Source organism: Chanos chanos, chromosome 7 (genome assembly GCF_902362185.1).
Source record: "Chanos chanos chromosome 7, fChaCha1.1, whole genome shotgun sequence".
Classification (NCBI taxonomy): Eukaryota; Metazoa; Chordata; class Actinopteri; order Gonorynchiformes; family Chanidae; genus Chanos; species Chanos chanos.
This window is the reverse complement of record NC_044501.1, coordinates 31,797,724-31,869,812: the sequence shown is the minus strand read 5'-3', so window position 1 is coordinate 31,869,812 and position 72,089 is coordinate 31,797,724. Positions and strand designations below refer to the sequence as shown.

Below are 72,089 nucleotides of genomic sequence, written 5' to 3'. Positions count from 1 at the left end.
CCCATTTCACCTCCCCAAACTGCTCACAGCTCCCTTTAATACAGTTTGCTCAGTTAATAGTGTGCTGTCTACTAAAGCCAGAAGCCAGGCAGACCTGTGTGTGTGTGTGTGTGTGTCTGTCTTTGATATGTGTGCAGTGCAGACAGTTACGGGGATGAAATATATATCTGAATACTTTGTGGTTATCTTACGTATATTTACTGCATTCAAGCTCAAGAAGAAACTGAAGAAAACATGATAGGAACCTCAAATGTCTTGTTTAGGTTTCCCAGTTATTTCTGTGGTGATCTGTTCAGTTACGGTCCATCATTTGGTCTTATAACAAGGTACTTTGAACTTTGAACGTGTGTGATATCTTTTATTTTTATACCAGAGAGTAACACGCCTGATTCTACAAATCATAAAGCTCTTAATTACTTCACTCACACGTGTTAGTGCTGGGCAGGAGGAGCGAGCAGTGCTGTAAAAGTGTATATCACTTTTATAACCACGTTTTTACTATAAATCTGGAGAATATTACAGTGTATTTGCAGCCAAATTTAAATACTTAGACACACCCCACACACACACACACACACATACACACACACACAATGACCTCATGCAAGCCAATGCACATGCACACTCAGATAAACCCACAGTCAACATAAAATAGACAGGGTCAGAGCAGGTGACTCTCTCTCTCTCTTTCTCTCTCTCTCTCTTTCTCCATCTCCGTCTTTCTTTCTTCTTTCTCTCTCTCTCTGTCCGTCTCTCTCTCTCTCTCCTTCCTCCATTCTTCTGCACATGTTGACAGTCTATCATTGACTCATGCCACAGTTGGAAAAGGGAAACTGTCGGCTCAAGCCTTCCTCTGGTCAATTAAGGCTATCTGTCCCCCCAACCCCCCACCCCCCACCCTCCTGCGTGCCCCCCACCCCCCCACACACTGGCGATTTAACTGAGCCAGAGTTCAGCTGAAGGGCAAAGCTTGACTTCCAGAGGCGGTCATGTGGCAGGCCGGTCGCCTCGTGTAGACCTGGACCGGAGTTCTTATCTGATTCCGTTCCCCCAAAGCTTCTGTTGACAGCACAGAGTTGGTCAGATGACCAAGTCCAAGACCGCTCTCCAAGACGCCGCCTAATCACAGACGCCTTCTCCCGTTGCCGAGAGAAAGACAAGAGGAAGTACAGACAGAAGAGAGCCTTGTTTCAAATTTTAATATCCTTTACTCATTCACACAGTGAGAACAGTACATTCTTTTGCCACTCAGCAAAGCAGAGGAAAACAATCAAGTCATGGCCCGAGTCACCGTTAGTCTGTCTATCCAGCCGCTGTGTAAAACAAAATCCCAATCAGTCAGAACAGATAGCTGCAGGCCAAAACCCGTGGAGGAACGGCCGTCCACCACGCTGGGCTGGGCCGGACCGTACCGCTGTACAGATCACTGTCAGAATAACTCAACAGAGAGAGAGAGAGGCAGATGCACAACCACGCAATCACACATGAGTGGACGCAAGAGCGCGCGCGCACAAACACACACACATACACTCACACAAAGATACATTCACACACAAACACACGCACACTCACATACACACACACACACACACAGGTGCACGCACGTATGCAGACATTGTGTAGGTGAACTGAGTAAGCAAAGACACACACACACATGCACCAACATAATATTGTTCAACCATTAACATATAACAGATATGCACAGACAATCCTGAATAGTTACAAACCACTTTAAAAATGATGTTTTAAAAAAAGGTCCCCAACATTTAATGGAACACAAATTCACATTCATACACACACACACACACACACATGCAAGCATATATGCACACATACTCTCTGTCTCTCTCCAGTGGCAGGTTGCCTGAAATAGACACGACGGGGCCTTGAAAATGTCCCTATGCTCTGCTATTTCAAACACAAACGCAGAGGCTTCATGCCGCCACCATCACGGGCAGATTAGACGCACAAAGCTCCCTCATTGTTAATCTGGCACGGGAACGGACGGGAATATTTTCGCAGAGTACGCAACAGAGCTTATGTTCTCTCACCGGGGAGTCACGGTCTCCGACAGAGCTCTGTGACTCACTGCTTCAACGCTAGGGCCAATAACGCCGCGGTGGAGATGGGACCCAGAGCACATTACAGCGTGACACACTCCTTCTGCGTGTTCAGAGGAGTTTGCGGGAGAGAGCAGAAATTTATGTAACAGTTTCTGGAATGTGTCAGGGGGTGTAAGATACTGTGAACTATGTGCTGAAGGGTAAAAAAAAAAAAAATGCTGAGGGACGTCAAAATATGCTAACCGACACACGCTGGGTTCAATTCAAGACGTTTCCAAGCATTTGACAATTACTACGACGTGTTGACTCGGTAACATTCTTCAACGAAAATCACAACACAACTTATTTTGTGATTGAGTTATGTTAAATAAAAGCCTCCTTCTGATACATTTTTGGTGCCTTTTTTGGTAGAGACATTGTGTTCCTATTATGCAACGGCCTCTGTGGGTGTTTATTAATTTGACATTTACCAAATTAAGACACTGTGTAGTGTAGATAGCTTCTGACTTAGCTGTTTGGGAATATCTCCAACTTTATTGTAGAGTTTTACCAAAACAAGAAAAGCTAGGGAGATTTTTTATTGGTCTCCAGCATATTGTTATGGAAATATAGCAGATTTCTTTTTAAATGAATAGTCAAAATTCATAGCTTGCGTTGTTAAAAATGTCACGTTAATGTCACGAGTTAAACCGTTAGGAATCACACAGAATGTCCTCAGCACACACAGTACCATTACCATCCACACAAATACGTTGAGACCAAGACCCAGGCTACCGTGCCAGCCACTCAGCTCCTTCTATTAATAATTCAGGCTGGCGAATGGCAGGCCTGTTGCCTTGTGGTGTGACCAATTAGAGACTGGGCACACTTCAGGGCAAAGCAGACCTCTCTTTCCCGCCACTGGCATGGCTCATGTGGCCCTGCAGTGAAGCGCCTAAACGCCGAGTTACGGAAGATTCGAACGTTTTTCGAACAGCAGAAAAACATCTCAGACCGTGAGCGTGGCTGTCCCCTTCGCCGCGTGACAAACGAAACAGCGTTCCTAGCCGTCAAAGCGCCAACACGTAACATTACGCTCACCTCACCACAGACGCTTCATTAGAGTCGCCGGCAACAAGAGACGAACAGACAGTTTCCATAAAACACCGTGTCTAAATGCAGCTCGTGTTTATGTAGCATGGAATGGCGTAATGTAGAGAGGTATAAGGACACAGGAAGACATAGATCAGCGCAGTTTAGCACGGCAAAGTGTGGCGTTGCAGCTTACATAAACGCTACCCGAGGAAATTTTCGATGAAATACGGATTTGGAGGGTTTTTTTTTTTTTTTTTTTTTTTACACCGCAAAGTCAACTTCAGGCACCTCTACAGTAAATGGAGTGTTGCTTCGATGTTAAGTAGATTACTCCATTTGCCTAAATGCCCCTGTAATCCAGTGGGAATCTCCCTTTTTGTGTGAATTTGCATAATTTCTCTATTTAAATGTAGTTCCGCTTGCTGGTGACACGGCGCAGGCCAGCCCGTGTGATTGACTTGTGTTGGTCACGTGTCAGAATGCACAGCTGTGTGGACATGCAAATAGCTGGCATGCTCATTTGAATAAGGGCCCCATCCATCGAGGGGCATACTCATCAAGAGAGACAGAGAGGGGTAGAGTGAGTGAGGGGAGAGAGAGAGTGAGAGAGAGAGAGAGAGATCCATCAGTTGTCTCGTGAGGTGTTGAAGCGGGACAGAGGGAGCGTAGAAGGAAGGAAGAAGGACAACTCGTGAATCATGTCACTTTCAGACACACACACACACACACACACACACACACACACACAGAGCCATAATGGGAGCCCAACATCTGGGCCAATAATCAGTATTGATCTCTCTCTCTCTCTCTCTCGCTCTCTCTCTTCCACTTTCCTTTCTATATGTAACGTTTGTATTTTCAGGATGATAAAGTATGTATGCCTGTGCTAATATCTGTCAGAGTTTATGCTTGCCACAAATTTATGTTCATGTGTGCTCTTGTGTGCGTGCGTGCGTGCGTGCGTGCGTGTGTGTGTGTGTGTGTGTGCGCGTGCATGAGGACACGTGGAGACTGTGGATTATCGAAGCTTCTTCAGGGAGCCCCACACACACGTACAGCTGCACACCATTTAGCAGATAATCCAAATGGAAACCCTGCATTTGTTCCATCGGAGCTGTACAACCCAGCATGTCAAGAACAGGACATAAACCAGAAAAAAAAAAAAAGAAAAGTCCTTTATATGGCATCCAAAAGATTCCTGGGGTTTTCTGCTTGTCCCACAGAAAGCCTCAATTCATTAGAGCCTCAATACTGACTGCTGAGACTCCATATTGCTATCCACAGTGACAGGTTGTGGACTGCTCGAGATGGCAGCTTTCTTCAAGGCTTCGTTCGCACACGCTGTTAATTAATAATTCCACTTGGCTCAAGGGGTCATAGGGTCGTGATGAATGTAACCCCCCCCCCCCCCCCCCCCCCCAGACACATACACACACACACACACACACACAGCCCACCCCCCGCTTTGAACACTTCAAAGAAACATCTAACGAGATTATTACCCCCCTTCGAGAGAAGTAGAGAGGACCCAACGTGTTGTACCTCATCTAAACACAGCGGTTCTGTCCATACCTTGTCAAACCAAAAAATCTCCCGTCTTTTTAAATGCTGTTGTGCCAGACCAAGCAGTCCAAGATATCGTTTATCCTGGTTACCAGTCAATTCAGTCCCATGTGGACATTGTCTCCAAATTGTCTAATGATTTAATACCACTGCGATTTGGTCCTTTTGTTGAACTTTTTTTTTTTTCACATCACATACAGTTTTTGACATCTGATTGGAGGAAGGGTTTTTTTTTTTCAGTAGTACAAAGCCTGCTCTACTGAGGATGGTTTTACGAGTACTTTTGAAAGTTGTGGTTGTTCATCCCTCTGTCAGTCTCAGGCAGTTTTGTCACACATTTCAAGAGAAGATACAGACCTCTGTGAAGATAGTCTGTCTTAATTGCTGCTCTTTTTCACAGTCAAGGGAGGTGTGTGTGTGTGTCTGTGTGTGTGTGTGTGTTTCTGTGTGTGTGTGTGTGTGTGTGTGTGTGTGTGTGTGTGTGTGTGTGTGTGTGTGTGTGTGTAAGTGCGAGGGAACACACTGATCCGCTCATGTCCTCCTTGTTGCGCTTGAAGCTAGCTTTGGCAGAGTAAGGGAATGCTGCTTTGAAAACTAGCTTCAATTGCTACCTTTGGGGCAAATCTGAGTACTTTTGAGATTGTTAGCTCTTCTAAAAAACAAAAAAAGTGTTTGCGGTGCAAAAAAAGAAGTTGGTTAGATTGGTACAGGCTTCTTCCTAGTTCCATCTACTCAAAAATTTTATTTTAAGGAAGCAGAAATAAAAAAAAAAAAAAGAGAGAAACAATATTAATGACTTTTGTGCAGAAAGTCAAGACTCAACACAAAGTAAGGCAACGTTTTCCTCAAGTTGCTAATGCCAGCAGGAACCAGACATTCACACAAAATATTGACTTATGAACCTAAGCGGTAAAATTCTTATCATTTCTTGGCAGAGGAATAGCTCTTAGGCTCATTATTCTGTATAATATGCCACTGTACCACTAGATGAAAGAGTAAAATATGTCTCTGAAAGAGTCTAAGGATGTTTTTTATACATTTGTATCATAAAGCCTCCCTTTATTCGCACTTTGACATATTATGGAACAATCCGGAATGTTCCTGTCACTGCAATTAGCAGCTCTGTAAATTCTCTCCCTCTGTGCCTCTCCATGGGTTTCCCAGAACAATGTGGATGTGGTTACTTAGATATCCGTTTCAAAGGAAGTCTTGTACATATTTCTTTTTTTTTTTGTTGTCTTTAAGGCAACAACTTCCAAACTTCAAGGTGTAATCTGTAAATGCAGAACTTTAGCCTGAGGGTTTAGGAATAATGTGTTCAATAATGAGAGCAATGCTGGAAGTTTTAAATCTGATTTCTGTCTGGTTCATAGGTTGTTTGGTTGGTGAGTGTGTGAGTTTCTTTCTTTTTCTTTTTCTTTTTTTTCTTTTCATTCAGCCCCCCACCCCCCCACCCCCCCAAAACTGACTAATATTTATCAGATAAAATGGCTCAATCGGAGCTTATCTCTGCAGCCTTTAAAGAGCTTTGTCACACTAAGATGTTTAATTCTGATCAAGAACTCTTTCTCCCCACTTTTCCTCTCTTTTTTTTTCCCCGAACAAATCAATAACCCATAGTTTAGTCTTTCATAGGAAAGATTACAGAGAAATGGCTATTAGGGCTTTGCTGGTATCAATTCTGATATCGCAAAACCACTCACAGGGCTCTTGCAGTATTGGTTTGGATTCCAGACCCACCTCCGCAGTGCAGGAAGAGAGTATGTGTGTGAGAGAGAGAGAGAGAGAGAGAGAGAGAGAGAGTGAGTGAGAGAGAGAGAGAGAGAGAAGGAGAGAGAGATTGAGAGAGAGAGAGGCAGGAGTGTTATCAAGTCCTGAGAGATTCACTACACGTCTGTTGCTGAAAACAGCACTTGCGGCCCTCTTTTATTAAGATATCTCCTTAAAACAACAACATTGGCAGAAAGTGCACACACACACACACACACACACACACACACACACACACAAAGTTACAAAACAAATGGACCTATTGCTTTTAACAGTCATTGCAGCTCCCATCGAGTTGATGGTCCTATTCCATACCCCCTATCACTGAGAGTGGTTCTGGAATGGTCTCTAATGTCGGGTATCTGCGTGTGATTGGAGAGAGCACAGCAGGCAGTCCAAATCAAAACAGCCAGAATAATCAGGGAAATATATAAAAAGGCAGCAGCCACCGTTGCTGCTGCTACTGCTGCTGCTTCTGCTCTTGCTTTTTTTTAAGACCCTGCAGCAAGAGGAAGAATCCAGCAGACAGAAGGCACATGACCACAGCAGCGCTACATAGCTAACGCTAACGCAATGGAACCAGAGGCCGGATTAGGCCAGGAGTACGTCGCAGCTCTCTCTCTCTCCCTCTCTCTCTCTCTCTGCCAGACCCCTGCAAGCGCAAGCCAATAGGCCTTGTGACTGCCTTTCATCTCAGGACAAGTTCCAAACGACACCCTATACTCCTACAAAGGGCGCTACATTTGACATCACCGGCTAGCATGTGCTCTCATTCCATTCCATTCCATTGGAATGAGAGCAGATTCTAATAGGAACTGCAGTACAGTGCAGCACAAGTTAACAGCATCTATTATGACATCACTGAAAATAGCAGTGCATGTGTGTCCTCATATGAGCCCTGTCATTGCCTTCTGTTTAAAGATACTGTACAAAACAAAACAAAAAAAAAAAACTCCAACAGAAACCATAAGGTTTTATCAAACAGCTGAATCTTGTCAACTGCTCCAGGAAATCTGCCTTTAGCTCAGTTGCTGATTTTTGAATAATGAAAGGCCTTTTTTTTGGAAACAACAGTAGCAAGCAGAATGCCATTATCAGGACCACGTACATTGGCAACTCATGCCTCTGGTGCCAGGGCTAGCATAATTTAACAATTAAAGACAGTCATTAAGGCTAAGCTACAATGGAGACAGCTATAGGACACATGAAATAATGAGACTTGGCAAAGACTTGTGTTGTTGTTGTTTAGATGAAATATATCCCTGTCAACTTTTTAGAAGATCTACTGAAGGTATAAGAAGTATAGTTTTAGAACTCGGATTAGTTTTCATAATTTTCGCCAGGGATAGTTTTTTTGTTGTTGTTGCTTTTTGTTTTTTCCCCCTATTATCCTGCCTAAAAAAAAAAAACAAAAAAAACTTGGCACGCAGTTTGCAAGATGAAAAATGTCTTGTTAAACTCTTTGAAGTTTCTAAGTATTTGGTTGCTTTAGCTGAATGTTAATGCACAAGTGATTTAGGATGAAAATTAGACACTGCCACGTTAGAAACCCAGCCCACAGAAACTGCTGACACCTCCCTCTAATAGCTTCTACCCCCCCACCCCCCCATACCAAGTCCACTTTACGTATATGGTCAGTCTACTCACCCCAACCCTCCTTTTCTTACCTTATTGTGTGACAACACCACGTAAAGTCACTCAGTGGAAAATCACGGAGGTAAATGGAAAAGTAAACCCACTGACATTAGATGCTGGCGTAGTGGCATTTCTCTTGATCAGTATGGGGGAGGTAAAAACTATGAAATGTCTTTGTTTTGAAAAGCTTCATATGTAAGGAGGATGTCTATGCGCAAACCGTGAAAGTGCTTGGGGTGATGTGATCTATGATTGTGGGAGTTTATTTAAGACTGGATCTTTGATGTTGCTTTGTGTGTGTGTGTGTGTGTGTGTGTGTGTGTGTGTGTGCTCGCGTGTCCTGTGCGTGCGTTTGTCTGTATATGTCTGCGTTGGTGTCCACACTAACCCCTTCCAATCATCACCCTAATCCTCCAACACTTTGCCCCCCCCCCCCATCCCACACACCAACCCACACACACACACACACACACACACACACCTTGATCACTCTGGCCTGTTGCTGTGGGCCATCTTTAAGCCCCCACTTACTTTGGAAAAGGCTGGCATTTTTGGGCTGGCATCCAGCTGGCCATTTCTCTCTCTCTCTCTCTCTCTCTCTCTCTCTGTGGCTAGGCATGAGACAGGAGGAGCACTAGTGGTATGATAAGGACAGCTGGCCTGCTATCTCTGTGGGACTGAGAAGGTGTGAAAGCTGTGATACCTTTCAAAGCATATTAGCTTCACTTTTGCTTAGAGAATGCTAGAGTACACACACACACACACACACTCACACGCACAAACACACAAACACAAACACACAAACCAGCTTTAGATGGTACATGGAATGGAGCTAAAAGCTTGGAGCTTAAATACAACGCAAATTGTCCAAACACTAAAACTGCCCGAATCAACACGACGGTCAGAAAAACAGAATCGACTGAGGTCAAACCACATCTCGACCGACCCCTTTTCCCTTAAGCCTCACCCCCACCAATGACTTGTTTTCCTAATTGATTAAAGGAACGACCGCGGCAAATATTTGCCGTTCTGACACATCCATTACAACAACAGGGATTGTCCACTCCACCTTTCCACTCGTCAACAGATTAGCATAATTAAATTGCAAAGGATGCTTATAAGGCGACTCCAATCCGCGGATTCCAGCGATAAGCATTAGCCATACCCGGTAAGCCGTTATCAGTAGCATTGAAACCATTATCCCTTTCAATTTAGATGGCAATGTAAATCCCCCCCCCTCTCTTCAATCCCCCCCAAAGATGAAGAGCTCATCATCAACAGGCAGGCATTTGTGTCAAACTCAATCCCCAATTGTTCCTTAAAAAGATGTGTTGGCAGGTAGTTAATGGTGTTGCCTCAAGCCATTATTTCAAATGACCACCAAAGCATAAAAGCCTTAAGACCCGAACGAACAGCCTCACCGTCAAAGCCCTACCGTAGCGTCTCCATGCGGAGGACTTAGCCATAAAGGAAATCAGACGACCTGAATAGGGAATGCGCGGCCAACGGCGGTTAAGAGGGGAGAGTTTCGCGGATCGAGCTCGCCTAGGATTTCCGCCAGCGTAGCCCAACGCCTGGCGACGTGTCAATCCTCCCACCCCACACCACGATCTTTACTGGGGTCTTTTTTTTTTTTTTACGTTTCATCTGTAGCGTTGGGCCGTCAATATTGTCGGTGCTCATTTGATTAGCGTAGCTATAGAGGGAGGACGAGTGGGTTCGCGGGGGTGGGGGGGGGGGTTTGTGGATGCTACCACGCTCTGATGTCACGAGGGTGCTCTTAAGCAGGTCTCTCATCCCTTGCATTTGGCTGTCGTGGCCCTCCCCCGTGTCCGAGAGGCAGCGGATCAGTGTTTATTAAATCATTTTCCAAATGGGAAATGATAATTGCCAGAACTAGCGGCTTTGCACATTACGCAAGTGCTGTTTCATGACTTCTGAGAGAAACGGCGAGTCTTATTAAAGCCGGTCAGCTAGGGCCTAATCTATTTCCAGGATTTCCGAAGGTTCAGCAATCCGAGGATTAGAATTTTTTTTTTTTCCTTCCCTTACTTTTTTTTTTTTTTTTCTCTCTCCCTCCATAGATTTCGTCTCTGTCCAGTTCCTTTTTTCCTTGCTCCCAGACACTGCTGCTGTGCTATGTGCGTCTGCATTTTACAACAGAGGGGTGGTTTTGTCTATATATCTGGGACACACTGAAGATTTAAGAGGTTCTACACTTTAAGGGGTTCCCACCAAAACAGAACAGCTTAGTGAACACATCAGACTGACTCAAATGTATACCAGTTTAGCAGTATGTTTACTGGAAATGAATTTATCATTACGGACAACTATGTAACGGTGGTGTTGATGATATTACTGAAAACAATTGAAAGGTTTACACATTCAAACACACTTGGCTCTGTGTATTTTCAACTCAAGAGCTGAGGAATGAGTGCGGCGTGTCAGGCGGGTGATGTCATCTTCTTCCGATTTCCGCGGCGTCTCGGTCAGGAATTCACACATGGGCACATGCGTGCCACTTCACTTTTTTATCAGACTAGCGACACGTGATTTCCGTGCTCCGTCAAATGTTCCGTCATGGGGGCACCTGACTTGAGGTTCGGTTATCTCACAAGGCTTTTACCCTGATGAGGTCTTCCTTAGTCCCTTCCCTTACAACAGCATGTTTCCTCATAAAAAAAATAAAAAAAAATCGCACGCTGTCACACTCAAATATCCTTTATATCTGGAAATGGTCACCTAGCAACCTTCACACTTATAATACACAATAGAGAGAGGGCACTTTTCTTTTTTTTTTTTTGGAGCAAAATGGCATTTTGTGAATCCGTCAGCAGTTTCAATCTTACATCAAACCGTGAAGTTCCACAGAGTTGACAGACTTCTATTAAATTTTTTAAAGGTCTCCTTTAACTGGTGTGGACTTTAAAATATAAATATAACTTCAATATGCAGTTTTCCTACGACGTAGGGCTAATGCCAAAGAAACTCTTTCAGTTCTCATTGTTTCAAGTTGTTTGCACACCAAGAAAAGTACATTCAAATGCCATATACAGCATATAGAATATGTAGTATATGGTATGTACCATTTTGAACAGTGGTATTTGTAGTATCATATGGCTCATCGTAAGACTATGATATGGGTGTGTAGGTTTAGCGTGGGCAACAGAGGAAGGGGGTCATGTGTTGGGACAGCTGAATCAGTCCGTGCCAAACACAGAGGTCACAAAATGTGTCACAGGGCAGAAGGTCTCTGTATCACCCTAGATGGCTGATCTGTGTGTGTGTGTGTGTGTAGGTTGGAAATGGCTTTGTACTGCCTTGAGTTTGCTGTTCTCACCTCCCTCACACCATAAAGAATTAGAAGCATTAGCCAATCAGTGAGGAATGCTTTCTTTATCACATTATTTTGTTGTACCACACATGATCATGTGTGAGTGCCACAACACAAAGTCAGCACAACCGACATACATACACAACGCATGTGCTATGCAGTCTGTAGTGAGTTTGCACACATGCCCACTGCAAACATCAAGTAAGCATACACACACACACACACACACACACACACACCACCACCACCACCACCACATACACAATTAGTAGAATTACACACAAGCAGAATAATTAGACTTGTTATCGTACTACTGCTGTATTAGAACATTCAGTGTGTTTGCCCATTTTCTGTACAACACATAAAAACCCATGTCTGGTACGTGCACACACAAGAAAGGAGAGAGAGAGAGAGAGAGAGAGAGAACAACCCAGCCCTGCACAGCAGGGACACAGGTGCTTGAAAAGAGAGAATTTTTTTTTTTTTTCTTTGGGCAGATATCAGGATAGGCCCTGAGCTCTGAGGGGGTTTCACACTGAAGTCAACAAGGTCAGAGCGTTCGAACCGTTATTAAACCACGACCGCGGGGCAGAGCAGCCGTCGCCCCACGCCCAGTCTAATCACCACACTGCCAGCTAACGCATTTGACCTGCTGTCCCGGGAAAGCCACCGCAACCATACGACCAAAGGGGCTTTCGACCGCCACCGTGACCTCAGACGAGACAAACAAGACATTTTTCTGATGTTCGATCAGAGCCCGACGCACCGAGGCGGTAGCGTTTCTACACGGGGGCGTTGATTTCCCGCTCAACAGAACGCCAAGGTCAGACCCGACCCACACTGCTCTCCCATTCGCTTAATACGGATATTCTTATGGCCAGTTTGCATGGATCACAGCCCAGAAGAGAATGGAGTGTAACTTAGATAATACAGCTCCCACCATAGGATAGAGATGAGAGAAAGGCTACAGCTAACATGATTGATTTCTATATTGACTCAGCAGCGTCTCTCTGATCAATCAGTTATTACAGAATGTTCTTATAGGAGTAATGGGCCGCGCACTGGACCTGAGCCCCTGTCTCCACAGTGTCTAAAACCACGTTATATGATACCACGGCAGATGAGGATTTCTGGAATTTTTCATATAAAGGGGAGTCAGACAGGGGAACCATAACATCAATTATTCAGGGAGTAGAGATTCCCAGATTGAGTCTGATCCCGCTAAGATAGCGTACTTTGATTAAGGCTGCGCAAGAGACGTGATTCAATTAATACGAAATATGACAAGACCTAGACTGTCTGCAGCAAACTTTTGTGCAGGCTTCAAACATGTACGGTTTTTTGAGATGTAACACACGACATGCACTACATATCTACCCCTCTCTCTCTCTCTCTCTCTCTCTCTCTCTCTTACTCTTTCTCTCTTTCTTTGTGTCAGGCTCATAAACCAAACAGAGAGCGATCCGACAATGAGACTGGAAGGTTTTTTTTTTTTTTTTGATTAGATGACAACTCATCGTTGTCGCCTTGCTATTAGCGAATTAAACAAAGATTTAGATAAGCCTGTGTGATTGAGAGTGGAGGGGGGATGACATCAATTAGCAAATCCCCCACCGTGTTTTTGCCAATATTTGTTTGGGTGTGCAAAGTCTTTGAGTGTAAGCCATATTAACACCGTAAACAAATATTTGATTTCCTTTATCGGAATAGCTGTGGGAGGACTGCCATAACATACCTCCACATATATATTTATATATTTATTTATATGGAGATATGTTATCCGTTCATCTGTCTGAAATTAGAGTACATCCAAGTACTATATATAGTAGGTCTCTCTCTCTCTCTCTCCCTAACAGCCCAATCAGATAAACTCTGTAACATTTAACCCGTGTGCCCTCATCTTTACGATCCCTGTGACCTCTGTGACATACACTCTCTCTCTTTCTTCCACTCTCTCTCTTTCTCTCACTCTCTCTCTCTCTCTCTATGGTATATTTCAGACAGTTTAACAGATATTAACTGTACCGTTATAACTGTATAACTCAACCTTAAAATATATAATGGTATGTATTTAATGTTATAACGTCTTTAAAAACAACATAAACTTTATACAGTACATACTCATTCAATGTAGTTACGAGAAAAAAACGGAGCTTATACGGCGTTGATGGTCTATCAGTGCTCCAGTAACACTGTATGACTGTTTTTTCACTGAAATCTGATTTGTCATGTCTGTTGATGTCAGCCTTTCCCACTGTGACCTCAGTGTGTTGTATTTGGCAAATTATCAATGAGAACATGTCCCATTCACATTCCAATCACAGTGACCCAAACTGACTTCCAAAGCAGAATTCTGACCTGCCTCCCCTCTAATACACACACACACACACACACACAAAATGACCTATTCCTCTCATAAACAGACCAACTCAAAAAAAAAACCCTTCTCCTTCAGAGTGGCCTCTTAGAAGCATTGGAGTAATTAACCGCTCTCATGTCAAGTGGTAATGGTTATTGTTGAGTAATCATGACCAGACCTGACACTCAGGAACAACTTTTCAGCTCCTTTAAAAGGTCTTGTCAGAGAGGAACTCGAGAGAAAACAAGGTTACTCACACTTCAATGGAATAGCCACAAACAAAAACCAGTCATCCAAAAAAAAAACATTTGCTTCCCACTGTTTTTTTTTTTTTCCCCAGAATGTAGGCCTTATGTTATGGAGAACTGTTTCAGTTCTGGGAATTGGTGCTGAAGAATGAACTGAATTAATAAATGAATTATTGAAAAGCTAATATATGGCTTCACCCAAGAGGTACACGGCTGATGTTAGATTTAAGTTCTGAGGACTTGATAAGTCTTTTTCTTTCTTTCTTTCTTTCTTTCTTTCTTTCTCTCTTTCTTTTTTTTTTTTTTGGCAGCTTCATTCAAGCGTGGAAGAAAAATGATAGGAAGTCATTCAAAGACTGGTTTAGATGTTTATCACTGTCACAGAATATTGACGATCTATCCTCCAGCTTGAAGTTAGCCAGAGTTTTATATATATATATATATGGTTGTTAATCGCCTCTTAAGTGGTGAATCTGATGAGAATGATGGTCTTTTACTGTTACCTATCAGGGCTTTGAAGATCATTTACATCTTCAGACGTCCACGAAGCACCTTGGAGTCTGTGATCTCTCCATTCCTTAGAAAACTTTGCCTGTCAGTCTGTTAGTCTGTTTGTCTGTCTGTCTGCCAACTTAGTCTTGTCATGTCTTGTCATGCTTGTGTTTTTATGTGCGTGTCTGTCCTTTTGTTGTTGTTATGTCTCATCATTCCTCTTTCTGTAGGTCTGTCCTGTCTGTCCGTCTGTCTTTCTATCTAGGAATTATGAGGGAGGGAGGGAGGGGGGAAGGGTGGGTAGGGGGTTGCGGAGAGACTTCACTGAACGTGCTGAATTTGCACTTGTTTAAAATAAATAAATAAATAAAGTTGTCCTCTGAAGAGGGGGGGTGGTGGAGGGCCAAAAAAAAAAAAAAAGAAAAAGAAAACTTATCTTAGCATTTCATAAAGAAAGTGTCATACAGAGCTTTTATAAGTTAAAAAAGAAAAACCAAAAAAAGGAGGGGAGTCAGACCCACAGCCGTTCCTGACCCTAGACCATAATTTAAAAGTAATGGGTTACCAGTCTCTGCAGTTGTATTGTTGGGGGGGAGGTCATTTAAGATGTAAACTCTCCCTGAACTCTTTCTACGAGACAACTCAAGGTAAGGCGTTAACCACTCCCCTCCTCACATCTTCATCAGAGGGATTTAGAGCCTCTGATCTGCTTTTAACAGAATCGTAGTTAACACATCACAAGGTATTAGTAAGTGTGTGTGTGTGTGTGTTTATGTATGTGTGTGAGTATGTGTGCATCTGCATGTGTATATGTGTATGTGCGTGTGTGTGTGTGTGTGTCTGTGTACAAGCGTGTGCACCACGTGACAGCTCAGCAGACAGTGTTGGGGTGTTGGTGAGCGAGCTACAGGACACACAGTCGCTGAAGGGGGGGGGGGGGGGGGGGGGGGGGGGGGGGAACCGATTCGTGTGTGTGGCACGCGAGCATGCTTCTCAGCAAATGTGGCATTTCTCCCTCCTCCTGCTTTCTTTTGTTCTCCATCTCTCCCCCTCTCCTCCCATCCACCTCTCTCCAGGCTTAAGTCTCTCAAACTCAATCTCCACAGTCAATGACCACAAAACACTTCATATCTGAGTACGGCAAGGGCTAAACGACATCGGCGATTTCGGGAAAAGATCGTCGCCGCGTTTAAACTACGGAGGGTCGAGTGTTCGACACTCACAGAGACGGCCTTACCGAGTGCGAGTTGTTCGTTAGCGACTCTGTGACTCTAATCGTCTTTGCGCGCGCTTTTTTCATTTTTTTTTTTTAAAACAAAGTGCCGCGGTGAGCTGGCTGAGCCCCGGCTTGTCTTCAGCGTAATTGAAGGTAATTGAAAGGTAATGATCTACGGAAGAACATTTCCTTTGGAAATTGTGTGCAGCCATGCGCTAACATATGTCACAATGTGTAACTCCCAACAGACGGCTTTATTTGGAACCATACAGGTGATGATGAGGCAAATGTGTCAACTAGAAGTACATTTTAGTGTGTGAGAGTGAGAGAGAGACAGAGTGAGGGGGGGGAGGGGGGGGGTGGAGGGGTTTGCAGTAGGAAGCTCATGCATTTTGACAATTTTGACAAAAAGGGAGATATAAGGTGGGTGTTATTTTACAGATATTTCATAGTGACTCCATTTTTAAAGGCTCTGTCAGAGTGACAATAGATAATATATTAACACCCAGAACACAAACAAAAACGTTATCATCCAAAACAAAACAAAACACGATATTGTTTTTTGTTTTTTTTTCAGTCCACAGTTCTTTCCATGTGTAACAGAGTTGCTTCAGGTCAATACACAGAAACACACAGAAAAAAAAAAAAGAAAAAGAAAAAGAAGAAAAAAATCAGAGCAAAACACAGGCTATGGATGCAGCCGATCGTAAGTCATTCAAATTGCATAGATATGACATTTTCCTCTTAGCTGGAAGGAGTTGTTGTATGTATTAGCTGCCCTCTCGCCGGCCCATCCATTGTGTATGGAGCTTTGGAGATAGTGCTTTTAACAGTTGCTTTAGCTTGGAGCTGCTGTAATTTACATGAAGCGTGCCAGGGTGCTTGCAGACGCTGGTTTTCAGTGGGTCCAGCGCTGTGTGTGCTGTATACAGGAACTTCCCCTCCAGTCTTTGCTCACAGCTCTGTGCCCGCAAAGATTCGTTCCCTCGGTCCCCTTCATCCGTGTTGATCTGTGCGTGTGCGCATACGTGTGTGTGTGTGTGCGTGCACGTGTGTGTGTGTGTGTGTGTGTGTGTGTGTGTGTGTGTGTGTGTGTGTGTGTGTGTGTGTATGTGCGTGTGGCCCCGGCCAGCCGACCGGAAGCGCAGCAGACGCAAACCTTGCTTGACACTGGCTGTTCATGTGGAAGCCACGAGTGTATTTGATTGTGAGGGATGAGGGAGAGAGAGAGAGAGAGAAAGAGAGAGAGAGAGCACGTGTTAGTGTTGCCTCAAATCAGTATTCCATGATATGGACAAATCCCGTCGGGCAATCCAATTTGATGTTGCCAAGGTGGAGGTCAGTTAACTATTCACCAATGCTGTGCCTGGGGGTATAATGCCTTTAAGGTGCTTAAAGGAGTCAGTGAAATCATTCAGTGACTGGCCCATTACACTTCAGCAAAGGCAAGTTCAGCGTATGCAAACCACGTGAGGATACACTGCCCTTGTTCCCCTTAATGTCAGTCTTCTGGTCCTCAATACACCTTTCAGTGAAAAACAAAAAAAAAAACAGCATGTCGCTTCTACAAGAAAAAGAGAGAGAGAGAGAGAGAGAGTGAGAGTGAGAGAGAGAGAGAAATGTTTTTCACAGAGAACAGTAGTAGAAATACACTGCTGGTGAAAAAGAAATCGAACCCGGGTCAACATTCATCAGAATACTGTACCTGCTCAAGTATGGGGATGGGGTAACTTTTTTTCTTTCTGGCAAGAAGTCATGTTTTTGGGGGAGAGACGGAGAGAGAGAGGAGTGAGAGAGAGAGAGGTAATTTGCATGTCCGAACGGTGTGTTTAATAGTGACTTTAAATGAGGTTACTTGATATTGGACAAGTCTGCAAATCTGGTTTCCTAGCAATCTCGTATGAAAAAGCCATGCATGACTTAAAATAGCCAGTGGAGAGCCAATCATAATGCTTTATTTTGAGAATGTAATTTTCTCAAGCCCTGCCAGTAATTAACCCCGCTACAAAAAGGTATTGGAACCACCACAGACGCAATTCCAGCGATAGTTTGCCAAAGGACTGGCTATATGATAGGCTGTGAGCATGAACAGAGAGTGAGAGGGAGAGTGAAAGAGAAAGAGAGTGAGAGAGGGAGCAAAAGAAGGGAGAAAAAAAAAGACTGGATTCAACTCTATCTATGGCCTCAGCCACTCTTTTCTTTGCCTTCTCTCGTTTTTTGGGGGGGTTTTTTGTCTATTTTTTTATTTAAAACTGCTGTTTCTTTGCTTCGTGCTGAATTGGGTTTTTTTTTTGTTCATGGCTAATTCAGTCGGGCTCATTGCAAACCTTCAGCGGAGCCGGCGGGATCGCTTACAATGATGACGGTCGAACGCCTTGGCAGATAATTGACCGTACACGGTCAGACTTGTTTTCCAAAAAGTCTTAACAATGAACACAAAGCCTATAGACACAGAAAGGATGGGTTGGGGGTGGGGGGGGCATTTGAGTCTAGTAGCTCACTTCATTGCCAGAGACTGGGAAGAATATGGTTTGCTTAGCCAAATGGTTGCGCCATGCTAAATGCAGAGTGTGTGTGTGTGTGTGTGTGTAGAGAAGCAGACGGGGTTTTTTTTCCGTTCTTGTCTTCTCCCTCTTTGTCAACGGCACTGTTCCAAGCCATTTTCCACCCAGGGAAAAAAAAAGTCATGGAGGCTCTCATCTTAATCACTCTATTTACCAAAATATGGTTTGAGGAACCAACAATGTATCAAAGCTTTCAAAGAAAGATCATCGAGACCAATGTTTTGAAGACAGTGTTATGAATGTTGCGGAACATTTACAAAAACAGGACATATGACAGACACCAAAATGAACTGCCTATTTAGATAACGTATCTTCATGAGACATATTGAATATTAAGCTGATATAGACCTATATGTAAGGATAATCTCTTAAATCAGATATAAGGATCGTTTTTCATCTTCCTTTTCTTGTGATGGACTAGTGCACCCAGAAAATCAAAAGGGCAACCTGTATCACTTGGACATGTTTTGGTTAACCCCCCCCCCCCCCAAAATGGCCCGAACAGCTAGAGGGCCATAATTTTAACAATTCTGTAACACTGAGGAAATATGTTACACAAAAGATCAGCTCTTGATCTGCCCATCTGTAGCATCCCTCCAGAACTCCCATCCCACAGAACGTTCTGGAATAGAGACACCTGAATTGCCATTCTGGAATAGAGACACCTGAAGTGCCATTACATCAGTGAGGCAATCTGATAGCATGAGATTGATGTTAAGTAATGTAGAGAAAAAGGCATGTTGAGAGGTCTGACACCAGTAAGCCTTTCCTATCTGGGCTCTTTTTGTATGCTGCTTATTATATATAGAGGGTTATTTACAGTGTAGCGTCTAGCATGTGTCACTATTCCCTGATGCAGTTTCACAGTCTCTGTTTTGGCCTAGCGGCACTCACATCTACGACTTGTTTACTCGCTAAGCTAAATTGAGGGCAAGCCAAGGGCAGATGTTAAAGTATGAAGTCATTCATAGGGTGTGCACATAAACCTTACAAACACATGGACACATAGACACAGACACACACACACACATTCCTACACATACACACACAGTCCTACTCATACGCACGCATTCACAAAAAAAAAAACAAAAAAAAAAACGCTCAGACACACATGGGGAAACATATACATGCAAACAAAGAAATGGTCCCTCTCCTGTTTATTAATAGAGTATGTTTGTCTGTGTTTGGGATCCCCAGTGCTACTTAAAAACAGCACTGTCTTCTGGAATGGGATGAACTTTTTTACCTCAGTTTACTACTGAGTTGTCTCATGCATCATTCAGACCCACTGAATTCTCATAGCTACCATTACAACACATTCATTTTACTAGCGCCTCGATTTAGCGTGACTAGCAACTACCGTGAGTTTGTCCTGACATTACTGCTAGCAGGCTGCATGCTAAACAAACACTAACCTATAAACCGCTGTTGTCTTCATACCTATGTTGGTACACACAGATCTTTACTGTGAGAGTCTGACATAGCTGGTATTTCCATAAAGATGGATGGCTAAATAAAAGAGCTGTGGGCCCCTGGGGGCCGTCGGGTGGGGGGTGGGCTGGGGTGGGGATGGGGGTGGTTGTGGTGGTGGAGGGAGGGAAGGGGGGTGCTGGAGTCGTCCCACGGACCCTCGGCAACGGCACCAACAGGTGGGCTTAGCAAAAGGGCACAGGACGGAATGTTGCTATTCAACGAGTACACCTCGTGACCGAACTGCACATTGAACACTGTCAAATACCCCCCCCCCCACCCCCTCTCTCTGTCTCTCTCTCTCTCTTTCCTTCTTTCTCTCTCTCTCTCTCTCTTTGGCCCATAAATAGGTCAGCGTGAATGGAAGTTCTGAGGGAGGCACTTCCCTCTTTTTTGGAAGACGCTGTTGCCGCTGCCAAAAAAGGGAGAAGTCGTCTTTTGTTACAAAGAAACGGGAAATAATTCATGCTCATCTGCTCCTTAGATGCCACACTGCTCTCTCTTTTTCTTCTCTTTCCCTACGCCGCCTTCTCCTCTTTAACTGTGAGTTTCTCACACCATCCGAGACAACTGTAATGTCAGCCGCTAACATGATATCATGCTAATATGCTAATGCCCTCTGCCACTGAATGTTATGTTTACAAGTTATGATTCATGGTTGAATGCTAGAGAGAGACAGAGAGAGAGAGAGAGAGTTTTAATTATGCTAAATGTGTGTGTGTGTGTGTGTATATATATACACACACACACACACACACACATATATATATATACACACACATATATGTATCACACAGAAATAGTCTTACTGATAGAACCAGTATAGCTGATCTGAGTTAGCAGCATTAAGCAAGTACTCTATAGCTTTTCCAATAGTACACTGCAGGCCACACACAGGCAGGTTACATAGTGGGAAGAAAATATTGGTTTCTCATGACTGGTTTTATGGTTTTCCTATTAAGAAATAAACTTAGGTCCTTTTATTCGTGACTTGTATTCCACGGTCTTTTAAACCCTTTATCATATCATGATCAATGCATTGTGACTGTCAGTAAATTCTATATGATTATGACAACACGCCACATATTTAAGTCCGTCTCTTTAAAGCGGCTGCCTTCACATCACCAGCTAACACAACACTAGGCTCACTAAACACAGATTCAAATGAATGCAGTTAGTCCAACCTTTTTTTTTTTTAATGGGCTTCAAGGCAGCCAGGCAAGATTTATATAAGATTAGATTCAGTTCCCCACTGTCTGAAAGACTGGCACAGACCGAGATGCCAGTTGGCTACCGGGTGATGCCAGGGATGCAGGCGTGCCTGGCCAAGCATTGGCAACCACGTGAAACAGCCCCCCCTCCCTCCATCCCTCTCCAACCTGCACACACACATATGCACTCATATACTCTGATAGACATATTCCATCTGTCAATCTGAGCCCGTCTCTCTCTCTGTCACACACTCACACAAATATCCGCGCGCGCGTGTGTGTGTGTATGAGCACACGCACAGGATGTACTGGCCCACTGACTTCATAATATCTCCCTCTCCTTTACATAAATACACTAAGCCCAAACTATGTAGCCACACACATGAATGTAAAGATAACTCCCCCCCGACATACATACACACACACACACATGCACACACGCACACACACATGCACACACACACAGGCACTTGAGTGACATTTGTTGCTTAAACATAGGTGTTTATTGGAATATGGAGTTCTGCACCTGTTGAGGGTTACCCCTGAAACAAACACGTGCAGAAGTGTGTGTGTGTGTGTGTGTGTGTGTGTGTGTGTGTGTGGTGTGTGTGTGTGGGGAGGGTGTCCTCTGCATGTGTTTCAGTGAGAGACATGTCAAGGGAAAAAATCTTAGTCTATGTTAGTATATTAGGGCCCCATGTTTTGATATGACAGCAAACTGACTTCACACACATTGAAAATTTTTACTTGTAAAACTTACACATCAGAAGCATAAAAGAAATGCAGAGTCTGAGTGGGTTTTGTGTATGTGTGTGTGTGTGTGTGTGTGTGAGGGAGAGAGAGAGAGAGAGAGAGAGCACTAGACAGTGAGTAAGCGAGACAGACAGAGAGAGTGAGCGAGACAGAGACTGAGAGTTTGTGTGTGTAAAAGCAAGACAGACAAACAGAGGAAAACTGAGAGAGTGTGTGCATGGTGTGTCAGTCTGTGTGAATTAGCAGAAAATTAGCATACGAGCAGTGCTGTAGTACTGTTTCAGAATGTGAAAGTAACCCAGTGATGGTCTGTATTCTTGGACTGCTCCTCACCCTTTTTTTTTTTTCTGTCTCGCCACTAGTCAGCGAATCAGAGACATAGTCTAAAGTGATTTTGCTGGCTTTGCATTTTCTTTTCGTACAGAAGTGACATATCTCAGCGAGAAGATTACCCTTCCATTCAAGTTTAAAAGAAGATGGAACTCCATATTCTGTATGTCTACGGCATGTGTTGTTAGTGAATTAGAATTGACGCTCTCTTCACCTCCACCAATATTTTAAGGGTCCTTCCCTCTCTCTCTCTCTCTCTCTCTCTCTCTCTCTCTCTAGGTCTATCTCTATTCATTTGATTATGACCCGTTACCTCTCAGCAATTGGTCTTTTTTTTCTGCTTGAACTTTTTCCTAGCGTCAAAGACTCTTTGATCCTTTTCATTTAATGGCAGCAAAGAGTCACTGTGGTAGACAGAACAGCCTCACACAAGCACAGCAATGCAGTGAGACAGAAAATCTAATCAGATTCAAGGCATACTTTTTTTTTTTTTTCTGGACCATTGTCCTTTCCCAACTACTTCACGTTATGAATTATTTTCAAACATTTTTTAACGATGTCCCGTGTTTGCGAAGAATTTCCAAGGAACAGAACTTAATTCGCCCATCGCTAATGAATTACTGCAGGCTTACCAGGAGTAATAAAAATGCTATTAAGTAAAATACCTCTGTCATTAACCTAACTCAGTTAATATGGGCATCAGCAGGGCTTGATATACAAAAGCAGTGGTGCTTGCTGCACGCCGGGCTAATTAAAAATGCGCCACCATTAATTATGTAGCCTTGCTTTTTGTCAGACAGGTTGAAAGGCCTAGGGGCACGAGAAGTTCCGTTTGGTTTTGCCTTCCTGTCGGTTTACAAGTACGACACCGTGGTGTTAGGTGTGAGACCTCCACAACACAACACCAACAATAATATTGTCCTGTGGGGTAACCACTTCCAAAACAGAACGCTTTTTTTGGAAATCGCAATGTCTGGCCATCCGCTCGCGTCGGGCTAATTTACAAACGACGATTAAACCATGACGTCGGTCCGTTAGGTCAGAGACGAACAGGTTTTTTGCATTTTGTCTTCGTTCAAGGCATTACCTCCAACGGGGACTCTTGTCTTGCTTCCGTGCCCATTGGCTGATAAGGCATCTGCACTTATCCGTGAGGACGTCTTCGCCCGAGAATCCTTGGAACAGGGAAGATCCTGCGGGCAGTCGTTGTGGCCCTGGGGTTAAAAAACCCATAAAAGAGAATTACGTTAAACTTTAACCACCCGACAAACACTTCCAAAGCGGGCCTCGTAGACTCGCCATGTCACATTAAGCCTGAATAAATAGACTTTTATTTCAACCACTGATCTGATGGCCACTAAGTCTTTGCCAGTTACAGGAATGCGGGGGGAGTTTAAGGCCTACCTGCCTGCTTGCCAAAACGTGAAGCGTCACAAGACAAAGGCATTCCCACTGAAGAGGAACGCGGCATGACAGATACTTAGAAAGATATGAAATATCTGGATGCTAAAAATAGCTAGGATCCAGAAAGGGGAGATTTTTTTTTTTTTCTCTTGCCCTGGCAGGAGGTATTTATTTTTCCACTCCGTCAAGGAATTACGGCACTGTTTCCATACGCAGAGACGAAAAGAATTTCTGCATCCGTCCAGAGAAATTTTACAGGCTAATGCAAGTCTCACTTTTTTAAATGCAGGTGCTTTTCGTGGAATCAATAATGGGCAGAATTCGTTTAGTATTCAGCGTTAACTGAGCGATGCATAATAAACTTCCATAGAGACAGAGGACAAGCGAAATAGGCTGTTTTCTTTTTTGCTGTTGTTGTTGTTGCAGAGCTTCTAGAAAATATTAAAAAGCCCTGACCCAGTTTGCCCCCCCCCCCCCTAAAAAAGGAAAAAAACAGCACATATCCACACAACATTTTTTCTCCTCTTTGGTTCTCTCTCTCTCTCTCTCTTTTGGGGTTTTTCCTCCCTCTCTCACAGGCATACACATGCACACAGCATGCATACATGTACATATAAACAGGGTGTAATAGGAGTAGTTAATCTCCTCTCCCTTTTTTCTCCTCTCTCTCTCCCTCTCTATCTCTCTCTCTCTCTCCTACTCTCTTTTTCTCAATCTGCTTCTCACTCTCTTTACCACACACTTTCATAAACACAAAATGAGTATGATTGAAATAGTGACCCCCCCCCTTCTCTTCCTCTCTTTCACAATCCCTTAACCCCCCCCTTCCCTCTCTCTCTATCTCTCTCTCTTAGTCAGTTGATCTTTTCTATGTCACAGAGAGACTAGCCGGCGATGCAGGCATGAAATTGAAGTGATGAAAAACAACTGGACTATCTCCATGAACCATTGCCTTTTGCCATCACGGTGTCTCACCCGACACTCCCAGCACGTCGATCGGCCGCCGCCGAGATCAGTAAAGATCAAATAAAATCAATAATAAAAAAAAAATGAAACTTCAACCACGCATTTATTAGCATACCGTGAAAGGAAACCAAAAAAAAAAAAAAAATCAAAGGCTTAGCGTTAGCTTACGAGTATTTGTCCTTGGATCCTGGAATATAAAATCTGTTACGTTCTGCTTTAACAACCGTACTGAGAACTTATGTACATATAAGGAAATTTCCCAGAATTCCTCCTCTGGTTGACAGCACCATCAGGTTTGAAACGCGTCTGCTTTGGCCGATTCAAATTTGGAAGGAAGAAGAAAAAAAAAAGAAAAAGTCACCCGTTACTCATCTAGCAGCGTTATCCCTTCTCCTGTTCTTCTTTGCGGTTGTGATAAAACGCATTCCAGAATTATAGACAGGGACATGTGGTTGTCTTTTAAATGTTCACTGCGTGTTAGCTGTGGTCCAGTGTCATGCTATAGCTCTGTTTTTGGACTTGTGTGATGGGTGTGTTTGTCACTGCTTGCGGTAGTGATTCCAGAGCCCCCCCCCCCCCCCCTTTTTTTTAATAAGTCCTCTTTACATCACGGGACATAAAGAAATGATTTGATTGTGACACCTTAAACATTTCATTGTCTGCCGGTCCTCATTTCCTGCGCTCCTATCTCTCTCTCTCTCGCATTTTGGTTGGACCGAAGCTCTTACAGTAAGGTCAGCTGACAAACAATAGAAACCATGTTTGCTGACCGATAAGATCTAACAGCACCACTGTTGTGGTCACAGAATGACACTTAGATCATATCTAAACCATCTTAAGTCTTTCTGTCTGTAACGTTTGTTTCTTAAAAGGGCTCTAGAAGCCACAAGGCATGTGGAGTCATGAATAAATAACAGGGCAAATAATTCATCTGGTAATTAAGAATGCCCAATGAGTCAGTGTGTGGAAGAGTGTCATTTAGTATGTAAATTAGTACATAAGTAAGTGACCAGCAGCATAAGTGAATTAGGATGGAAATAGATGAAGAGGTAAATGAATGAAAATGTATGTAAGTGAGTTTGTATGTAAATGGCTGCATGAATAAGTGCAGAGAGTAGTAAATAAATGATTTAGTATGTAAATAAATGAATAAATATATGATTTACAGTACGGGATGTAATAAGTATGTAGAGAGGGAGAAAGGGGGAGAGAGAGAGGGAGAGATGGTTGTGGAAGAGAGTGAACGCGTGAACGTGAGAATGAATGGATTGCTTATGGCTGTTATATTTCAATGGGCGTTACGCAACGCCATAAAACTGACACTCCTTTGACACTATACAACTTCAGAGTAGACTGCAGACTGAGCCAAATATTGACTTAGCAAGGCATTCCACTCCGAATAAAACCGTATATTAAGCATTTGCAAACAAACGCACAAACACACAGAATCCCCTCATCAAACTCTACCTCCCCGATCGTACACTGCGGCCCATCTCTCTCTCTCTCTCTCGCTCTCTCTCTCTCTCTCTCTCGCTCTCTCTGTCCGTGGCCTTAACGTAGTGCTGTGACTGCACCTCTCTCTTACGCATGTATCATCTTTCCCTCATGTCCAGATGATGTGCCAATTACTCCATAATTACACGCGTCATCTGGATGAGAGTAGGCCACGCCGAGTCTGATTAATCCTGTTTACCATGCTGACAAGAATCCCGCCGGTCACGCCAATCCTCAGGAGAGAGAGAGAGAGAGAGAAAGAGAGAGTGAGGGATGAACATCCCAAAAGAAGAGAGAGTAGGGGGTAAGGGGGCAGGGGGGCAGGGAGTTTAACAAAACGACAGATCTTTCAACGTTAACTTTAGGACACAAGGGATCGAGTCTATCAGAGACATGAAACAGTTTGTAGTAACTTGGGACTTGATTAAATAAATAAATAAGTAAATATCAACACAATCCATGTTTGGTCCATTTTCTGGATAAACCACGATTTGTTGTTTTGAAGATTACAATATCTCCAAATGTCCAATTACAATTAAGATCTTGATAAATCAGGTTTTCTTTTTAAGGTTTTCCTCTGTTGTAGCTTATCTGAATACCAAAGTGCTATTGCTGGAGCTGGAGATATCAACGGCCCAATTGACATCGACCGAACGGGATGTTGTCCCATCCATTATACAGAACTGAACGCTCCAAACCAAATATTTTTTTTTCAAACCTACACTTAAATAATATAATAATAAAGATTCATGCAGAGTAAGCAGCTTTAATCTAAAACCTCTGTCCCTGTACTTATCAACATTTGGGCCAACGTAAGGTGAAAAACCACAAAAAAAAAAACAAAGCAAAACAAAACAAAACAGGCAAATGAGTCTTGTGGTTTGCAGCTCATGGGGGAAAAAAAAACAGTTATGCTGACACAAAGACCCTCTCAGTGGCAGTTTGAAATTTGTTTTCCTTGTTATTGTTTATCTGATAAAAATAGTATGTGGCAGAGGAAAGGCAGGAATATACAGCAAAGCGCATGTAAATCAGAAATGAACCGTCAATGGAAGGACAAAGGTGTAAACTAAAAACGAAGGCAGTCCAAGTAGGAGTGACTCTGTGGATTTAGATAAAGGTTGTGATAGGAGCAATGGGCTGCTGACCGGTAAGGGGGGGGGGGTCGGGAATTGGTCAGGAGGGGGTGAGGGTGAGGTGGGGGCTTGGGGCAGCGCGAGGAGTTTTGGGTTTGATGAGTTGTTTTAATTCAGGGAAAAGAGCCTTTGCTTTGTCTCCATCCTCTCATCTGCTAGTCCTTTTGAAGTTTTAGTTCTCTCTCTCTCTCTCTCTCTCTTTTTCTCAGAGACAGTGGACCCAACCTCACCTTTCCTCCCTTCTCTCACTCCACTTCACCTTACTCTGTAATCGTGGACTTTCACTTCATCTCAGTTGCCAGGTCCTTCTTAAACACTCCTTTTCCTTCTTTTTCTTTTCTTTTCTTTTCTTTTTTTTTTTGCTGTGTTACCTGACCCTTGGACCTCCTAACCCAACCCCCCCCCCCCCCCCCCCCCCGACCCCATCCTCACACATCTCTCCCTTAAACTGCTCCATCTGCCTTTGTCTTCCTTCCCTTCTCTCTCTCTCTCTATCTCTCTCTCTCTATCTCTCTCTCTCTCTCTCGATGATATTGTGTGAGAGGCAGTGGGAAGCTTCGGTGTAAATGGGCAGAAACTGTGCCGTATTTTCCCAGTCGTCCCTGCTCTCTTTCACGGCACGCCCCAGCGGAACAGTGTCCCCTTAGCACGGAAATCGGGAGAAACTTTCTCTGTAAGGGGAAAAAAAAAAAAGAAAAAAAAAAAAGATGATGATACATTCATTTTTGTGATGCCGTAAGGATTTTCGGCCTTGCGGTTACACCATGTATGCTGGCTGGCCAAAGAAATGCACCCTGTGTGTGTGTATGTTTTTTTTTTTCTCTCTTTCTCCCCTCCTCCCTTCATCTATCTCAAAGTAATTAGGTAACCATGTAATGTGCAATGCACTACTTTCCAGAATGTTCTACCTGTCGGTCTCCCATCCCCCCCCCCCCCCCCCCCCCCCCCCCCCGTCTCATGATGAGATTTTAACATTGGGTTGCAGCAGCACCAACATTCTGCTCTAATACTGACCTAATTCTTTGCTGGTGCACACACACACACACACACGCACACACACACACAGATACACACATACACACGCACACACACTGCTGAGGGAGTGAAATAGGCACTGTGACATTAGCACAACCACAGAATTACAATATTTTCAAACCCATTCAATGCATTGCCAGTTTTTGTGTCATTTTAACAATCGTAACAATTATCTAATTTTTTTTTTTTTAACGTTTTGATGGCCCGTGGTGACACCTGTCTGTCTTTATAAACGGGATCAGAAGCATCCATTGCTTTGTACGTTCATTAGTTCTAGTTCACATTATTTCCAACTCTTACCATCACGCGTCATGTGTAAACACTGGTTTGGCTTCCCTTCATTTGTCTTTTCGGTGAACCTGTTTTCCCCATGTGTCTTCGATGACGGTGTGATCATTCAAACACAACTCGAGGACAGTTTGAAATGGGGGCAAGGGTTTTTGGCGAGGGGTTTTTTTTTGTTTTTTTTTTTTGAGCACACAGCCCACTGATGGAGAGACTTCTCCGCACGCTGCTCCGTCGCGCAAGTGTGAGATTTTGGTCCGTTGGGGTGCGGAACCTCGCCGCTTCAAACTCTCCCGTCGCAAAATTACAGGGGCTTCCCTACCGAGGCTGCTCTCCTTTCTGGCTCTCTTTCTCTCGCTCTCGCCGCGTCTCCCCCGTGCTGCTTGCCACCATTGTTATTTCCAATTTCATACTTGAGCCCTGGCAAACACACCCCGGCCCAGCCGTGCCGCTGACTTCAATAACAGTTGCTGGACTCTCCAAGGTGCCGATCGGCCACACTCCAAACCTCTGTGAAATGGGTGAGTTCATCATCGGAAAGGATTTTCTGTACTGGGAGGGTGGGCTCACTCACTCCTTCTTTCTCTCTCTCTCTCTCTCTCTCTCTCTCTTAAAATGACTTTCTTTCAAAAGTGCTGCATTGTGCTTTGAGAGAGAGTCTCTTGCACTCACTCTCTCTCTCTCTCTCTCTCTGTCTGTCTTTCTTTCTCTCTCTTTACCTCTCTCTCTCTCTCTCTTTGTTTTTGTTTTTTTTTTTAATTTTACTCATCCTTTGTTGTGTGTTGCATTTTGTTTGAGGTATTTCAGTTCACAGCTCATTACCACTGTTGTTTTGTTTTGCTTCCTTTATTATGTCCTTCTTGTGAAAGAAACACATAATTATAAGACCCCGTGTAAAACTACACCAGGGAGGCCTTGAATCTTAAAGGTATTCTGTTCAGACAGAAGTGGATTTTTTTTTCTTTTTTCGTCTGACTGGCGTGCTCTTTAAGGAGTTTTATTTGACCTGGATTAAACTGAATTGAGCTTTCAACTGACACAGACACCCATACGAACCCTATGGATGTTGTGGATGAAACGTCTGGCAAAGTGCAAACAGCTGTCCGGATGTCGCTCTCTAACTATGTTAAACATCATGGGCTGCGGAGACCAACATTAACTTGAGAAGACACAACCAAGATTCCGTTTCACTACAATGAAAACACCATAATATTTACGGTTAGCTATCAGCATGGCATAGCATCACACAATAAACTTTGCTTCCTCTTTGTTTTCTATATGGGCTTTATAACAGGTGAATTAGTGCGGTTTCATAAAGCAGTCACTAAAACTGAATCAACTGTAGTCTCATCCAGTTTCCCAGAGATATGCCTTAAAAAAAACTGTGTGTGTGTGTGTGTGTGTTTGTGTTTGTGTGTCCAAATGGTGAAGTAAAGCCCACGAAAGAGTCAGCTTAGCAAATATGAGCACAGATGCCTTCAAACTGCAAGGTAAGCTCCCAGGGCTTTGCCCCAAATCTGCCTCGGAGTCTGTTTTAATAAATGTTTTACACTACCAGTGTGTCCAAGCCTCAAGAAGCCCAAGCTTTAAGACACCTTTTCCACAGAGCACAGAATCCCATATAGGTAAACCATCTTACCTGGTCACACACTGCAAACTGAACATTGTCTTCAACACACTTACCTTGTAATCTCTGACATACACCAGTGCCACTGGGAAACACACACACACACACACACACAGAAACGCATGGGAGGAAACGAACAAATGAAGAATGACCCATCTCATTCTCTGAACACTTTTCAACACTACACTAGCAACTCACTATCATATGTACTGAATAGGTTCTGTATTTCAGTTGTGCATACCTTAAAGAATGTGTTAATATGTCTGTGAGGGTGTGTGTGTGTATGCGTGTGAGTGCGTGTTAGGTGTGTGTGTGTGTGTGTGTGTTGCTGTGTGTCCTGATACGTAACGTTCTCATAGTCTTATGCATACATATGGCAATTGGGAACATGACTCCATGGAGAATCATAAAACTGCATTAATGGCAAATCACGGCAGCATGTCAAGGTGGTTGTTCGTATGATTTCATTTGAAGGCCATCGTAGGTTGTTTGAATACAGCTCATTAAAGCTTCATCCTTGTCTGGCTGACCAGTGTCAAATAACTCTGCATTTGTTCTTCTAATAGAGCAGCACTAAAGAAAACAGTCATTAAAACTGACAGTGGATTGAGACTACCTGTACCTAGATGTGGCTCCATCTATCTGGATCTCCTCCTCCTGAAGACTTAATCTGCCAGCAAGAGAAAGAAAAAAAAACTCAAACCAAATCAAAAGCCATTTGAAAGAAAATCAAAACAGAGACGAGACTATTTTTAGCCTGCGTTTGCTTAATTGGCATGAAGAGTACAATCAGATAAGGCTCAGAGTGTGTGCGTGCGTGTGCGTGTGCGTGTGCGTGTGCGTGCCTGCGTGTGTGAGTCACATACCTCTATGGTGTATGCATATGCGGCGAAGCACCTCCATCCTTCCGTTTGTCCGTCCGTTTCCATTCCCGCCCTACATCCGAGTCCCTTCGCAGGACCGCCTAATTTGTCTTATTTACGTTGTACTTACGTTCTATTTACATTTTCCAGTGAGAGTCACCTGTTTTCAGGGTGGTTGACTGTGGCACCGGTCCATCTGGGCTTAATGAGGTCAATGAACGCCACCTGGCTAGCACCGCTCAAGGTCCGTTGCCATCTCCCCTTATAAAACACACTTTACACACAAAAAAAAACACTAACTGTTTATATATCCCAAAGAAAAACTCAAAGATAGCAGTACAGAGACATGCATGTTACTGAAAAGCAGTACTTGACTGTATGATAAATGCACTATGTGTCCATTGAACAGTGAAAAGGGCTTGGGGGGGGGGGGGGGGGGGTCACAAATTGGGCTGCATACTGTTGTAGAAATACACAAATGAGCCCTCCTGTTCAGAGTCATCTTAACAAGCACAATGCATTTTAGAGGCTGATCAAAGAGGTGGAGAGTACCCCCCTTGTAGGCTTAATCTGGAATTAAAGATTTTGCTTCAGGTTATTATATGGACTTGGTACATGCAAAAATATTGTATTTCAAGGCAAAAACACAGGCCTGTGTATGTAGACTCGGTACTGTCTATTTATTTTCCTTCTATTTTTTTGAATAAGGCAAAAGTCTATGTATTCAGTGGAGCTGCAGTGGAAATTCATTTAAATCTATTCTGAGATGTAAACGAAAAGGTCTGTTTGAGTGACTTACTGCGTGTCAGTTCCATTGTTATTCGAGGCGAAATCTTCCTTTGATTTGATGAAGGATTACATTGTATCTGTAAAGGCCATCACAATTTAGTACTTGGTGAATATCAGGGACTGTGTGGTTGAACTACCTCTTTCTAAAAAAAAAAAAAAAAGAGAGAGAGAGAGAATAAAAGGGAAGAGCACGGCAGCGCATTGGACTGCGAGCGACTCGACTTGTTTTGAATATCCACAAACCTTTTGTTATTGTTTTCTGAGACTGTGTTTCGTACACAGCAAATGTTGACACTGTACACCTCGTCACCTGCTGCTTCTTGGCGCTCGTAGGAAAAGAATCTTGCATGAGCGGCTACAAATTACTCCACTGTTGCCACGATTTTGCATTTAAGTCTTCTTTGGTTACTGAGCTTAAAGTGATGCGTATTAAAAGTCGTGAAATAGTCGTAACACTGGGTAGAACAGACTCGTAAACGGCATAACCAAGGCTATAATTGTACAAACTGAACGTTCATCCGGTCGATTACAGTGTTAGATCAAACAATAGCAATTCAAAACATGTTTTGAACACTGGAAACAGGAAGAAATCTATGTCAATCATCAATAGTATATGTGAGCTTATTCAGTGTCACGCTAACCTGTGTTGCAATGCGTTGTCTAGGGTACCAAGCGAGCAGACCCATACAACACGCACATCCCAACGTGGAAAGCTAAACCTACGAACGTTGTAGTAAGAGCGTGACATATCATTTGGGCACAGAGTCCGCAAATATCGTCAACGGTTTAAAAAAAACGGAGTCAGTTACCGTTGACGTAGCCTTTCCAAAATAAATAAGATACAAAATAAGATTAACTACAGCTGTAAATTTGGTTCACTAAGGAGACACAGACTGTGGGTTACGTGGTTGATTTGAATGAACTGGGGTTAAGTCATTTTCTCAACCGGTACCGGTATAAATACGCTTCATTTTGTGTATAACATGAAGGGGCGTCAGTGAAGGACTGACTGAAGTCCTGTTTTGAAATGAGGTTTCCTTCCAAATAAGCATCCTAAGCTATAACCTGAGCGACTGTAATATCGTACAGTTTTACACCGAGAAAAATAATGTATATTTTCGTGCAGTAGATTGTTTGTCCTGATTAGAAACAGTCGAATTTCGTAACTAATAAACTGCACTGTGCAATCAACGTAGATTGTCCTAAAAAGCCGTTTTTGTCAAAGGGTGCTATTTAAATTAAGCGACTTTAGAAGAAGATTTACTATGCGTGTGCCAGACCCCGCCTGCTGTACTGTACGTCATTGGCGAGTAGCAGCAAAGGGGAGTCACTCCCCTGCCTACTTTTAATAGCTTTGTCATGTGATGGAAAGCAGTTGTAAGACAGGTGCCCTCAGTTCATTCTCAGTAAGGGGCACTTCCCTGTGTGAGAGCGGTTGGATCGAGTGGATTTCTTATTTGCCTGATTTCTTTTTTATTTTTTCGTACCGTCATTCAGTGGCTGGATGGCGTGGGACAGGTGTAACCAGGATTCGGTGTGGAGGGAATTAGAGGTGAGCGCTTCTAATATGCAACTTATTAATCAGCGTCGGAGAAAATGTTGTGGAAGATGGACCGCACGGAGCGTGCAGCAACCGCTTACCCGCTAAAGAATACACTTACCGTTATCTGTGGTCGGGCTCTGTACATTAACCTGCACGGATGATACGGGAGATACAATGAACGGGAATATAACGAGTCATGGGGGGAAAGGAGAGGCTGAATTGCTGACAGATTTGCTCTTTTTTCATATGTGGCATGCTTTTACCCGATTATAGGCAGTTCTCTTTTTTCCGCTCTGCGCTGGAGTTGAATGGGCGACAGTCCACTTAGGATGTCTCGCTGTCGGAAATTGTGTTTACATGCCTGTGGAAGTATATCCAGTTACGGGAGTGCGTTCACTCTAATGTTGATGAGACAGGTATCTGTTCGTAGCGTAGTGGCACCAGCGATGCGAAGGAATAACTGATATGTTTCCGAGTCAGGTATTGTACAATGCAACTTTTTTTTTCATCTTAGACAGAAGGGTTTCAGCGCTCCTATAGTCAACTAAGACATAAAGGTTATTGGGAAATGGTTACAACCGTCAAGTATTTGCGATACATGTATTTGAGCATCTTTTTGCAATTTTTGAAATCATGAAAAATAGGCAGTCTCCCTTGAGAGAGGACAGTATGTTCGGTTGACATTTGCTTGAAATGCACCGCTTTTTACTCATAGCTCACACCTTACATTTCCATGCCACTGATATCATAAACAATAATGTCAAATTAAACATGTTTTGCAGTCGTTAGATTTGATTAGGCTGTGACACAAATTTTGAAGAGATTAACGCACTGCGCTTCGTAGACGATGCACTCATAGCAAATTTTTATGAATATTCAGATTTGTTTGGTTCGTTCATTCTAAAGTAGAAAATGTAAGCATCTTCTCTTGTAATATCGCACAGCTATCTGCGTGTCAACGTTTTAGCAAGTCGGAAACACTTTCAAATCCTTAACCCGATCTTTCATTCAGTCATGTAGGCATGATGTGTCTTTGAAATGGAGAGATTACTTCAGTGATAGCTGCGCCGCTCTCCCGTGTGAATAATCGACAGTCTAGTATTGTCATTCGGCCACCTAGCGTTGTCTTAGTCAAGAATGTTAGTTGATGATTAGGAATGTTCTTGTGTAGACAGAGCGGTGTTTATCTTTTTTTATCTATAATTATTTGTTTGTGTATTTTCTCAAACGTTTAATGTATGGTCCATAGACTCGCAACACGTCTCATTATTCACTCTGAATAGATGGCTCCGTCTGAGTCCGTGCGGTGGAAAGTTCTCTCTGTCCTGCCTCGATGTTTTCATATACATCAGCGCTTTTCCTTGCCAGTCCCTAGGCTAATGTCGCGTAGGAAACACTGACACCGCTCTTGAGCGGACAGTATTTGAACCTGCCCAATACGCATGAATTCGTTTGTATACACTTGCATGGGGCTTGTCTTAATTTGTATTACTCTTGAAAGCGGTTCAATCAATCGCTCTTCTGTTGAGCTCAAAAATCTAATAGTCTCAACGTAGTTTTAAGTGTTTCAATGTCAATCTCTTTCTCTACACAGAATTCACTGGGAAGTCGATTTTACTATTCAGATTTTTTTCTGAGGTATGTTAGCCTATTAGAACTTGTTATGCTAGTAAGAAGGAACCCAAGGGCTCGTGCATCTATAATGCATTTTTATCTCATTCTCATTGCAATGCTGGAGGGAAGAGATTTCCGTCTTAAATTAAATCGTACAATGATACGGGACGAAAACAGATCGTACTGATCAGCTTTGGCATGTGCGGACACCTACAGTCTTCAGTCGTGACTTTCACCTCCTGGTACAGTTGCCGTGTGTACCTACCTTTAAATCGAACTTTTGGCGTCATGCCTCCGCGTTCAAGCACTTTGCCCCAGTGTGCATGGCGATTCAAGTGAGGTTTAGGGAGTGCCCCCACCTACCCCCTCCTCAACTAAAGTAATTTTCCAGTCTCGTATGACTAACCTCAACTCACACCATTGCTCTTGCTTCTCGGCCGGGACAGTTACAAAATATGCCTGTCGAGATTTTTGGGATTTGGAAAGTAGCCTACTTCATAAAAGCATCATGTCGTGCATTCATAATTGACTACACTGGTGGCGCACAGGGCTTGCGTATTTTCAAGTACCAACGAGCAAAATGTTCCTATGGGGAATTTTGGTGTGAGAACATAACCTTGTAGAAGCCGCGAACATTCAGGAGATCTTAGGCTCGCGGCAAAGAAATGTGGGTTAGTAAAAGCGTTCGAAGAACTTGTTTACAGCAAGACTGCAAGGGCGCTTGCTTGGTGTGATAGAACTCGCAACATCATTGAAGGCTGACAGATTTAAAGCCCGTGGATCCCGGCGATAGCAGCTTCATGAAGCTGATGATTTGTGTGCAAGAAGCCACGGAGCAGCTGTCACGGAGTCGCACAACCAACCAGACTGTGAATCTTCAAAATGTTAACAGGCCTCACTCAGCACCATTCTTTTCGATATTAAAAAAGAAAATAGTTATTTCAAGTAGATGAATCAAATAGTTTTCTCGAATGAATCAATCAGATGGTAAACTCAACGATACCGTCCAAGAAATGAATATAGTTTACCTCCAGCCAATCAGGAGCGTTGGAGGCGGCCCCAAGGAGAAACGGTCTACCGTCTAAATTTGCATAAGAATTCTATCTAAATTTGCCTCTGACCCTTTCAAATGAGAAGTCATCTACACCAGACACCTGGCCCAAAGGTTTAAATCAATTGTATGTAGATCTTTTTGCTGATTTGAGACATTAAGAAGGACTTCTTTTTTTCTTCTCTGAAAGGACCCATGTTCTCCTGCACTTTAGTATAAAAATACAAAATTTCTTCTCGCAGTACACTCATCATTATAGACACAGAAAAAAGTAAACTACATAATGCATCAAAGTACATTTACACTCTTTTCTTTTCTTTTCCAGTGTGCTGCCTTGGTTGGTGAAGACCAGCCCCTTTGCCCTGACCTCCCAGAACTTGACCTATCAGAGCTTGATGTAAGCGACCTGGATGCGGATAGCTTCTTGGGCGGACTCAAGTGGTACAGTGACCAATCGGAAATCATTTCCAGTCAGTACAACAATGAGACATCAAACTTGTTTGAGGTAAAGAGATTTTTACATGTTGCACCTTACTGGAGAATGCCCCCCCCCCCCTCCCCTTCCAAAGCAGTAGCAAATTAACTGTTGCAAAGGCTCAAAAAACAAAGTCCTCCCAGAGGTACCCATTCCATCAAGTGCATGGTCCAATTTGGAGCGTCACTGAAGATATTTTCAGTCAGACATTTACCAGGCAAACGGGTCCCAGTGCCCTTGCTTAATTTTGTGGTAGGTATTGTAAGAAACACGTGAAAGAAAAGGAATTTGGCATCCCATGAAAACAGTTCCAACAGGTAAAATGAAACCCCCTTGTAGGACAACCAGTCAACATTGTTTTAAAATCAGTTTTACAGACTTAACACACCTTAAAGTACAAAGTGAAGCGTTCCTTATCGATAATGGTTTGTGACAACGATAAACTGCTAGTCTTTGTCCGGCACTTAAACTCAGTATCCCCTCTATCACAACCATAATAAACTTCAACTCATAACTCATTCACACTCACAGGGATCATTTTCCATCAAACTGAATTGTCAATGCTAAGAAGGAGCTATGGTGCTTTGATATTTTAAAGCCTCTGAGATCTTTTTACGCTAAACATCTTATCTTCAAACAAATTTAAGTTATTTATTCATGTGAGCATTAAAATCACCCACTCATGCTGCAGAAGTTTCTCTGACAGCTGTCACTCAGTCATACTTTGCTATGACTCAGTTGCTTGTGTTGATGCTAAACTAAAACATTTCTTCTTCACACGTGGGTCTCACATGTCCACTCTTAAAACCAGTTTGGCCCTGTTAGAGCGACTATATTGCGAAAGAAAGGGGCAAGGGGGTGGGGTTGGTTTAAAACTTTAACACATGCCACTCTCTCACTTTCTGTCACTAACTGGGAAGCAAAGTCCATAGAGAAAAAGTATGGCGGCAGTACCAAAGCCCTCAGAGTCCGGGTGAGCGGGGTAGTTCATTCCGCCTTATCTGCAGAGATAGAGAAGAAAAACGATAAAGCCTCTTTTTGTTGTTCGCCACCGAAGGCATGTTTGGTGGGGTGGGGGTGGGGGATGGGGTAGATCGGCTTTGTCAAATGGGCACGTTTCTTTGACTGACCCATAGGATGTTACTGACCCATAGGACTTAGGGGAGTTGGAGGACTTCTACCAGGAATGACTCGTTTGGGTCTGAAATTGTGTGTGTGTGTGTGTGTGTGTGTGTGTGTGCGTGTGTGTGTGTGTCGGGGGAGGCTGTTAAATACAGTGGGTCTAAGTGTCAGGGACCACACGTGGTGGTACGGGGGGGTGTCTAAAGACAGGGCGCAGACACTGGTGATGCTTTTGTGTGTGTCCGTGTGTGTGTGTGACAGAGAGAGAGAGAGCGAGAGAGAGAAAAAAGACAGGTACATTATGAAACACACTGGTCCCTTCTGTTTATTTATTTATTTCATGCACTGCTAGTATTTCCATCATTTCTGCTCTTGTAGATCCAGAACGAGTCAGAAAATATGCGATGTTCACTTGACTCATTTTTATAAATAGGAATGTTGTCGGTGACTAATTCCTTTTTGGAACTATATTCTCAGCAAGGTGCATTCTTTTGTGAACTTTTTTGTTTGTTTGTTTGTTTGTTTATCTAAGAGCTCTTAAACTCTCTGCTCTGGGAGTGAGGGATCTAAAATGATCTGTCCTTATCTGAGCCTTAACATGAACTCTTATGAGACGTATAAAAACCTCTGGGCTTGGATCAGTTAAGTTTGAATGTGCACGTGTGTCCTCTTTGGTGCACTTCCAGTGCTGGACTGTATGGGTCAGTATGGTGCCCCAGTCACTATGTGTAGACAGGTTAATAAATGGCCAGCTCTTGTGTAAAACAAGTTGGCAGAACTTTTTCTTCCCTCCCCTTGCTCCCGTTAAAACCCCTGGCAATGTTTTCTGAACCCGTCTGACTGCGGTGAAGTTAATGGGTGGCTCAGGGCAGTCTTTATACAGAAACACACACACATACACATGTGCGTGCAAGAACACACACACACACACAGACGCGCATACACACACACACACACACACAGACAAGCACACATATTGATAATATGTGTACAGTGCTGTCTAAAACCAGAACATACATGTCTGCTCATATAATAAAACACATGCCCTCTCTATCCATCCCCAAGGATTTTTACTGATTTTAATTCATAATTAGGTATTTTTTGTCATTTTTACGCTCTTTTTTAATGTTCTGAATCCCGTTATGACCCGCTGTGTGGGGCTAACTGCTGGGTAGATAAAAGAGCTAGACAGACAGAGAGAGAGAGAGAGAGAAGTGGAGACTGAGATAGTAAGAACCTGTGTTTGTGAGAGGTGATGGTTTATGCCCTTCGGTACCAGTTTAGTCTGAGATATCAAACCCGTCTTCAGGGCTTGAAGGCTATAGGCCAGCATGTTCTGTGTATGGCCTCAGGAGTGAAGCCCTGCCTGGGGAGACGAGTTGTCATTGGCAGCCCTCCTCTTGGAGAAACCTGGAGGAAGTTTAGACCCCCACTGCTTCTCTGTGGGCAGACAGTATTTTTGTTTATTTGTTTTCGTCTAATGCGAAAGCTCTCTTGAATTAAATTAGTTTGACAGAAGTGCCAAACAGTAGGCATTTTTGCACCTTCATAAGCAACAACACGCTGAGCCTTTCACAGATAATGCTAACTGGAGCATTCTAAAATGTGTACGCAGCGCTTATTAATGCGTTATGTAGCGCGTATGACAGAATCACTGTTTTGAGTTTTGTTTTTTGATTTGTGTTTTGTTTTTTTTTTTTAGTACGTAGTGTTCTTCTTTGTTTTTAGCCTCATCAGTGCCAACGTGCCCCCCCCCCCAAAAAGAAAACCAGGGCACTTCTATGCCCTGTTACTCTCAGATTTACATCTGATGGTCCGCTACAGAATCTTCCGGAATCCTCGCACGCCGATAGACGTACCGTCAGGCCGGTCTGCTCACTCTTGAAATGATTCCCTGTGGAGAATGGAAAAATAAACAGAACTAGTTTCCGTTCAGTAAAGTTAGCATTTAAACATACTGCAGGTCTGTATGGAAAAAAAAAAAAAAAAAAAAAAAAAGCAGTTTGTACGCAAACCCAGGGTTACTATATAGCGAAATTTAACCCAAATAAAAGACTTTGTCATCCAGTAGAGAGAAAACGGCTTGAACATTAACGGGGGGGCGGTGACATTGTTTACATCCTTTGCGTTGGCTCTGCTGCTTTGACGTGACTAAAGGAAGTCTCTGACGCTATCAGATCCAGAGCAAATACGCGAGACACACACGGGACAGATGTGAACGGATCACAGAAACTTGTGATTGCATTGCAGATTGAATAGAGACTTCAATGGCATATTAAATGTCCCTAATAATCCAGTGTTTACATATCAACCCTCAGTCTTTTTTTTTGTGTGAAGAGCACTGTGCAGTAACAAACTGTTACATAATTCAAGTAGCAGTTTGCTAATATGCATGATATGATAATAAAAATTAACAATACTTTTGCATACATAAATAGTTGTTATATAATTCACGTTTATTGGGGACACCCAGTCCATTTTGATATTGGACTATATTTAAAAGCTTTATTGTCCAGAAGAATTTATAGTGTACCATATATCTTCTTCAAGATGATGAAATGCTCTTCAAATACATTACCCAGACGCGTACGGACAAAATGTATCAGCGGGCTTCCTCACACAACCTGACGGCTAAAAATAAGGAGTATAGATAATTCTCCCACACATCATCTTTAAATAGCGCCCCCCCCCCCCCTTTTTTTTTTAACTGTGGGACACTGGGACACATTCCCTGGGTCAGTACCAGTCGAGATGACCGCTGGATGGCTTAGGGTACTGTACGGCAAGATCGGGAGGGCGGACTGTTCCACAAGTCACGACAGGAATGGTACACTCCATGCCTCCAACGGATTGTGGCACCCTCTTACTTATCTAACTCACTTGACACCAAGTCAAAAAAGACCTGCCTTGAAGCAGCCACACTGTATTAGGTAATTCAATGAGAGACGTGGAGCATCCAGAGCTGACGATTGATGTTAATATTAAAACGTATCCAGTGTGCTGCCAGTGTGAGCATTACAATGTGCCAAGGATGTCTCACAAAAGCGTTCATCCTGTTTTATGGAGCTGGGTGTCATTAATTGTGACTGGACTCGACTGAACATACAGTGACCCCTTCTCTCAGCTGTTCTTTGTATTTCCGTAGTGAAGGCTTTGTGTGTGTGTGTTTGTGTGTGTGTATGTGCGTGCGCGCGTGTGTGTGTACGTGTCGATATACCTGCCTGCTCGACAACATTCTGACAACGTGCTGATTGATTACCGTTCACTTTTAATGAACGTAAAAACCTCTCCATGTCATGATCAACATGCATCTTTTCCTACTCTACACACACGCGTGCGCACGCATACACACACACACACACACACACACACACACACACACACTCCTCTCACAGTGACTGCTGATGGCTCCGCATGCTTAATTTGCAAATTTATGCTGACATTTGAAAGCACACCACCAGTTGAGTCGCACCAGTTCGGCTAGGACGAGCACATTATCATATTGTGCTGTATAATATGATTTCCTCAAGTGAACACTTATGGAAAACACACACACACACACACAGTTTCTCTCTCTCTCTCTCTCTCTCTCTCTCTCACACACACTCACTCACACACACAGTCTCTCTCTCTCTCTCTCTCTCTCTCTCACACACACACACACATTTATACAAACTCGTGTTGCAAACTGTATCTTTTCAAGCACACAGATTTCCAGGAGTTTTGGTGTCAGTTAACTCAAAACTGCTGCTAACAGTGTAAGAGATTTTGGAGAGCTCTTCTCTCTGTTATCTCTATGCCTCGAAGCGGTTTCCACTACTTTGCCGTTCCACCGCCTAGCGATTGTTGCTAACAGTATTGCAGAATTTCCACTTGCAGGTGGGTCTCCATTTAACTTCAGTAAAATCCAATGGTCCAATTTACAGTCAGCCAAATGTTTTATAATAGAGTTTACTGGTTAGATTTTCAACTGATGTGCATCCAGTAAACCAGTTCTTGCCCGGAAATGTAGAATATTTCTTTAATAACATTCATGACTATTTTCCACAGCAGTTTAATGTTTTATGTAGCTTTTAATAAACTTGATCAATCCAAGTGACAGAGTTGTTACCAAGCTCTCGCTAAGGAAATGAGATCATTGTTTTATGAGCTCCAGGATACCTATCATCCCCATAAAGTGACCCTTGTCAGACCGTCCATTTGCGTTGACACTTAGTAGAAAACCAAACTGGCGATAACTTTCTACTTTCTATAGAATTTACTGTTCTAGCTGCCACGAAAGAGATGTTTTAGAGTAAATAAGAGGCATTGTCGAAAACTGCTTGAAGCCCTCATTCATCTGTTTGAAGCCAGGCTTCTAGTTTCAGAAACCTCCCTGTCTTGGAAGTGTCCAGTGTATTGTATGTTAATAAATATATCCAACTTTAACAGTCCACTAATTCCAGGTTGCACAGGCAAATGTGCTTGCCAGAGAGGATGGAGGAAGAAAGAACAAGGGAATAAAGGGAAGAAGGGATGGAGAGAATGAGAAGGAGAAAGGGAGATAGTGAAAGAGAGAGAAAAAGAGTGAGAGAGAGAGAGAAAGAGAGAGAGTGAGAGAGAGGAGCATCATTTGCCGGGGAAAAGTAGTCCCCGCAGGGCATGTTTAGAAAAGAGCAAGTTAACATCTTCTGTTTGTTGCTTGGCTGGCTTTTTGCTGCCTTTCTCACACATACTCCACACCCACCCTCCACCTCCTCCATCTCCTCCCTCGCCTGCTCCTCTCACAATCCTTCCATATCGTTTATCTTTCCATCTTTCCCTCTCTCTCTCCGTCCCCTCCTGCCTCTCACTCAGACGAACTCTCCTGCACTTTCCGTCACCCATCCTTACACACACACACACACACACACACACACACACACACACAGTCTTAGATCTGTTTTCGAGGTTCAGCTTCCATACCACCTCAGCCTTGTGTACTCTGATGCACATCGTGTACAGCCAATTTAACATAGGCTTACCCTGCATTTCCTGAGAGTACACTCTGTGCATGCGTGCGTGTGTGTGTGTGTGTGTGTGTGAGTGTGTGTATCTACAAGCGTGTGTTTGTATTTATGAACCGGCATGTGAGTGATGGGTGTTAGTCTTCACAGTTTGTGCGTCTTGTATTTTATGTCTGTTTTGGAATGCTTGTCCGTAACACTTTTGGCGTTTGATGTAGGCCGTGTAGAGCGGAGATTTCGAACGGGGCCGACGCTGCTTGTCTTAAGTTTCGTCTGATTATATAAAAAGCTTCCACTTCCATCGCCCTGGGACACACTGTACTCTTGACAGTGGTGTGTGGTGCTGGAGGGGTGTCAGCTGACAAGTCACTATTTGGGGGCCATGGGTGCGCGGCAGTCGTGACCTGCAGTACTAACTCTTGTCCCCCCCGTGCTGGATCGTACTGAATCTCGTGGCGGAACGTCCCGTATTTATGAGTGCAGATTAAGTTTCATGGAAGGGACAGTTACACAGAATATATAAATATCATGTAAACACAACCTCCATTTCAGGATTGTGTTTGTGTGCATTCATGCATATGCCCGATATTTGCGTGTGTGTGTCTGCGTGCGTGTGTGTGTGTGTGTGTGTGGGAGAGTGAGTATGTGTATCTGTTTATGCCACAGAGATCACACACAGAGAGAAGGGGAGAGAGAGAGAGAGAGTGTGTGTGTGTGTGTGTGTGTGTGTGTGTGTACACTACAGAGATCACAGGGATCATATGAGTCAGGGCGAAGAGGTCACAGGTCACGGACTGATCCGATTGGGCTGTTAGCATGCGAGAAGCTAGTAGTTGTTATTGGTGCTATTTTTAGCACCGTGTTGGGGTAATCATCTATAAGAGCCTTTCAGGATGGCTTGTGTCTAACCTGGCCAGAAGCGCTAAGCCAATAAGCCCTCAGTGCCTGGTTCCGTTCATTCAGGAGAGAGACTAGCACGCTGTCGCTTCCTGGATTACTTAATACTTCAACTGAAGTCGGGGGATTGGAAACATTAGATTCCTAGAACCACGCTTTTCTGTTGCTTATGCAATGAAAGCTTTTAAAACCTCCACCACTGGCAATGTGAATATAAAGACCAAAACAGGAAGAAATAGCATTTGGTAATGTCACTTCCTCTTTTCAGATGAAAAGGTTCTGATGTCTGCACAGTCTGTGCACATATGTTGCATATATGCATGCCCCCCCCCCCCCAAAAATGCATTTGAAAGTTGTGCGCATACAATCTAAATTTATAGGCATTGCATATAAACCACATCATTAGAAACAAGTATATTTTCAGTATTTCTCTAATGTTGAGCTGTTTATTTTCTACTCTTCGTGCGACCTCGAAATCCGACATATCGCGTTTCTCCCGTCGCCTGTTTAGCTCTAAGCGTTTAGATTCAAACCGTCTTGTCTCCCGTTCGTTTCCGCTCGCTTAGCTTAGCTCCTTAGCATCGTCTCCTCACGTTTTACCCCTGCATTGTGCTGCAGTCTGAGAAAAGCGTTTAGAATGGGGGAGAAAAAAAAAAAAGTGTAAGGAAAAAAACGTGCAGGAAAGACATAATCCCCTCACAAAGTCAAGGTCTGACTAGACTTCCCTCTCCCCGACGCCACCTCGGAACAGAAGAAAGAGCAAGGGAGAGAGATGGAAGTCAAGGTAAAAGATAATGCATTTATTTAGTAATCAGCAAATAGCTTTTATGCAGCGGGGTGAGTGTGGAGGACCGGATGCTGATAAGATCATTTGCTTTCAGGTGTTTTTCTCCCTACTGTACTCAGCATTAAGTGTAAATTGAATAGCGTGACCTTTCGCTACCGAATCAAATTGACTGCATTTCCACCAAGATTTGGTGGTTTCAATTACCATAAATTTTTGATATTGGGTCTGTAACCCACCCTCTACTTTCTCTCTCCCTCTCTCTATCTCTCTCTCTCACACACACACACACACACACACACACAAATACAGAGAGAGAGTGAAATAATTAGAATAAAAGTATTGTGCTGTTTGTTAGTTGTGTTAAGTGATATATTTCCCCTTGGTGCTGTCCCTGTGTGTCTGTATTGCCCACACTGCTGATGTGTACTTGACCAGTGACAGGCTGTCCTGCTTTTGATGAGCTTGGCAGGGCCTAAAAGGTCAGAGGGGGATCTGAAGGGAAACGAGAGGCTTTTAATAAGGGAGGAAGGCTTTAGAAATTCTCCCTAAACACAAGTACGCTGACACAGACACACGCACGTGCACGTAATCGCATAAACATACAGATACACATGATCTCTATCTCTCGCTCACTGACACACACACACACACACACACACACACATACATACATACATACTCATTCTCTCTTTTTCAAATTCACATACAGACATACATAGGTTCATACCAATCCCCAAATCACTCCTTAGACATTTATCCTCTTCTTTTTCCCTCTCATCTCCCCTGTTTGTACATGTATGGTTGATGTTAACATTTATTTGCCCCTTGAGTAAGGAGAAAATGTGACATCCATTTAATGGGATGAAGTGAATGGTCCTGTCCCTCCTTCTTTCATGCACATCTCCCGTCCATCTCTCTCTCTCTCTCTCTCTCTCTCGCTCTCTATCCCTCCATCCATCCACTGGCCATCATCTACATGCTTTTTCTCTCAAATGGTTGCTAAGCACTGCAGATTCAGCCTGTGCCTACATAAGCAGACTGTTATTTGCATGTCATTAAAAAAAAAAAAAGTAATATTTTCTTTGTACTGTGGTTTGATTGTTCTCCAACCCCCCCTCACCCCCCGCCAAAAGTTTTTGATGTAAAGAAAAAAAGACGTTATTTAATATTTTACCACATTGCTTGCCTCAGCATTTGTTTTTTCCACGATTCTTTCAAAAGTCACCAAGCGACAATATGTCAGCGAGTACAGACATTTAAGTTTAGAATAACTGCATTAAAACAGATCCCCAGACCATCTGTCATGTGACGAAGCGAGACCCAGTGATAACCCAAGATGCGGCATAGTTTCCTATAGGGAAGCTTTTTGTTTCTCTCTCTTTCTCCCCCTCTGTATCTCTTTCTGTCTTTCCCTTGGGTGCATATTCGTGACTATACCCCTCTGTAGGGGATAGTCACTGGAGATGTGATGATGTCATCAGAGAGGGTTGGCCGATAACTTTGGCCTCTCATAGGGGATTTAGGGCACCTCTTTTTCGTGCATCCTTTCTAAAAAGCCATCTGGAAATGTGCGCGCACACACACGCACCCTTTCACACTGTTTATGATAACTCAGTCTCCTAATGCATGGATCACAGCGAGGCAGTATTTTATATGTAATAATATATAGCTTTATTTAATATCAGGTCAAAATGCCGTCACAGAGAGCAGGTCGCCGCTGAATGAGTGCCCTGGTATGCAGCTTGAACCGTCACAAAGCTTAGTGACCATGGTAGCCATGTCGGATAAACACTTCAGCTTTTGGTCAACACATTTGACAGTGACTAACTAAACATTACTAAACATGTCTGAATACATGAAAGGGACTGTGTGTGCGTGTGTGTATTTGTGTGTCTGTGCGTGTGTGCATGCGTGTGTAAACCCAGGGTCTTCACTCACTGTCACGGGCAGAGAAAATGAACGTGCTTCGGGGCAGCAGCGTGCCGTATGGGGCTTACAGGGTGAGGGCCGTGGTAATGTTGGTAATGGTTATGAAAAGTTAATCCATGCGGTAACCTGTCTGGCTGTGATCATTCCCTCCAGAGCTAACATGGCTCAGTAGTCTACGTGTAGGATCATTTGCTGGGGAAATGAGGTCTGAAATAGTGTAGGCAATTCCAAAGGCAGAATCCTCTTTTGTTTATGACAGATGAACGCTTGACTGTTTAGCATAACAGAGGATCCGTTTGTCCACAAACACCATTCAGAATGTCACTTTGGGCTTATTGTTAAAAAATTGGATAGTAAATATGAGGATGCACTGTCAACAGGAGAAGCAGAACGTGTTCCAGATCATTTGCGGCTTTGCATCGGGGTGTCACTCTCACTCTGTGGCATCTGAAGTGCAAAAGGTTTTTTTTTTTAAGATTAGCGAGTAGGGACTCCTGTGTTACATTCTCTGACTGTTTTTCACCATAGTTTTGCTAAGTGGCCACTTAACTCATGAGTCTATTATTAGTGTCCTTTGAATTTTCACTTGCTCTTATGCCGTTTGCTTTGTACTCACACACACACGCACACGCACACACACACACACACACGCACACGCACACACCGTCGTTCATTGGGCCAGTGACGAAGCAATGAGCTAGAGGGTTTCACATTTTCACATCAACTGACTTTGATTTATTTCCTGTGAAATCTGGGGGCAGACTAATAATACAAAATGACATTATTTGTTTATCAAATCTAATGGGTTCTCGTGGTGGGCCATGAGAGACACTGGGAATGAAGCCTTGCAGACCCCCTCCCCCTACCCAAATTATGCCTGATTAGGAGCTCTGGCCACTGGGTTAACCTACTCTGAGGGAACGTCTTTGAAATTTGAGAGAGAACTAAATGAACTATTGCAAAAAAAAAAAAAAAAAAAGGAGTGGAATGGAATAGAATAATTAAATTGTCAAAGCTTGGGCTAACAATGACTGATCCACAAACCAATTTATGAAGCACTCTCTCTGTTCAAAAAGGGCAGATTTGCTTTCTTATTTTTCTTTTATGAGGGAAGGTCAGTTTTGAGATGAGACAGACATCTATTTACAACAAAGCCAGTTTAACAGATTCTATTTTGTTTCATGTTTCTCTCTTGTGGCGCCGACAGTGCAAGGGTTTGAGTTGTAAAATCCCTTTTTCTGTAATAGACTTTCACGGTTTATGGCGTACAAACTTCAAGATGTTTCTCCCTTACAGTCAAGGTAAAGACACGAGAGACAATGTACACATATATGAGTGTCTATCACTTGCATTTTGCACTGGGGCCTTCAAAGTTTTCAAGGAACAAATAGTTAGCTTTAATTTCTCTATTTGTCCTAGAGTTCAAACGTATGTTTAGTAATGAAGGGAAAAAAAAAAAGCGCAGAGAAAGAACACATTGCCCGTTATCAGTGGCATGAATTATATCTCCAGAACACAATGGCTTGCTGGAACTCAATAAAAGAGTTAAAGCAAGGACGATTTCAAAGACAGCCTGTCTGATAACAAAAGGGTTCACCTGATAATGAACGACTCGTGAGCGTTCACTTTTCTCCGAGGAGGAGGGAGAGATCGAGTGAGGCAGCTCGTGCTTGCCAGTGTGTTTTATGGCTAATTGAAGCGTTCGGAGTAAAACGGCCGTGAATGGCACCCTTTAGAATTGAATCGGGTTAATATATTGTGATCCCACAATTAGCCTGCGATTGTTAAGATCTCTTTAATTCTGTGGGGTCCATTAAGCGGGATGGGAAGGCTCTGGCTATTTTTCTTCCCCTTTTTTCCTTCAGCTTGTCCTCGCAACAGCTGCCACTGCGCGATCGATGAGAGAGGACATGGCCATCAGAGACTTGCCATACGATCCTGGCAAACCCCCCCTCCCCACCATCATACCCCTATTTGGCAGAACATTATGCCGTTTTATTTGAATTGTCAGTTACACCTTGAAAAGGCGTTTTGGATGGTAGGAAGAGGAAACTGAATGGTCTTTCACCAAAAGAGATGTGAAAATGGTACTTGCACCAGTGTAGCGAGTGATTGGTTGAGGGGAATGTAGCCCTAGCGGGACTTAGTACCTTCAATATGTGCGCAAACTCGGGATCATTCATTGTCACCTCAGGCGTCACAAGACTAGGCATGATCAGTATGCTTTGAGGTTTACTCCGGTCCTTTGTATGCTGTCTTGCTGATGATGGTTGAGGCTCTTCAGGAATTTCTGTATGTTGCTTGGTCAGTTGAGGCCTCGCATGTTGATGATGGAACTCTAGCTCTTTCCGTGATACAAATGCTGCAAGCATTTCTGGTGATTTATATCCTGTTCTTGGGGTCTCCTGCTTAGTGATCTTTCGATAAAAGCGGGTTGGTCAGAGGGGTGCCCTGTATCTGACAATTTAATGGTCTTCCCTCTACAGAGAGATTTCCCTCCCTCACGACCCAGCTTGGGTGAATGCCTTCTGGAGAGGTGTTAAAAATATAAACCAAGCAGATGTTCATCATTAAAGCAACATTTAAAATAATCCAGAATGATCCAGGTTATAAACGACTTGCCGGGAAATTTTTTGTAGGTTGAGGTGAAGACTTCCAGAGTATCAGCGATTATTACTGTATTTTCAGTGGCTAACTGGGGCTTATAAAGAGCAGTTTAAGATAAAAATGATGAACGTCATGGAATCCAAGGAATGGGAGCCACTAGTTGACAATTAAACAGCATGTCAATTCATTGGCATCGGACAATTTCCTGCCTCCAGTGTTACCAGAGTTCCACGGTCCCAGTGGGTGTTTCGTTATCTTTCTGAAATATGTCCCTTTATCATGTTTAATAATGAATATGGGTGCGTCTCATTAGAGCAACGCTATCTCCTGAATGAAACCAGGCTTAGCATTTTCCTCCCTGTCAGTGGCTAATCAAATGCTCTTGTTATCAGCGTTGGGATCGTCTAAATACAGGAAGATAAGTGCAATGGGCCCTTCCTTGATGTCTCAAAATCCAGTCTCGTGAGAGATGCGGCCAGGCTGCTGTGTAATCGTGGGAAACTATGAATAGAATGGGGGGGGATCAAAGTCGATCGGGGGGAGGGGGGGGGGTATCGTTGCACACGGGACTGAGGGGCTAAGCAGCGCTGCGCCACTATCTAAAGGGGGCTGGTCGTCCCTGCAGCACCATGATCGCTGCATGCTATCAGCAAGCGATGCTAATCCTGCGGTGTGCATAAAAGGATTTGTTCCCGGTTGGGCCGCATGCACTGCGTCCCCAGGCAATTTGGGTGTTTATCTTCCTCTGTCGCCAACTCCCAATGGGTTTCGTAGCTGGAGCATCCAGTCGTTGCCGCTATTCCCTCCTCCTCTTGTCGTTGCCCCCCCCCCCCCCCCCCCCCCCCCCCCCTCCTCGCCCCAGCTCTCTGGATAACGCAACTGATAGCTACGGAAAAAGCTGTTTCAGAAAACAGATGCTTCAAAGAACTGGAAAAAAAAAGATACTGGCTTCATTTTAAGTTTTGAGACACTTTGAGCTCCCTGTTGTTTTTCAGTCCCTGTCAACAGTTGCCTTGCATCTTGTTAAAAATATCACTCTCATTTGGCATTAGCTGAAAAAGATTGACTCTTATCAAAGGATTGCTCATGAACATATCCTGGACAAGCTGATTGCTTCCCATTCTGCAAGGGCCAAGTTCTGGTTTGAAGCAACTTAATGTCTCATCCATTGTTTCCTTCCCTCCCCTTCTCCTTCCTTGGGTATATACTGTGTGTCAGCCTAGTTAATGGGTTTCTTGGGGGAAATATTATTTTGGTCCAGTAAGCTGCATGCTTAATGTATGACTGACAGTTCTGACTCATGTGGGAAAGAGAATTTGTAGTTTAAAGAAATTTTTTTGCAGCTCAGGAACAGCAATGCAGCAAAAACCTCCATATTCTGTAAAAGAATAGAAGCATTCAGCCTCACCCCGACATAAAGACAGACAGAAATTGACTTCTCCAAACTAAATTGTCCTATTTTTTTTTTTCTGCTGTTCTTTTTTTCTCCCCCCTTTCCTTCCCTTTCCCACTCCTAAGAAGATAGATGAGGAAAATGAGGCCAACTTGCTGGCGGTGCTCACAGAAACCCTGGACAATATCCCGGTGGATGAGGACGGATTGCCTTCGTTCGAGGCCCTGGCAGATGGGGACGTGACCAATGCCAGTGATCAGAGCTGTCCCTCCACGCCCGATGGCTCGCCACACACTCCAGAGCCAGAGGAGCCCTCCCTGGTAAGGCACCCATCCTCTTCCCCGCTGCTCCCGACTCCTCTCTATCATGGGTCCCACCACCCTCTCTCTCTCTCTCTCTCCTCTGTATCTCTTTTTCTCAGTCCCACCACATATAGCAGATAAGTTGAGGCAGCAGGCCTACCCCCTAAAAACGGGTGCACGCTCTCCAGGCGGTGTCTCTGGCAGGCCAGGTCATGCCTGTGTGGGGGGACTTAAGCCGTGTGGTGGAGATGAAAGAGAAAATGGAAATGGATGGATGTTCTTAAGGTGTTAATTGCATTGTACAATGGAGCCGAGTAGTCGATCCATGCATAATGGGGGTTTTGGCACCACGCGCCACACAAAACAAAAAAAAAACAAACAAAAAAGAAAAAAATCTTTTTAGTTTTTTTTTTTTTTACTGTGTAGTGGTTCTCCCTCAGACAAGCAGTTCTGAATGGAAAGTTCCACTATCTAAATGGAAAGTTCCTGAAATACTATAAGATGTGGTCAAACATGACAATGTCCCCACCTGGCATTTCCTTTGTTACACAAGTATACTGTGTTGACCTGTAATTTTGTTTGTTGTTTTATTTGACTTGTTTTATTACTTTTATGTCTGTGCTGGTACAACTTGTTCAACCTGTTTCCTAATAACCGATTTCCCTCATACTCCAGGGAAAATTGTTTTCCTCATCACATGTATGCTATTGTCATACGGGGTACCACGTTGTGTCAGCAGTTGTGAGGTTGCAATGACATTTTTGCCTTATCAGGTCATATAAAGAAATCTAATCATTTTTGAGCTTTGTTGAGTAGTATGTTATCTCATCTACACCACATTTTTGCCCCGGCTTTGTCTTCTGATGTCAGAACAGTTTGTTTACTCTTCTTAAATAATCTGTGTCATTAGAGTTATTAGAAATGATGGGTTATTCGAATACTTATTAGCAAAAGTTATATTGATTAATTGGCCGTATATTTATTAATATGTTTTTGTTGATATGAAATGCTGCAGTAGTTAGGTCTCAGGACCTTGGACCCTGTAGTAAATCACTTGGTCATTGATGTTCATGACTGTAAATGAAGAGATAAGGTTAATTAGTAACTGATTTAATTAGGGCTTATTTTCTTTGTTAGATGACCATGAAATAATTATCAAAAATAATCTCAGCAAACTCTTTGGTGTAAACCGATATATTCAGCACATCAGTCAAACACATGTATAATGGTATCCAGCGCTTTTTAAAATCAGCTTAATGTCACAGAAATCTACTCTTTCATCATTTTGCTTTCAATGACTTACGACATTTTGAGGTTGAAATCATGTTGCCTCATCTAATTTTTTTTTCCCCTCTACTTTCTTTTGCAGCTGAAGAAACTCCTCCTTGCTCCTGCTAACTCCCAACTCAGCTATAATCAATACCCAGGTGGCAAAGCACAGAACCATTCAACCAACAACCACCAGATCAGACCAACACCTGCTGTCGTCAAGGTAGCTACCTCAAACATCAAAGGCCTCTACCATTAATCTGCTCTTTGGTCTGCCAGTTCTACTATCTTTCTTTTGGCTGCTATGGAACACAGAAAATCTTGTGTTCTGCTGTTCGCTCATGGGAGCTATCTTAATGAAAACACACTGATAGTCTTTCAGCTCTGAATGAGAAGTATTCCTGCATCTGTGGTCACGTTATCAGTGATCACAAGACCCTTATCTAAAAGATCGTTCTATAAAATATATAACTGACACCCATCAAAAAAAAAAATACATAAGGAATGAACATAGCCTCCTATTTTTATACAAAAATATTTAGTATCTTTGCATTCAGTCCAAAGAATAGAATGAGTTTTACCCTTTATTTCCATTAAATGTCTGTACTACTTCTAGTGACATGTACCCGCATATGACATACTCCCTTCAAACGCAGTGACGCTCTCTCTCTCTCTCTCTCTCTCTCTCTCTCTCTCTCACACATGCACACACACACTATACCTCCCTACAAAAAGTTAATTTTCCATAATGACTTTGACTCCTCGGTTTCTGGAGCGCTGCACATGGCGGGCTCCCAGAGGACACAGAGCTGCCTCTTCTTCTTGCCGCCAGCGTGCTGAACACGTGGGAGCCACCCTGGGACCTCATAATTAAGATGATGGGCAATGTGTGCTCTCTCCTAACACATCTCACAGAAACAAGCAACTCGACGTGCTGAACGACTTTCGCACTTTCTCTGGTTTTTTTTTTCCTCCCTCTGTCATTGTTTTGCCTTATGTTCTCTCTCTTTCTCTTTTTGTTCCCACCTTCTCTCCCTCTGTCTACCACCCCTCCAGACGGAAAACCCCTGGAACAGTAAACAAAGAGGGGCCTGTCCACAGCCCAACCGACCAGTGAGACGTCCTTGCACAGAACTTCTCAAGTACCTGACCGCCAGCGATGACGCCTTCCAGACCAAAGCCAGTGAAGCCAAGAGCACCTGGGCCAGCTGCGGCAAAGACAGGGGCGGAGCCAGCACCTCTTCCTGCTCCTCTTCCTCCTCTCCGTCCTCATCCTCCACCTCCTCCTTCTCTTCTTTGTCCTCCTGCTCTTCTTCCACCGCCTCCAAGAAGAAGGCCTCCTCCTCCGCTTCCCTGCCATCACAGCAACAGCAGCAGCAACAGCAGCAGCAGCCGGCAACACAGAATCAGCGAGGTGAGAGCCGGACCACCGGGTCGTGTATTGTGGCTGGTGAGGGGGCTGGGAAGTGGCGGCGGTGCGCGCGCGAGGGGTCCCCAAACCCCTGCGGCCACGTCTGCCCCGCACCGGAGCACGGGATGTCCGGTGAGGAGGGGAGGCCGCCGGGCCCGCAGCCAGTTGCCGACGCAGGCGGCCTGGCCGCCGCCCGCTTCATTAGGTACATGCACTCTTACTCTCTTCTGCCTAGAGAGATGAGTCACTCAGGCAGCTGTGGTCGTTGTCTTGAGGCGGGCGGCAGGTCTGGGGCCAGGGCTGGGGCCGGGGCCAGTCGTGCACATAGGCACATCACAGTGACCATTAGGAAAAGGGAGCAGGAGCCAGGGCATCTTTTGCTCAGCCAGCTGCTGACCTCCAAGCCCAGGCCGGCCCGTTATCGGGCCCATCTGCAGTCCCCTCCTCTCCTACAGGCAGAAAGGCACTGCTCTCCAGACAGGGCTCCTGGAGTCCAGCAGTGGGATGAGCATTTGACACAGACTAGTCCGGAAAACCTTAAAAAGGCACCAAGTAAAGAAAGCCAGGGATCTATGCAGGCTAAACAGCCCTGTCTTGTGTTACCGCTGCTGGGGGAGTTAGGTATAGACAGCTTGGCCGATGAGGCAATTCAGGGTCTGGAGACGGATTTGTCAGGAGATCTATCGGGCCAAGCTGGTGAAGATGTTCTCTGTGATTTTATAAGCAGCCCTGTGTCATTCTCACTGGGCCTGCCAAGCCCAATCTTCCCAGATTCTGTAGTTCCAGACCAACCCCCCTCCGCCACACATGAGCAGCACCCACACAGGCAGGCACTCTGCAGCCACCCTGACGACCAGGTCCCACCACCGTTAGGTAATAATCGCTGCATCCCTCCCCTCTTTCTCTCCTCTCCCTATTCTCCTCTAACTGCTTCCCAGTTTGATTAGAAACTAACCCCCATGCTACTACGTGTCTAACAGTAACTGTGACAAAACAAATTAAAAAAAACAAGGCGGTCAGCCACACAATAAAGCCCGAAAGGCATCATTTTAAACGTGATTCAAAGCGTTGGTTTTAGGGAAGGGTGGGAGGGTGAGTCTGCTAACCAAAAGTTTGTGGCTGGATCGAACTGAGCATGCTGAACGTCCAAGTAGTCTTGGGCAAACACGACTGCTATGACAAAGTTGTCTAACTGAGAGACACTCCCTAGTTGCAGTTGGAGACAGTCGCAGCCTCAGGCAACTACACAAGCTTCCTCGACTCTTCTTTCTTTTCCTCTGCTTTGGTTTAAAGAGCATGCCAGTTTTATTTATTTATTTTTTTTCTTTTTCGCTTTCCAGTTGGGGTTCCACTCATTTCCATGTGTAATGTTTGTGCCATTCTTTTTTTTTTTTTCCCTTTGTGGTTGTCGTCTGTCTGATACCTTGTGGGGGACCTGTTTTATAAAGGGGTTGGGCACATGCGCCATCATATCATCCTGCCTCAAAGACTGAACACTCAAACTTTAAACAAAAACATGGGGTCAAGTTAGATACCATTGGTCTTTTTCAAAATTATTGGTTGGAAAATGCTTTAGCCATTCAGTATGGGTTTGGGTGTGCAACATTAGCGCTGTCAATGATCAAAATTTGAGATTTTGATTTGCAGATATGGACCTGATATCTTGTGGGGCCCAGTGTGATCTAGTTAATTAATTACCCATGCTCCTTTGTGTTCTACAGCCAAACCAACCACCTTGCCACTTCCTTTGACCCCAGAGTCTCCAAAGTAAGTGAGAGAGTTTTTCCACCACTTTTGTAGAGCAGACAAAACTCTGAACTAAAACGGCAAGAAAAAAAGAGCTAAACAAAAAAAAAACAAAAAAACAAAACAAAACAAACAAACAAAAAAAAAAAGATGAGGCATTTTCTTAGCTTTCATTTCCATTTGTAAGATCACACATCCTCCAAAAGCTGTAGTTCGGGTTTGCTATACTGATTTTTTCTTTTTTCATTTTTTATCTTTCAGTGACCACAAGGGATCTCCGTTTGAGAACAAAACCATTGAACGCACATTGAGTGTGGAGATCTCTGGAACCCCAGGTAAGCAAACTGATTAAATGTTTCAAAGCTTAAAATTACAGTTTTAACTGGTCTTTTATGGATTGTGGCATTTAAAGTGCCTCAGTCCTCTATTTTTAACAATTTTCTGTTTCTTCATCTTGTGGCTGATCTAGCATAACTTTTTATTCTGTAGTGGTTAAGATAAGACTTGAAGGAGACACTGATCCTGAATCTGTATTTGAGGGCACATGATCCCTAGATCCCAGTTTGATAGGTACATAAAGGTTCAGGGTTCAAAGTGAAGCAGTGAAATGCTAGCAGGCTTTTATAAGTTTCTTTATTGATCACATTTTCCATTCTCTAGCGAAATTTACAGGAAACTTTCTCTCCTCCCCTTTTGAAGAGTTGATCTTGTCTCCCCATCGTTTAAGTCTTAATGCTCTTTGACTGTGCTCTGTGCCTCTCCAATGCGTCGCCGTCAAAGTGGTTGTGGCATTATTATTGTTTTAATTGGTTTTGCCACGTAATTTGGTTTTCCGATATCATCCGTGTCTTTTTTTAGTGACAGTCTGTAATTTGATTAGAGACGTTGAGGTAATTTTCCAATGTTAATTTCGATATTTATGGGGTAGAATGTCATTAGCCAAATGGGGTCAATGGAAAAGGATTTTATTATTGTTGTCATCACCTCTGTCCGTTATATACTTATTAATTAAGGATGTTGGTGAAGACTATAGGCAAAAGGTAATTAAACCTGAAGGAAGTGAATGTCAGGTGGAGCTAAACAAGGCTTCAGCTCTTTACCCTCTCTCTCTCTCTCTCTCTCTCCCCCTTCTGTGTGAGGAATGCAGGTAATTATTTCAGTATTCCCCATGCAGAAATTAATCATTCCAAGTCAATAAAAACAAAATGGCTGCCCTTTTGTTTTCACAATGTGTCAGACTGAATGGGCAACTTGGTATTCATTTACCAGCACAAAATGACCCTCGACAGGCACATCTGACCTAGCCCCCCCAAGTCTCAAGGTAACACTTTGTTTAGGAATTTGCTCATGTGGGGATTAGTTTATAGTTGTTTAGGCACCAGGTTCCCAGTAGGTTTTTAGGAGTCTGTATCCCACAGCTTAGCTCTTCTGTTTGACCTCGTCAAAAATGCTATTTAACCCCATTGTTTACTTAAGGATGAAAGGAGCACAGAGGTCACCCTTAAAGGTTTTATCATTAGTCTTGGAAATCAGTGGCTGTTCTTTTTTGTTTAACTACTAGTTATTTTTACTGTGAGCTAATTTGTATGCCCGAACTCAAAGTAAATTTGCCTGTATGTGACCGCAGTGTTACTACTCCTCAGGAGTACATTTCCACACTCTCTCACACCTTACTTGTACAGATTTAGAATAAGATATCAGATGTTACTGAGAGGCAAACGCTTTGATGTTTGGCTTTGTTAGTTAGGGATTAGGTCTCTATGGTCCCATATGATTTCTGCTTTACCTTGACCTTGTTGCATGCACAGTTAATGCGTCCAAGGCAAACCAGTTAAAATAGAATTCCACTTCTATTAAAACTGCATTTGATTAATTGATAACAGGGCCTTGTGTTGCCAGAGGAAAAATTTCAAGCAGTAAACTTCCAACTGAAACGAACAGCAGAATTTTCCAACTGAAATGAACTGCAAAGTTTTAAGTAGGCTTCTTGTTTTTTAGCATATATATATATATATATACATACACACACACACACACACATAAACAAATAAACAAATAAATAAATAAATACATAAACAAATAAATAAATAAAATACATAAATACATAAACAAATAAATAAATAAATACACACACACACGTGTGTGTGTGTGTATTTATTTATTTATTAGATACAGGGGCTACAATACAATACCTTTTAATGCGGAACGATTCGGTGTGATTCGATTCGGCGCGATTCGATCCAATGCAATCTGATACTTAAAATTTGTTTAATATAGACCTTCATTTTCCATTATAATTTTTTTTAAAAACATTTCTTACCTTCAAATAGATATATTACACAAAAGACCAGGGAATCTCAAGTATTTTTGTTACTTTATGGCATAGGAAAAATTGGAAGACACATGATTCATTTAGGAATTGTCATTGTCATTTATTACTTTCGCAATAGACATAGACCAAAAAGACTGATTGTATGAACAAACATTTTGAGTCCTTAGCAATAAATTGGGCTATAGATGCCTTGATTACCTTAGACCTTGCCGAGTTGTGGCCAAGTTATGGCTGGAGAAAGTGTTTAATATCCGTGTCTTTCTACTGCGTGTTCTTCCTTGTGCTAGCTGTACTAGCATCCACAGATCCCTTGTCGACCGCATAAGTTTCACCATGCCGTCTCACCAGGTGAGTGGTAAGATTTGTCGTGCTACCACTTTGCTTAATTGCTGATCTACATACCTTACAAATGGCCAACTTTTGTCCAATTTTCCTTCTTTCTTATAAGATCCAAATGTCTTCCAAACTTTAGATTTCAGATTTGATAGGGCGCTGTAAACTGTGTCGGCGTTGTCAGACGTGTTGTCCTTGTTTTTACCTCGCAAGCAACAAACGTTACTCTCGTAGAAGGTAAAAGGTCGACGCGAGACGCTGTGCAGATTTATTAGCGAATGACAGGGGGTCATAATTATTCTGAAAGTAAGATGACTTGTAACGTTAGATCAGTGAATCTTCCGCAACAACTTAGTATATACTAAAGTAGAATTAGCAGCAAAGCTTCAGTCGATTCGTAACTTTAGAATCGGGCTGTCGACCAGTCCGTGGTTCATTTAAATCGATCCAGGGGTCCGCCTATTGCTGCGGACGCATCTGTAATGTTAAAACCGGTTTCCGATTCGTATCGGTGAATCCTTCCACTCCTAGCATATATATATATATATATATATATACATATATATATGTGTGTGTGTGTGTGTATGTGTGTGTATGTATGTATGTATGTGTATGTGTATGTGTATGTATATGTATGTATGTATGTGTGTATATATATATATATATATATATATACACACACACACACACACACACACATACATACATACATACATACATACATACATACATACATACATATGTACTCACACACACACACACACACACACATATATACATATATAGTTTTGGTTTGTTTGTTTTTTTTTCAGTTTTGTTGTAGTTGTACAGCAGTCTCTGTTCCAGTAGCAAGAGCTGGCTGTTGAATTAATAACTGTTAAATTTATTTTAAGTTAAATTCATTTTTTGTGGCAATCACTACAGTCACATTAGCTACAGGCGAAGCCTAAATTCTTGCTGTAGAAAAGATGACTTGTTTGTCATACTTCTGAAAACCAACAACTTTCAGAAAAGCACTAGATTAAATGTGACTGCTTAATCCTCCTCCACTAATAGATTTACGATGGGTCGGTAGTGTCTTCAATTATGATGTCTTATGGGACTGGGTCAATCCGTGTGTTGCTGTTCACATAGCTTTTTGAGATTACTACCAGGGATCGGCTCGGTAAGCTTTAGGTAGTAATTTGTTTGGAGGTCCCTTCGTAATTTACACCCAGTAGACGGAAACAGATGAGAAAACCCAGGGCTATATGATTAGTGTTTTGTTTCTGTGTGCATCCATCACGGCCAGTTTTGACTGAGCAGCCTATATTTATCTAACTCTGATTTATTCCGCAGGCACTAATGGCCCTTAGTTTACGACCCTGTGCGCATTGTTTTGCCCAGATGGCGTTTCACTGGCGCAACAGAAGTTCCTTTGGCAACGGGTCACCCCCTCCCCAAACCCTCCCTTCCTTTTCATAGCTCATTGCATTGGTATAATGATAAATATAGCAGAGACCTGGCAGTCTAAAACACTGCATCAGCCTTGTACCTCTCTCTCAGTACTGTGTCAGAGAAAAAAAAAAAAAAAAGATTGGAGAGACAGTAAGATATGGCTGTGTAGATAATACATAGGGATTTTTTTTTTTTCAAATTCGTAACAGCGGTTACATTCAGACAGCAGCCTCAAACACATGTTGGTTGTCATTTTTTATTTTATTATTATTTTTAACAAACAGAATATTGCCAGTGGCTGTCATTTGATGTGATTTGCTAAAAGAGGTGCTCTTCAGAAACAGTGACAGAAGAAAAGATTAGTTTTTTTAAAGGAATATGGTACTGTGAATCTGTTGGAGAGAAACACAGAACGGAAGAAAAGAGTTTGAAATAGGCATGTAGGATGAGGCAGAGAGAGAGAGAGGGACTACCTTCAGTTGTTTGTGTGAGTGCATTAACAATGCCATAAAGCGGCCCATCTCAGGACTTCTCGTATAACTGCCGTCTGTCGCCACATAAATCTGTCAGGGTGGCTGGGGTTCACAAGAAGAGTGAAGGGGAGAATGATAATACATTCCCCAACAGTTTCTCTGCTTTCGAGTCCTGTGGCACATAGTTTCACATGTGTATGTTTAAATGCCCAATCCAAAGATGCAGCAGAACAGCTCCTGAGATGTCTAGCTAGGTTCTTAGCTGAGGCTTAAGACCAGTCTGCTTTTATGTTTGTTTGTTTTTTTGTTTTTTTTACTTTTAATATATACATAGTTCATGGTTGAGGACTGTCCTCTATATCTTTTTGATGTGACTGTTTCTGATTATGGTTTTGTGAGCCAGATACTTGATTTCTCTGGAACAGGGATTTTCCAAGGTCAGAAAAAGAGGGGGAGTGGATAAGTCACAACAGCATATTAAGTTACATGAGGCATTACATTAATGTGCCAAGGTTCCCGTAAAATGCAGATCAGGATTAGGGATGAACGAAAAGGAATGTTTTAATCAAGCCAATCTATGTGTCTGCTGTCTATAAACAGACTTGAGAGGAGAGGGAAGGTGAAGGGATGCACGTAATAAATTTACACTGTTTTTTTTATTGTTGCTCTCCTCTGTCACTCAGGTCTGACACCACCTACCACGCCTCCTCACAAAGCCAGTCAAGAGAATCCTTTCAAAGTATCACTCAAAACAAAGCTGTCTTCATGCTCCTCCTCGGCCCTGACGAGCAAGAGGGCCAGAATGGGTGACGGGGGACCCTGCCCTCAGCTGGCCGGCGGCCCCACCAGGAGGGGCCCCGAGCAAACTGAGCTGTATGCCCAGCTGAGCAAGGCAACTACAGCCCTGCCCCTGGGGGGCTCGGAGGAGCGTCGGAGCACGCGGTCAACCCCCCGTGTCTTCGGCGACCACGACTATTGCCAGGCAACAAGCACAAAACGAGACAACACTATGGCAATGGCAACTGGGCCGACAGAGAGCCGACATGCAGAATGTAAAGACTTAGCCCTACCATCCTCCTCCTCCTCCTCCTCCTCCTCGTCCTCCTCTTCCACATCTTCTTTGTCTTCCACCATCACCATCACCACCACCACCACCACCACCACGTCTTCCTCTTTAGCCAGGCAGCTGCAGGGACATTGCCCTGCAGCTCAGGAGACTGACATGCAGGCCCAGGAGCAGGGCCACAACCCCTCTTTGGGTGCCAGAACCTCAGCAGATTGCAACTCTGTCGGCAGGAAACTGCTCCGAGACCAGGAGATCCGAGATGAGCTGAACAAACATTTTGGCCACCCTCAACAAGCTTTTTTCAGTGAGGAAGTGGAGCGTAATGGGCCTCAACCACTGGAAGAGGGTGACTCTGGAGATGAGTATTACTGCCAGTTCCCGGACTATGTGCACCCAGGCCTGCCTGATTTTGAGGATCTGGAAGTGGGCCGCGAGCGCCTGCTTTGCTCCTGGGAAGGGACTCCCCTGGAGCTGCTCTTCGACAGTTCGCCATCCTGCTCCCCATCCAGCTGTTCTCCTTCAAGAAGCTCCATCTCACCCCCTTCCTCCTCCTCCTTGCTCTCACCACAACACCGCTGGCCCCGCTCCATCTCGCGCTCCCGATCGCGCTCCAGGTCCTCCTCCCACCACAGACGCAGATCCCTCTCCAGGTCTCCATACTCCCGTTCCCAGTCCCCGGAAAGCCTCTCCCCCTCCAGGTACGTCTTGGCAAACACTTTCTATCCTGTATTGCAGACTCATTTACCGTGTGGTTTCCTGGATGTTGGAAACTCAGTGGGGAATAGCTAATGCAAGTAAACATCCTCCCTGAGCTGTTGTGGGGAGATGAACTTGGGGACTGAATCTCTAAGCTAAGCCTCCTGCACTGGTGCTACTGACGTTGCATATCCTGAGAGGAGCAAGGTTCATTATATGTTGGGGGTTGGGTTGTATAGGGGAAGAAAATCGTGAGTAGAGAGTGTATGACGTAAACTGTTTGTGACAGGCTAGGTACAGTATGTGAGAGAAGCTGTCTATAACCTGTTTTTATTGAGCCTCAAAGACACGCTCTCTCTGCAATCTGCATGCGAGTAGGACCTTACCGTTTGGAAGAAAAAAACCCCCACATCAGTCAACTTCTATTACTCAAATACAGTTGTATCACAGCCTTATGTGTCAGCGTGTTGATAGGTCTTTCATCCTTTAAGCTTGAAGTTCAGATTAATTTCTCTGGAGCTCTGTTTGGTAGTGCTCTTTAGATTTTTTTTTTTCTTTTTTTTTATTGGTACCTTTTGCTTTCCTCATTGGTCTAAGTCTTCCCATGCCCCAGAATGAGAGGCAAACCCTGTGAGTATAAGTCTTGGACACATAAAAGAGAGTTCCATCATCACAGAGCACCTGCAAGGCTCCATATTTCCAGATGCTCCCTTTGATTGCTGCAGACAACTCAAGTGATGTGAGAACTGTCTAGAAAGAGATATGTTGTTCCTATATTATATATTTTGAGTTCTTCAAGACTGTTTATGCAAGATGCTGAGGGGGTCAGTCAGCATTATTACATTTTCCACCCACTCTCTTTCGGATTTGTAATATTGATAATTCATAAGATATGTCAAATCAGTACAATTTACGACAGATGGTGTGTCATAATAGCCACTAGATTCAGACAGTTTTAACCCTTTAATGCAACAGATCGGTTGTGATAAGCCTACAAACCCATAAGAGTTTTAGGTTAATCCCCATGGACTGAAACTGCCACGGGTTTTGTGATGTTGGAGTAATGAGTGTGCCGCAAGTCTTAGAGGCATTTTCAAATCAGTGATGAAAACTTTTTTTTTCTTGTTCCTCTCCCTTTTTTTTTTTTTTTTTAAGAAACTTGACCAAAGAAATTTGTATTCAGTTGAAGAATATCTGTAGGATCTATCCAATCTGGTGACCAGGAAAAACGGAAAGTTAAAACACAAAACTCTTTTTCTTCCCCTCTCTATTATTTAAGTCCTTCTTTTCTGCAGGAGATCAATTATTAAGAGTTGAGGGCTCAAAGGTCTATGTTGACCTTTGGGGCACAACCTAAAGCTAACACCTTAGTGTCATGGGACATTTTCCTTATGCAACATATATATGGCGTGTGTCTGTGGTCTGTGCGTGTGTGTGTTGTGTGCATGCATGTGTGTGTGTGTGTGTTCTAGAGGCGAGACTTACCCCCTCAACCTTCTTCCTTAGTAACAGTACATGAAACAAGCAGGTTATATAGCAAAGACTTTACGAAATACGAGTGGTAGGTGTGTGATGGGTTACAGTATACACCAGTGTGTGTGTTTCCAGCTTTGCTGATTTTCAGTCATTGCTGTCATGCGGTTTGTCATATAAACCATTAGAGTATGAGTAAAATGACTAATGCCTGATTTTTTTGGCTGTTCTTGTCGTACAGGTCTCATCATTACATGGATGTAAGCACTTTTAAGTCCAGGACTCCCAGGAGTCCCCGCTCACATTCTCAGTTCCAGTCCCGCTCACTTTTCACTCGGAGACCCAGGTAATAAGCCGTGTTTTTTGGGGTTTTTTTTTATGCTTTCCCCGCTGTATCGCTGTGTTTGTTTTTTTCTGTTATGCATCCACCATTTTATGCTTGTGTTTGCACGACACATCTTTTAGCTCTTACTCAGACAACGAGACTCACCTGCGAGATTTAGTTCACTGAGGTGTTTGCCAAAGAGAACCAGAAAGATTTTCAACCACTTTTATTCCACTATATTTCACATAATGAATTTACACAATTTCACTCTGCTATTTCTAAACTTGATTTCAGTGGGATTAAGAGATAAGATCTAATCATTTTTACTTTTTTTTTTTCTTTAGGACATATGGTTCAGTTTGCCAGTATTGATAACATTAAGAACAGTCTCTTTGGCTATGATGGTATTATACCAAGTCCTCAATCATGTCAGTGTTCAGATTGAGATTTCTATCCACATGGCTTGGTGTTGAGCGATTTTTTTTTTTTTTGGAAATTGCTCTTTTTTGGACGTGAACGTCAAACTAAGCAGAAAGTAATGGCACGTGAAGTTGTGCTGACATCTGCAGCTGCGCATTTTCCCACCCTCTTAATCCCATGAGCCCCTCCTACGGGAACCGTAACCTTTTCTGCTATGTGATGAGACGTCTTATTAATGCGTTTATTTGTCTCTCGCGTTCGGATAAACGGGGGACGCTGTCCGCTGTGGCTTAGCCCTTTCCTGACCCCACCGCTAAAGCTAAATATATAGGATGTGCTCAAGGACAATGGACAAACTTTTGTTGTTGTTGTTGTTGTTGTTGTTGTTGTTGTTGTTGTTTCTCATGACATGATTTGTCTTTTTTTTTTTGCAGGTATGACAGCTATGAAGAATACCAGCACGAGTGCCTGAAACGGGAAGAATACAGGCGGGACTATGAGAAACGGGAGTGTGAGAGGGCCGAACAGCGGGAAAGGCAACGGCAAAAAGCAATAGTGAGTGAGCGCATCTCCGGCTTTATTTCTTTCATTTGTATGCTCGTGGCGTACTTTGTTTTGCAAGGCTCTGTTGTTCGTACTGGGGGAATCACATTAGCTCAGGCTATACGCTCATGTCTCACACTCACTGAATTGCACTACGCTGGGAGCCAACCCTGAACTCAGCAACATCCCAGTGCTCTTCTGAGGCGAGGAAGCTCATGCAAACCAGAACTTTGAATCTTTCAGGCTACACGCGTTTCCTCTTTATCTCCCCGTTGTGTATTTTTAATGTCTCCACAGTGCCTCGGAATGGCGTCAGATCCTATTAATCACACCAAAAGGGCTAAATGCTATCGACTAGACAGGCGAACCAGTGAAAGAAAAAAAAAACCAAAAAAACCCCACAGAAATCAAAGGCAAAGAAATATGTCGCTTGGAAAGAGGATTTGTGTGGTTATCAGTTTAAAATGTAGTCTTGCAGAAGATGAATATCTATTCTGTTTCCTTTTGCCTTTCTCTGGCTGGTCAACGTGTGAAATAAGACAGGTTTCCAACACCCCCCCCCCCCCCCCCCCCCCCCCCCCCCCCCCCACCCCCTTTACTGATAAATGCACATGTCAAATAATGCATGCGTGATTCGGCCTACCGTACGTTTTTGGCAGGGAGACAATTACGGCCAATGCAGGCTGGGCTGTCAGGCGAGGTTTCGGGGTGGGGGTGGAGGAGGGAGGGGGGCAGAGGATGTGAAAGCTTCATATGAAACGCCAGCCTCGGGGTGTCGTCTTAAAAAGCGCTGCATTTATCAGCTGTCAGCAACTAAACCAGCAATTCAGCAAACACTTTTGTCTCCTACTGTACATGATGGTGATGGAGTCTCACAGAATAACGCAAGCAAGAAAAAAGAAAAACACCAAATGAATCATTCTTCTGAATTTATAATTTTTTTTTTCCGCCTAATCAGGAGAATGAACGATGTTGTGTCTTGCTGTCAGCATCACGTGTGGGCTGAACTTTTAGTTAAGCGCGGGACAATTGATTTATATGTATATTGTTACCGATTACTAGCACCCTCCGGATGTTGTTCAGAATTATAAGTTTAAGTGTGTTTCAATAGACATAGCCTGGTAATGGCAAGAAAATGAATGAATAAATAAATAATGTTAGTAATACAAAATGCCCTGGAGCGTCTGCTGTGTTTTATGATTAGCGAAGAAAATTGAATTTTTCAAAATTCATATATTCAGCCTGATGGGGTCTATAAGTTCTCCTATTTTTTTTTTTTTTTCCCATTTTGACCTCGTTGTCCTTGTTTTGCTTCAAAGAACAATATGTTTTTGCTCTGCCTGTGGCCAGCCATGTACCTTTACAAATTCAGTTGGGCTTAGCGTATAGTCTCATTTGTATCCGATTCTTTTTGTGACACGTTGACTTCTATTTTAACATTGATATGACCAGTCAAAACCTTAACCCCAAACGCTTACTCAGTTCCTACACGCCCCCTTCAACTTTTGTGGACCACCACGAGACGCATTTGTCAGTAAGTAATGGAAATTTCTAGATCCATTGAAAGGATCCAGTGGGTACCATTCCGTTAAAGAACTATAACTACATACATACCGCATAGTTAAAAATAGTCTTCATACCAACAGGCAGAAAGATGTAATGGGAACAAAAACTGCTGGTTAATGCCCTTAAACTCTCTCTTTATGTTCTGCTTCAAATTGTAACTTCTGGCTAATTCCTCTTAATGATACCCAGTGGTAATAAATGTTAGTAGTCGTGCAAAAAAAAGGAAGTTGAAGGTGTCTCAGTCGACTTTATGTCCAGTTTCCCACGGGGATGCGAAGAGACAAAGATACGTCTTCTACCGGCCTTCACTCTTGTCACTCATCTCCTTCCTCCATTTTCTTCTGATAGAGTTAACAAAGTGTTGGTGCGTAGGGTTAAAGTCAGTAGAGGGGGAGGAAGGTAGGTAAAGAAAGAGAGAAAAAAAGAGAAAGAGAAACGGGACTTTTTGTAATCGTTGTATCCCTCGTTCTCTCAACGAACAGGAGGAGAGGCGGGTGGTGTACGTGGGCCGTCTTCGCTCTGACAGCACGCGTAGCGAGCTCAAGCGTCGCTTTGAAGTCTTCGGTGAGATAGAGGAGTGCACCATCAATCTGAGACACGACGGGTAAGGCCGACGGTCAGTGTGTAAGTGTGCGTGTGTGTGTGTGTGTCTGTCTGTCTGATGGTACAGGAGGGGGGTCAATTTCCTCCTTTGGAATAAAAAGAATCCTTCGAATCTACTCAATTATGCTTCTCTTGCCCACTGGCGAGTGATTAGCAAAGAAGGCAAAGCTTCCTTCTCCAAGGTCTCTCAGTCACCCACGTGTCAAGCAGGCTGGCTTCCCAAAGAGAGCAGGACCTCTTTGAATATAAATAGGATACAATACTATTTCTGTCTCCAAAACCCTCCAAAAAATAGCATGAAGTCCCCCCGTTTATTGATTTCAGTTTTGCATTTATATGGTGTAAAAACGTCGACTTAAAAAAAAAAAAAAAAGACGCTCGCGCGCTTCGGGAGGTCTGACGTTTCATTTTCTATTCTCGACCCAGGGACAATTTTGGCTTCATCACCTACCGCTACACTTGTGACGCTTTTGCCGCCCTTGAGAACGGACATACCTTGCGCAGGTCAAACGAGCCTCAGTTTGAGCTGTGCTTCGGCGGACAAAAGCAGTTCTGCAAATCAAATTACACAGACTTGGGTAAGTGCATTTTATTTTTTATTTTTGTTCTGACAACCACAAAAACGCCTAAAGTCACTAACAAACACCAGACTCGTCTTTTCAAAGTAGGGAGAAGAAAATAAATAGCCAGGAAGGAAAAGCTTGAGTGATGCCTTTCAAATAAAGGAATATGCCTTCTCGCATAACTCCCTGGAGGTCATATCCTGACTTAAAAACATTGGAGAGGTCAAGTGTAGTTCACTGATAACTCAATCTGTAAATCGAGCATTGAACCATGGTTCTTTATAGAAGTATATCCACTGTTTGCCATATAGCAGCATATTGAAAAGTACTGGACATGCACCATTACTAATGGCATGCATCTTTGTTACTTTATGGATATAGAGGAGATTGTGTGAAACAGAGCCTTCAAAAGGCCCCTTAGGGTTTGCTACTGTATAGCCCTATGCATTTTTCATGTGTTGGTTCCTGGGACAGTTGGGGGGAAAAAAAAAAGGGGGGGGTGGGATGGTTGGAAGAGAGAGAGAGAGAGCGAATGTAAAAATGGGGTGAAAAGAAGGGGAGGAGGGCAAGGTTGAGTCCCATCAGCCTCCTCCTGTCCCCGAGCGGGGCTCCATCTGCTGCCAGTTGTTGTGATGTTGAGCAGCGGTAGGACCTCTCTGTGACACTGAGTGCTGTTCGGCCCACTGAGACTAAGAAGGGGGCTCTGACAGCCAAGGTCTGATTGACTAATAAGCAGCTCCACTCCGTCTCTCTCTCTCTCTCTCTCTCTGTCTCTCTCTGCTTCCACACTTTCTTTCTTCTGGCTTTCTTCTTCTCTGTCGCCCTTCTTTCGCTTGTCGTTTTTTTCTGCTCTCCGCTCTTCTCCTGTCTCCGTCATGATCTTATGCACTTTCTCCGTTGCTCTTTTTTCCATGATCTTCCCCTTTTGCTCTCTTTTTCTTTTTCCATTGTCTGTGAGGAAGTCTTGCTCTCTGTCTATCTATCTATCTATCTATCTATCTATCTATCTGTCTGTCTGCCTATCTATCTATGTCTTGTCGTATGATTCTCTATTGGTTTCCTTTTTTTGATGTATCACATCTTCTCTCTTTGTTGGCCTCCCCCATCTCCCCTCATCACTATCCGCCTCTCTCTCTGTCTCTCTCTTGCAATGCTTTTAAAGTCCTATGCAATGTTTTCCTTAAGACCTTCAATTTAAAAGCATACGTCTCCTAGACAAGATAGCCAATCGATCTCAAAGAAAGCACACTTAGTGTATACATGTGCTCTACACGCGCCCCCCCCCCCCCCCCCCCCCCCCCCCCCCACCTAGGATAACAGACAAAGAAAAAGGTTATTCTCTCGGAAGAATCAGATTGATATGACTGGTAGGGGATGGAGTATATGACAAATTGTGTAGGAAATTGTCAAAAGCCAAGGTTTCCTGGTCACGGTACCTGTAATGGGGGGGTAATGGGTAAGAGGGCTGAAGAATAGACAATCTGAAAGGGATGCATCTTTTGTGTGTGGGGGCAGAGGAGGGGGACAGAGAGAAGAAGAAAAAAAAAAAAAACGGACAGTGAAAAGAGATAATCCCGAGGGCCGACCTCTTAACATGCTGTAAAATGGAATGCCGTCCATTCCAGCCTAACAGAGGACCATTCTACTCCCCCTTTTTATAATAGAGAGAGGACAAGGAGGGGGTGGGTGGGGGGGGCGCAAGCAGACACTTCAATAGTTAGTCGATTTTCCACTCCACGTTTACCCCCCCCACACACACACAAAAATGTGAGGTCAGGGATGTGTAATGGCAGGACATGTGATGATTCCTATCTGCACCACTGATGGCACTGGGGGTCAATGGGAGGGAACGAGAGCACTTTCTTCAAATAATGAGGACATTACTGTATATTTCAAAAGACTCAGGGTGAGACCAGAGATATCCAGATGGTTGATACCATACATCTACGAGAACTTGCGCCCGGGAGAGATTTTTTTGTTAATCCAAAGGCCTTGCAGCGAGATAGGTGTACTATGTTTTTGGGAAACTATTTCTCGCCTCGTCGCAAAATGAACGAGAAGACCTTCGTTTTTTTTTTTGTTTTGTTTGGTTTTTTTCTGTTTCCGTCACTTATGCGGGATGAATTTTCACGTCGAGTTTAGCCTTAGCTGCATACCTCAGGTCCAGGTTGATAAATAAATAAATAAATAAAAAGTAATGAGGAAAAAAAAAAAAGATCGACTTGAATTATTCCACACCACAGCTTGCTTCCACCACCCTCTCCTCTCAGTCCTGGGGGCCTCTCCTTCCTCTTCTTCTTCCTCTTCCTCCTCGTCTTCTTTTCTCGTTGTTTTCCAAGACACTGTCCATTAGTTCTAAGTAGTGTGCGAGGGCATTTTTCATCCTTCAAGGTGCTCAGTGTGACACAATCCTCCCTTTAGCCATAGTGTTAGATCAAGACTGGCATCTCCTGGCTGCCACGGCCAATCCCATTTCTCAAAGCGTTCAGAGTGTGCCGCCGCCGTCCCCGCCGCCCCCGCGTGCGGGCCCCATTTGTGAAGCTGTCTGCCACCAGAGATAAGACAGCCATATTTAATATCACCCCCACCAATCAAAATATACGCCTCGCAACTGGTCAGGTTCTTTACTCCTCAACTGTGTCAGAGGTGGTGTGGTCTCTCTCTCTCTCCCTCCCTCTCTCTCGCTCTCTCTCTCTCTCGCGCTTTCCCTCTCTCTCGCTCCCGCTTTCGCTCTTTCTCTCGCTTTTCTCCTCTCATTTGAATGATGGACTGTTTAAGACTGTTGTCCATTGTACCAAAGACTGAGGTTCATTAAATGCAGTGTGAAAAAAAGGCATTGATTCTCTTCGGATTCAGATTTGATGGGGAAGTGAACCCTAAGTAGGTACACTCTGAATGAACTATGATATACCGCCCAGCACTACCAGGCTTTTTCAGCCTTTTATGTTTGGCTTGGACCTAATCTTTAACTCTCCCCCCGTAGCATGAATATCAAATCATTTTTTCTCAGTTTCATTAATTCCACCATTCCAATTAACGAGAGAATGAGAGTTCCATCGTCCGCTGTGATACAAAAGAAGTAATGGCACATTTAAAAAAAAAAGAAAGAAAAAAGAGAGAAAAAAAAAAAAATCCCGAATTCGCCGACAGCCCTCATCCTCTATCAAACCCCAACGCGGGGAAAAAAAAAAAAAAAAGAAAAGAAAAGAAAAGAAAAGAAAATCCGTCAACATCTTTGTTTTCTTTTCAGACTCCCATTCAGACGACTTTGATCCAGCCTCCACTAAAAGCAAGTACGACTCCATGGATTTTGACAGCTTGTTGCGAGAGGCCCAGTGCAGTTTGAGAAGGTAACAAGCTCTGCCTTCACCTTCTGGCTACAGAGAGAGGGATTCCTGAATACCTCACTGATGTTTCTGTCCTACGACAATGAGACTACTAGAAGTTTTACACTCTATGTATGAAGAGAATCTATATATATATATATTAGTAGACATATATATATAGAGGAAAAAAAGATATACATATATATAGAGAAATATATATATATATGTGTATATATATATATATATATATATATATATATATAAAAAAAAGCAAAGTTTACATGAACCTAGCTGCTGAGGAGAGACATTACCTGTGGGGGAAAGCTACTGAACCTTTAGACTTGTGCACAGATTTGTGTGTGCTGTGCTGCTGAATGGAAGCTTTGTAAGAAACGGGAATCTTAACGAGAATTTCTCCACGCACTACATCACCCTCAGCGCTTTTTTTTGAGTGGTGAAAAAAAAAAAAAAGTGCAGCTTTGTTCAGATTTTTTTCTTTTCGTGTCGTACCGGTCGTCATCATCGTCGTCGTTGTTGTTGTTTTTTTTTCTTCTTTTTTTTTCTTTTCTTTTCTTTTCTTTCTTTTTTTTTTTTAATCTGGTGTTTGGATGTGGTGTTACATTACTGGTAAGCGGTTTTTTTTTTGTTGTTGTTTTGTTTTGTTTTGGGGGGGGGGTACGTATCTTGGATGCTCAAGATGAAGTTGTCTACATTTGCTGGGGGGGGGGGGAATGTAGTCACATATTTACAGATATTATTAAATGGAATATTTTTATTTTGTGTACATATCAGACAAGGTCCTTTATTTGTTACAGCTATGCACTGTAAAATGCAGCCTTTTTAAAGATGACAAAATTTTCTTAATTGAGAATGTCAATCTGTAGTTATTACAATAATGTGTAACCTTTATGACGTTAGGATGACGTGATATGATTGTAAAAATGTGTATGGAGTTTTGTTTCCTCGTTTTTGGGGAGCACGCAAACAGATCTATGGTTTTGTTTTGGGTTTTTTTTTTTGTTTGTTTGGTTTTTTTTTTAAAGATTTATTTTGTTGAAAAAGAAACAAAAACAAAAAACATGATAAAAAAGAACAAAAGCATTGTTAGCCATGTATAGTTTCACCTGATTTTGAAAGATCAATCAGTGTTTTCCTCATACAACCTAAGAGGAAATACATTTTAATGTTTTTATGTTAATGATTGTATAATATGATGCCCCAAAATCTTTTTTTTTTTTTTAAATGTTTTTTGTTGTTGTTGTTGTTGTTGTTGTTGTTATTGTTTGTTGTTCCCTGAGGAATCAGTTTATTCAATTTCTGTATGCACACTAACGGTTTTTATTGATCCTGTTTTGATAATTCACTTTCGCTATGAGATTGCTCTTCCTTAAACATGAGGTAACTCATGCCTATTTATGTATTTATTTCAATATTCTAATCAAAATATTTATGGCGGCTAACTCTTTTGGTGCGCCTTACAAATTTTTCTATTTATATTGTTATTTTGATTTGTTATTTAACAATCAATGAGGAAGATGTACAACAGATAAATGCTCTATAGAAATATCATTTTTCTATGCCTTTCAGAAACAATCAAAAACATTCATATGATCTCAGAACCAATAGAACCATCTAGAACTTTGCTGCTCTTAGCTCAAGTTATTTCTTTTTCCAAAAAAAAAATCAAGCAATTTTTCAGCCATAAGAAAATACTTTTTTCCACTTTCTTTGGTTTTCTAAGACACATGAAGCAATAAAATAATTTTGCAGGTATTTTGTTGTACCATGATAATTCTGTCTAGTAGCTCCACACACGCTTGATTATGTGAATGCCAAACTAAAGTTTACAATTTTTCTTTCCTGAATTTTTAAAATCTTGTATTTGATGTAAAATATATATATAATAATCTTGATATTATTCACAATAATTACAAAAGAATAAATAGTAATAATGAAAGGAGGGGAAAAAAAAAACAAAGCAATAAATTATTTTTCAAAGCTGTATTTTAGCTCTTATAGTGTTGTGTGGTTTTCGACCCGACACGTTGCCCAGCCTCTGTCTAGAAGTGGGGAATTCATTCCACTGTTTTAGTACAGCTCACCTGATCATACTGGTTTATA

The 72,089-nt window shown here is 43.1% G+C and overlaps 1 protein-coding gene across 3 annotated transcripts; it reads left to right on the top strand.

Moving 5' to 3' along the window:
• Nucleotides 1-33,129: 33,129 nt before the first annotated feature.
• Nucleotides 33,130-70,102, top strand: ppargc1a (peroxisome proliferator-activated receptor gamma, coactivator 1 alpha). 3 transcript variants are annotated; one of them, XM_030779675.1, is made up of 15 exons: nucleotides 33,130-33,233; nucleotides 36,215-36,394; nucleotides 50,213-50,404; nucleotides 51,756-51,878; nucleotides 52,712-52,934; nucleotides 53,019-53,069; nucleotides 54,788-54,833; nucleotides 55,074-55,147; nucleotides 60,071-60,485; nucleotides 60,570-61,151; nucleotides 62,864-62,968; nucleotides 63,802-63,922; nucleotides 65,959-66,080; nucleotides 66,506-66,657; nucleotides 69,893-70,102. In XM_030779675.1, exons 1-15 carry the CDS (start codon nucleotides 33,186-33,188, stop codon nucleotides 69,994-69,996), a joined length of 2,538 nt encoding a protein of 845 aa, XP_030635535.1. In that variant the 5' UTR covers nucleotides 33,130-33,185; the 3' UTR covers nucleotides 69,997-70,102. The 3 variants fall into 3 exon arrangements, with proteins under 3 accessions (XP_030635535.1, XP_030635534.1, XP_030635533.1); XM_030779674.1 differs by having other exon boundaries at nucleotides 50,210-50,404; nucleotides 52,712-53,069; nucleotides 60,071-60,500; nucleotides 60,549-61,151; XM_030779673.1 differs by having other exon boundaries at nucleotides 50,210-50,404; nucleotides 52,712-53,069; nucleotides 60,071-61,151.
• Nucleotides 70,103-72,089: the final 1,987 nt, after the last annotated feature.

Bases quoted from the DNA above. Each gene is read 5' to 3' on its own strand.
- ppargc1a (XM_030779673.1), top strand. From the start codon at position 33,186: ATGGCGTGGGACAGGTGTAACCAGGATTCGGTGTGGAGGGAATTAGAG. The intron at 62,969-63,801 runs GTAATAAGCCGT...TTTTTTTTGCAG, and splicing joins CTTTTCACTCGGAGACCCAG to GTATGACAGCTATGAAGAAT. The intron at 66,658-69,892 runs GTAAGTGCATTT...TTTTCTTTTCAG, and splicing joins ATCAAATTACACAGACTTGG to ACTCCCATTCAGACGACTTT.